At 52.0% G+C, this 68,698-nt stretch overlaps 4 protein-coding genes across 6 annotated transcripts in view; 1 reads left to right on the forward strand and 3 right to left on the reverse strand.

The window, feature by feature from the left end:
* Positions 1-4,071: 4,071 nt before the first annotated feature.
* On the reverse strand, positions 4,072-29,415 carry PRKD2 (protein kinase D2). The gene is made up of 18 exons (XM_063312408.1): positions 29,029-29,415; positions 22,595-22,733; positions 19,831-19,962; positions 18,742-18,896; positions 17,544-17,745; positions 17,200-17,280; positions 16,092-16,242; positions 14,382-14,499; positions 13,500-13,577; positions 12,558-12,816; positions 11,787-11,839; positions 11,601-11,673; positions 9,794-9,900; positions 8,249-8,410; positions 7,189-7,287; positions 6,294-6,561; positions 5,833-5,918; positions 4,072-4,604 (listed from the first exon to the last, which is right to left on the reverse strand). Exons 1-18 carry the CDS (start codon positions 29,257-29,259, stop codon positions 4,377-4,379), a joined length of 2,622 nt encoding a protein of 873 aa, XP_063168478.1. The 5' UTR covers positions 29,260-29,415; the 3' UTR covers positions 4,072-4,376.
* A 6,728-nt stretch (positions 29,416-36,143) lies between these two features.
* On the reverse strand, positions 36,144-51,680 carry STRN4 (striatin 4). Of its 2 annotated transcripts, none has more exons than XM_063311619.1 (18): positions 51,297-51,680; positions 47,422-47,525; positions 47,097-47,170; positions 46,897-46,975; positions 46,267-46,467; positions 45,181-45,331; positions 44,308-44,458; positions 43,750-43,863; positions 43,500-43,615; positions 43,116-43,291; positions 42,558-42,605; positions 41,842-41,963; positions 41,586-41,750; positions 40,938-41,078; positions 40,290-40,388; positions 40,075-40,161; positions 39,525-39,713; positions 36,144-39,429 (listed from the first exon to the last, which is right to left on the reverse strand). In XM_063311619.1, exons 1-17 carry the CDS (start codon positions 51,573-51,575, stop codon positions 39,544-39,546), a joined length of 2,277 nt encoding a protein of 758 aa, XP_063167689.1. In that variant the 5' UTR covers positions 51,576-51,680; the 3' UTR covers positions 36,144-39,429; positions 39,525-39,543. The 2 variants fall into 2 exon arrangements, with proteins under 2 accessions (XP_063167689.1, XP_063167688.1); XM_063311618.1 differs by having other exon boundaries at positions 45,175-45,331; positions 51,297-51,678.
* Positions 51,681-51,923: 243 nt separating this feature from the next.
* On the forward strand, positions 51,924-56,356 carry FKRP (fukutin related protein). The gene is made up of 2 exons (XM_063312414.1): positions 51,924-51,984; positions 53,310-56,356. The coding sequence occupies exon 2, from the start codon at positions 53,402-53,404 to the stop codon at positions 54,911-54,913; it is 1,512 nt and encodes a 503-aa protein (XP_063168484.1). The 5' UTR covers positions 51,924-51,984; positions 53,310-53,401; the 3' UTR covers positions 54,914-56,356.
* Positions 56,357-65,497: 9,141 nt separating this feature from the next.
* SLC1A5 (solute carrier family 1 member 5) overlaps positions 65,498-68,698 on the reverse strand; it is a 7,225-nt gene continuing 4,024 nt past the window's right edge. The window contains exons 4-6 of one of the 2 annotated variants that reach the window (XM_063312416.1): positions 68,439-68,633; positions 66,583-66,717; positions 65,498-66,077 (exon numbers count right to left, since the gene is read on the reverse strand). In XM_063312416.1, coding sequence (XP_063168486.1) covers positions 65,840-66,077; positions 66,583-66,717; positions 68,439-68,633 — 568 coding nt within the window. In that variant the 3' untranslated portion in view covers positions 65,498-65,839. Of the gene's footprint in view, positions 66,078-66,578; positions 66,718-68,438; positions 68,634-68,698 lie in introns of those variants that run through there. The other variant, XM_063312415.1, reaches the window with a different exon arrangement.

The raw sequence follows: 68,698 nt of genomic DNA on the forward strand, positions 1-68,698 counted from the left end.
GGACCGTGGTGCATTAATCCGATCCAGTGTCAGATGCAGTTTGGAAAGGCTCCCCGAAAAGCTGACCTCAAGAGGCTTGGCTCCCCAACACAGGGGCACACACCGCTCCAGCATAAATCCAGAATAAAACCCCAGCAATGCCTTTCCCCCAAGACCAAAATAGATACTAGTACAGGTAGTCCTTGCTTAACAACCATTTGTTTAGTGATGGTTCAGACTTACGACAGTGCTGAAAAAAACAACTTATGGCCTGTCCTCACACTTAACAACATCCCAACGTCACAGCGTCCCCACGGTCATGTGATCACAATTTGGGTGCGTGGCAACAAGTTTGCATTTATGACCATCACAGTATCGCGTGGTCATTGACCTTCCTAGCCAGCTTCTGGCAAGCAAAATCAATGGGGAGCCATGTGGTTTGCTTAACGCCTGCAGTGATTCACTTAACACCTGTGGTGCTTCGCTTAACAACCACCATGAAGTCATAAAATCTGGTCAGATTCACTTAACGACCGCTTCACTTAGCAACCAAAATTCCAGTCCATTGTGGTCATTAAATGAGGACTACCTGTACAGCAGGTCCAATATCCACTTTTAAGCAGCTGCTGTCAGCTCTCCAGCTCTCAGCAGTGCCCCTGAGCCAGTGCAAAATGCATTTCTATCTCCACATCTGGAACCCATGTCAATTCCACATCTGGAAGTGGCAGCAGTGTATCGAGCCTGTTCACAGTCGGGTTTTTAGTGGATCTGAGCATCCTTCTCTGGAAATGTGCAGTCCAGCCTTCCTAAAATGCGATGCTGCCGAATCTGTTGCAGGCATCCAGATTTTTCAAGCATGTGCAGAGCAAGAGGGACCTGCACGCAACGGCACGTGCGGCAGAGTAACGTTCTGGAAAAAGTGATTGGAGGGGAGAAAAAGGCCCTCGCCAATGTTATTGTCTGTATTCCATTGTTGCTATAGCCACAGCCTGGGTGGAAAGTCCTCTTGCCTTTCTAGGCTTCAAAGTAACCTCATCACCAAGCAAGGATGCATTCCAGGAGGCCTTTGCCGAGAGGAGCCAAGGAAAATCTCCAGGGCCAGATCGTTCACTGTCCTGTCTGGTTTCGAAGCAGGAGGGCCTGAGTCTGGAGTAGATGCTCTGTGCTTTGCGCAGCTGGAAAAGCTATGAGCCACCTCAATTCTACCAAGTCCCTGAAAACCAGATTGTGTTTTGTTTTGAGGGGGAGGGACGACTAGAGTTGTGATGTTATCTTAGTCTGTTTTAAGTTTCCCAAGGCTATTTCTCAGCCCAGTCCTTTTATCTCTCTCAGTTAAGGCAGTATTTCTCAAGCTTGGCCCCTTGAAGATATCTGGACTTCAACTCCCAGAATTCCCCAGCCAGTTCTGGGCATTGAAGTCCACACATCTTCAAGGGGCCAAGCTTGAGAAACACTGAGCTAAGAGATCAGGTGCTGCCTGTCTCCTTCCTCTATTCCTACAGTTTTCTCCTAACTCCCTCCCCCCACTGCTTGCTTGGATCCAGCATTTAGCTACCCAAATTGTCAAACAACTTTTTGGTATAGCACACTTCCTCGAAACACCCCACTGCCCAATAGGCGCCCCATATCCTCTGCCACCACCACATCCACCACCACTTCCTTCTGGTCTCTGTCAACTGCCCATCTTGGCACCGACCTTCCCTTTTAAGGTCAACCATCTTCATCTCCTCCTAAACCTCCTGCATCTTTGCATGGCTCTACCCCCCCATCTCCCCCCCCAGGCAGCACGGCTTTAAAACGCCCACCTTCCACAAATGCCACACTAGGCCAGCTTGCCAAGCAGAGCCAAATGACCATGCGGTCCTGGGCCAAGGCAGCAGGGATGTGGCCCCATCAGCAACAAGATGTAATGTACAAACTGAAGCTTGAAAGAAGAATCCAGCCAGGTGGCAGAAGGTGCCTGGGGGCAGAGATTGGAAAGCAGGATGACAGCCCATTGGCAAGCAAGAACCAGGTGGGCATTCTACCAGGGCATTCTCCCCAGGCCAGAGAGACCTGCATAAGGGAGAGAGAAATTGAGGTTTTAAAGCATCTCCCGTAATGATATGTGGAATGACCTTGGGAGATTGGGCCCAGAGACGCTGCCCAGGGAATGGTCAGATGAGAAGCAGCATAGCCCACAACTGGACAGTGGATGGGGCAATAGGCTCAGAAGGGACACTCCCTAGTTTTTGGGAAAGTAAAAGGAAAGGAGGTATAATGGTATGTGGGAAAGACCTTGGGAGACAGCACAAAGAGACCCTGCCAAGGGAACAGTGGGATAAGAGACAGCATAGCCTGCACTGCATAATGGGTGGAGAAAGAGGCTCAGAAGGCACTGTAAAGGGGACGGGGGAAAGATGTACTTTCAGACTTGCAAGATTCTGTCAATGTAGCCTTACAATAAAGTAGAATTAGCTCATCTGGTCGTGTTTCCTGACCGGTCTACCTGGTAAGGCTGACACCTCCCGACTTCTTCAGCCAAATCTATACATACTCCAAAGACACCTTTTTAAAGCTAGAATTTAGATGTATTTTTATATACAGCATAAAGTGGAGATGTCCTTATTTAAAAAAAAATAGACATTTCAGGATATAAACAATTGTCAGTGGTGAAGCTGCCTCTCCCAAGCAAGTCCAGCCACCACGGAGGCTCCTCCCTGTCCCGTGAGTGACCACACGGACGTGGTGGAAACTGGCCACGTTCAGAGACTGCACAAAGCCAGAACTGGCTGTTTCACCTTGCGTAAGACCAACCCATTGTGGTTCATTCCACAAACTATAATGAACAAAACAGAGACTTAGTGTGGTCTGTGAGCTCAGTTAAGTGCCAGGGGCATCAGTAAGATTCAGTGGCAAGATTCTGGCCACATTTAACAGCGAGGAGTAGAGATGGCCAATTAGTTTAATAATGCCAGTACTGAGGAGGCTGAGATCTTGCCGGGAGTGAGGAGGATCTCAACCCAGTCCTGGGGGCTGTGATTCTGCAAACCGCACTGAACGTGCAGGTTTCTCCTTCCCAACCCCAGAGCCAGAGGTTTTCACAGGCAAACTTCTACAGCTCTTCCAGCTGTGTGAGACCACCACTCCCATCAGGCTGGCTGGGGGCAGAAAGACTTCTAGCCCAACAACTTGGAAGGCATCAGACGGAGAAATTGTTCCCATCCCATCAAACAGAACGTCAAACCTTCCCCTGAAGCGTAGAATGGTTGTTGGGATCTTTCAAAGTGTTGTGTTGTTTTTTTTTAAATGGGGAGAACCACCCACCGTCTCCCACTGGGTTTCCTCATCTCCCGCCCCGCAAATGGATTTCGGCCAGCACACGTGGTTTGGATGCTAAGACGCCGGCCCGCTCCGCGCTGGAAAAGAAGGTGGCTTTGTTCCTCTCACAAGGAGGCAGTCTTTTACGGCTCTGGCCTGTTGCAAACAGTAAACTTTTGAAACTGACGTGGAGCCAACGGGCTGCTGGAGGGCAAAGGAGGCTAGAGAAAGAAACAAAGACTTTGGAGGGGGGCACGAGAGGGTGTCAGGGCTGAAAGGGTGTTGATTCTGCTCCTGCCCCCAAAGTTTGGGTCCCCAAAGATTGTGTCTCCTTGAAGAATGCCTGAGTGAGTTCTTTGCTGCTTAACAATGCCCCCCCCCCTGCCAACCGTTTAGAGACCAAGCCGATCCGTTCCCACCCTGATCTATGAGGCCCCCTCCCCAAAGGCGGGAGGAGGGACAAATTGCCCCAACCAAGAACCTTCCTTTAAGAGGGCAGGACAAGAACCATCATCCATCTTCTAGGTTCAGCTTCCACCTTGGAACAGCCCCGGTTCATCTTCCTCCCTCAATCTCCACATCTCCCCAAGGTTTCTTCTGCATCCCCGGGGAGGGGGGAACAATCTGTGTCCCCCAGTCCATTAGACGTAGCTCAAGAAAATCGGTTGTTGTTACTTTATGGCTGGAAACCCAGGAAAATTGTAGCATAAGCCTCAAAAGCGGCATATGCACCCTAAAACTGCAAATAAAGCCCTCCCCTGCCAAAAAAAAAAAACCTCTGGGAGGAAACAAAGGAAACCCTGGCTCCATCCAAGGGTAAGATGACTCCGCCCACTCTGCATCATTGCCTCGCCCACCGTGGCTCTTTCGAACTGTGGCCTCTGGCCAGCAAAGGTGGTCCCGCCACATTTGACAGGCTCAGCTTCTGAGCAGCTCTGCAGCCCTCGTTCTTCCGACCCGCCAAAACAAGATGATTATTGGGGAGGCGATCAGTGCAAGTTCGGGCAGAGGCTGGGGCCTGCTCCAGTCAAGGTCCACTTCGGAAGGGCCGCCTCCCAGCCCCTCCGCCCTTCATCCGCACGCCCCGCAGCAGGCCTTCAGAGCACGCTGACCCTCTCGGCCAAGCCCTGCATCTCCATTTCCTCTTCTTGATCTCCTGCCGCCTCTCCCTCCTCCCGCAGCTGGCGAACGCGCAGATGCTCAGGATACGGCAGGCCGTGCTCGGCCGCGAAATGCTCCCATCGGGCATCATCGCTCTCATGGGTTATGTAGCGCTCGCCCGTCCTGCTCTCCAGCTCCCGCAGGTCCAACCAAGTCTGGTAATCCTGAACAGGTGGGCCAAAGCAAGATGGAAAACCAGGAAGCAGCTGTGCTGCGTTTACAGCCTGCCCTGGGTGCCAGCATGGGCACCAGCAGCCTTCTGAATGCATCAGCCTCTAACCCCATCATCCTCCCAGCTAGTGTGACAACAGGTTAGTCGGCAACCTGGATCCTCCACACTCCACCAACCCAGTCAATGACAAGGGTTGGCAGGATTTCATGTCTTTATATTTACAGGTAGTCCTCGCTTAATGACCATTCATTTAGTGACAGTTCAGACTTACGACAGCACTGGGAAAACTGACCCATGACAGGTCCTCACACTTACGACCCTCACAGTGTCTCTGCGATCTCATGATCACAGCTTTGGCCCTTGGCAACTGGTTCACATTTATGACCATTGCAGGGTCCTGTGGTCACATGATCAACATTTTCGACCTTCCCAGCTGGCTTCTGGCAAGCCAAATCAATGGGGAACCACGTGATTCACTTAACAATCACGTGGTTTGCTTACCACCTGCAGTGATTCATTTAACGACCACCACAAAAAAGGTCATAAAATCACTTAATGACCACTTCGCTTAGCAACCAAAATTCCAGTCCCAGTTGTGGTCATTAAGGGAGGACTACCTGTATTGTAATTCCCTTCCAGTGCACATTTGCCAAAGTTCTAGCCTGTTGTGCATTTGCTGAGTCAAGGGCTGTAGAGACTTGGCCATTCCAAGTCCCTCCTAAGTGTAGAACTGATGTTGAGAATACTGGTAAGGCTATGGAAGGATAGAGAAGGTGAGTCACAAGGTATTTCCCCTTCTCCTTTACTGCCCTGTTCCTAGTCAGGTTGTCTGGACCCACCTGAATCCAGCCACTGGACGCTACCCTTTCGATCACCGAAACACCCCAGAGTAATTCTACACGGAGCCCGTAAAGAATAATAAGCAAAGCGTTTCACCAAAAAGAAGACATTTTTGGTTGTGCAATGTTAAGATTTTTAAGTTTTCAGTCACTGGGTTTCTCCTTGTGTTGATACAGCCCTTCATCCAGGCAACTGCACAATTTTGTCTCTGGGTGATAAATATTTTGACAGAAATCCTATTAGCTGGGCTTGCAAAAAACAACAACAACATGCTGGCTGGGGACTAAGGAGCTTTACAGTCCAACATGCACAGAGGACACTGGGCTGGGAGAGACTGACCTGTGACTCGCTGTCCCCACCTGGAAACCTCTTCAACATACCTGTAGCCAACTGTGGCTGAGTGACTTATCAACGCTGTAACGTTTCCGCATCTTCACCTGGAGCAGGTTGTTGATCAGATCGATGGCTAGGAGGAAGACAGAGAACAAAGCCTTAAAACCAGGGCTCCGCCTCTGGGGGTGAAAGATCACTCCAGCTGCTCTTCAGCTGAATGCATCCTCAGATAATACGAATAAACAAGACCCAGGAAAGTCGTTAGACACAAATAGTGCATGGACATACGGGGCTCCTTTGCTCAATTCACGCTAGAAGTTGTGAGTCAAAATCTGCCCCCTCCTCAAAACCAGAAATCCAAAGATCACTGGGGGAGGGATCCCACTCTCTGACCCCATGGCTGGCTGGGGAATTCTGGGAGTTGAAGTCCACACATCTTAAAGTTGCCAAGGTTGAGGAACACTGCTCTGACCCTTTCAAGCCATAGCATATTTCCAACAACAGTTACCTCCAACTGAAATCTGACGCCAAGGATTATGCGGGTACATGAAGTCGGCGTTCTGGATCTGGTCGTTGATGTCCTCGTCCTCGTTGAAAGGAAAGGTGCCACTCAGGCTGACGTACATAATGACACCCACTGACCACATGTCAAGAGAGCGGTTGTAACCCTGGTTGAGCAGCACCTCAGGGGCCAGGTAGGCCGGGGTGCCCACCACAGACCGTCGGAAGGATTTCTCACCAATGATGCGGGCAAAACCAAAGTCACACAACTTCACCTGTAAAGTTGGGATGGGGGGAGCTTTAGCAGCTTACAACACTGAAATTCAGAGTAAGACCCAGAAGCCGAGAATTTTAGCTTTAGAGGGATCCAAATCTGTAGTCCCAGTGGCTTCACAGAAGGTAAGTATAGCATCGTACAGTAGGAACGGCCAGGTCTGAACCAGGGATTTCTGGGTACCAGGCACCTGCTGTGCCACTCAGTTACGACCACTTCCCCACCCCTTCCTTTCTCTCCTGCCTCCTTTCCATTCCCAAGACAAACCCACCTTTCTCTCCTCAGCCAAGGGCAAGCAAAAGAACACGTGTGAAAGAAAAACATGGTTATTTTTAAAAAATCAAGAGCAGGATTTCAGCACGACGCTCACCTTACACATGAGTCTACCTTTCAGCAATACTGCGCTCTTTGGCTGTACGGCTGACTTTCATAATTCTACCTGGTCTACCGTAATTGCTGACCCTTAAATTAATTCTGAGGAGGAAGACAACGCACTTGACCTTTCCTTTCCCACAAACGCGCATCACATTTTGGTTTGAAAGTGAAGCTAGTGTGTCATCGGGGAAGCTCCCCGCTCCAGCGTCTGTTCAGGTGCGCACAGGGCGAGTTCCAGTAAGAAGGCTGTTACCTGTGGAAACGGCTCAGCTGAAGCCAGGAGGACATTTTCCGGCTTCAGGTCGCAATGGACAATGTTCTTGAAATGCAGATGTCGGAGGGCAACCAGGACCTAGGGCCAAAAAAATGTGCAGAAGAAATGAACGGACCATAAAATACCTCTAGTGTCTCGCACAGGAACCCCACGGCCACTTGGTGCAGGAACAAATTGAGATTAAAGGAACGAAGCGATTTAATGAAACTACTGGGGGTGGGAAAACATCTGGGAGCCAGCACTATCTATGAGGAAAGAGTTCATTTCCCAGCATTAAGGTGCTTTAGAGAAATGGGAGTGGTGTCCACAACACCAAGGTTCAAATCTTTGCTCTGAAAGACTGGCCACTACCATGCAGCCTACCTTACAGGGCTGTTGGGAAGATAAAAGGAGGGGGGGAGCCCAGCATAACCATTCTTGGGGGTGGCTCACACCCTAGAGTCCCTCCCACCAGCCTGAATTTTATACCTTTCTTGGATTCTACTTATTTACTGTATTTTATAATAACTGTTTTATGAGATTTTAATGTTTATATTTCGCGCTTGATTTTATTGTAAACTGCCCAGAGTCCCTCTTTTGGGGGAGATGGGTGGTGGCTAAATTTGATCAATCAATCAATCAATCAATCAATCAATCAATCAATCAATCAATCAATCAATATTGCGATTGCACAGAATGGGATAAAACGATCAGAAGCAAAATACAGAAATACATAAAGTGTTGGTAACTTAGAAAAGGGAGTGTCCCTTCAGGGTCTCTCCTTTGAGATTGCTGTTCTGACCCTGGAAGAGACTCCACGGGTTCCAGGTTGATCGCAGACGGGTTCCAGGTTGATCGCATCTTCCTTCCAGAGAGCCGCAAAGGGGATTTCTGCTCTGTTTTAAGCAGCCTGTAACATCCCATTGGAACAATCCACAATCCCAGACAGAAGGGATATTCTTAGTTAGGGCTCTGGAGCCCCCTAGTGGCGACTCCCTGCACTACACCCTTTAGGATTTTGGTGGCAGGAAGAAAAGGCAGGTTGGAGAAGCATTTCTACCTGGGTGATCAGGAACTTGGTCAGTCTCTCCGGGAGCCGCCCCTTCTCCGAAGACAGGATCATCTCCAACATATCCCCGTGCAGCTTCTCCATCACGACAAATACTTTCTCCGGGGTTTCAAACATGCACTCCAGATTGACAATCCCAGGGTGCCTCAAACTCTAGGATGGGGCCAAAATGGAAAAGGGGAGGGTTAAGTTTGGGGAAGGGGGGCTGCAGGGTGCTCCCCCCCCTTGCACAGAGGATATTGCCAGGCTGGGTGCCGCAAGAGACTCAGTGGTCGTTTGACTTTGGTCATTGACCAGCAAAGCAGAATATCAGTGCAGCCTCTGCAGGACCAAAATTGATTAGAATAAAACTAGCTATGGCATTCTAGAGCACTGTTCCTCAACCTTGGCAGCTTGAAGATGTGCGGACTTCAACTCCCAGAAGCTTGAAGATGTGTGGACTTCAACTCCCAGAATTCCCCAGCCAGCCCTGCTGGCTGGGGAATTCTGGGAGTTGAAGTCCACACATCTTCAAGCTGCCAAGGTTGAGGAACACTGTCCTTATAGCAATACAACTGAAATGATACGTTTAAGAAGTTGGGGCATAAACATTAACACAATAAGGCATTCATGAAATTTGAATAAGGCCATCTCATGATTATTTAGAAGACTAGTAAGTAAGTAAGTAAATTTATTTATTCGGTCAATGACCAGCAGAATTTAAAAAACAAAAACAAAGTACAATCAAGAAATACAATAATAAACTACAAACCAACAAAATATATCACATAATAATACAGCATTCCTTCTGCTATTACTGTATTAATATAATTGTTACCTTTTGGGGTGAGCCTAAAACATTAGAAATTATACGGTAAGAACTTATAAAATAAAAGTAGTAAAATTACAAGCCTGAACTATGGAACCATTATAGCACCAAACTCCGTGGAAAAAGCTGTAATTAATATTCTATCTAGAGAAAATGCCATGATGTAAAGATGACATAAGGAGTGATTATGGTTTAAACACTAAACTTTAGAGTCCACTTATAATGTATTTATCTACAGGTAGTCCTCGCTTAATGACCATTTGTTTAACAATGGTTCGGAGATACGACAGGGCTAAAAAAGGTACTTATGACCTGTCCTTGAAGTTACAGCTGTTGCACCATCCCCATGGTCATGTGATTGCAATTTGGGCACTTGGCAACCAGCTCGCATTTACAACTGGTTGCAGCATCCTGCGGTCACCTGATTGCGATTTGCAACCTTCCTAGCCAGCTTCTGACAAGCCAAATCAATAGGGTACCATTGATTTGCTTAACAACCACTGCAATTCACTTAATGACCACGGTAAAAATGGTTGTAAAATTGGGTCCAGTCACGTGATGCCTCGCCTAATGACCACATCACTTATCAACCAGAGTTCCAGTCCCAATTGCACCCAATAAGTGAGGACTGCCTGTCTATTGTTCCATGCCTCTGGCAACTAATGGAAATAAGATGGAAATAAGAATTGATGGACAGTGGTGCCGCAAGATAGATGCCCCCTGCTCACCTGCAAGATGGCGACTTCATTGCGCAACTGGCTCTCCTGTTTCGTGGGGAAGCGGAGCTTGTCAATGACTTTCACCGCCACGTCCCGGCCCGTCTTGCGGTGCTTCCCTGCCGGGCCAAGGGAGAGCCACCTCTTAGCAAGAGGATATGGAGCAAGCTTGGTCCTAACAGTCAGCCTCGCCAGGTAAACCAAATAGGAATCACGACCAGTTGAGCTAATTCCACTTTACTGTAACACTACATTGACAGAATCTTGCAAATCAATTCTCCCTGTCTCCTTTACAGCCCGAGAAGCTAGGGAGGGTCCCTCCTGAGCCTCTTGCCCTGCCCATTATCCAGCTGAGGGCTCAGCTGTCTCTTATCTGTCTCAGCTGACCATTCCCTTGGCAGCACCCCTTTGCCCCATCTCCCAAGGTCTTTCCTGCATACCATTACACTAGCCCACCTCCAGGCCAGCCCTGAGTCTCCCCAGAGAGGACACTTCCTCTGACAGGGTGGGAAAAAAAGAGGACGCAGGTGCCTCCAAGACGTCATTTTTCCCACTGCCGCACTGAACGGGCACACCGAGTCCTCTGTCTCTACAGGTTGCTCAGCTTCAACTGAGGCAAAGAGCTGGTTTTCTGGAAAGGGGAAATATTTACGATGCACAGTGGGAGGGGGCAGCCCTGTGTGGGGCCCTCCTTCAGTTGAACTACACTTCTCGGCACGTCCCATGACCAGAGACACCCAACACGGAACGCAGCAAGAGTCGAGGACCACGATCTGTCCTTTCGGAGAGCCAGAGACCAACTCCAGGGTCACGTCCACAAGCTTCGGGGTGCGTATCAGAAAGTGTCACGAATGGCACGAAATGGGGTTGTGTAACTCCAGTGAAGCTACACCAGAGTGAAATGGCAGGAAGTCCACGCTCCATCCTCTTGAGTTGATCACCAGGGATACAAGCAGATTAAAGGCTGGTGCCCTGTTCTTGGATCTGTACCTTAAGGGCCACCAGTGGAATCTGGCACCGGGTGGGGGTTGGTGACGAGCGTGATCAGAAGGCTGCTTCGGAGTTTGAAGGGTTTTTTTATGTTTTTTTAACTGGGAGGGAAAATTTGTTTTAGAAGGGAATGTTATACTGAGAATTGAAATGTTTTAGAGAAATAATGCCGATTATAGTTTAAATTGCAGTAAGAGATTGATATTGATTTATGTATATCTTTGCAGTAAAAGTCGGAAGTCTCTCTGTAGTAGTTTTCTTTTTTTCCCTTTGTAGGTTTTTTGTTTCATCCTTTTTTAGTGTTTATCTCCATGTTGAGAAAAATTAATAAAGTGTCCAAATAATGAAAAAAAGAAGGCAACTTTGGGAAAACTGAGCTAATCTCCTTCCTGCGCTGGGATCACTCATGAGTTATCGGGAGCCCATTATTCTTTTCAGCACAACTTTCTAACCCTGGTCAGGACAGCTACTCCAGGGATAACGGGAAAACAGCCCTGGTTTACAGATGAGGAGCCCTGATGGCTTGTGGCAGAGTTTCGTTTCGTTTTTTTTCACCCGCAGGGCCGGATCAGCTTACTGCAAATGCAGCCGAAATCCACGCAGTCTGCTCTCCAGAGCCGACGCTACATTAGCAACCTGAAAGGTCATCACAGCATCACAAGTGGAGGCCCTCTTTGCACCAGAGGCTTCTGCAGGGGGGTCAGAAGGGTCAAGATGGCCCCGACTGCACAAACAGAGCTCCGCTCTTTTTGATGTGCACGGCGGACAGCACCGTGACTGCCGCGGGCCCAAACCTGGAAACGGGAATACGGGCCAGCACTTTGATTACCTCCATAGACCACGCCAAACTGCCCCGAGCCCAGGACCTCGTCTGGGAATATCTGGTAGACGGTGGCAATATCCTGCAAGGGACAAAGAAGTCACATCCTGCGGGCACCGTCTCTGCGCGGTGAGATGCCCCAGACCAGGGAGCGCGGTTCAGGGGAAGAGGAACGCCAGCTTGCAGGGCACTCACCACGTTCTCCTGAATTTGGCTGTTGGACACGGAGATCCGCAAAGACGCTTGCCCTGGATGAGGCAGACAAGGAAGCAGGGTTTGACCCTCCTCCACCCCCCGACTCCCTCTTCCCACTGGCTCACCAGGGCTTGGGCCCCTGGAAGCGACTTTGCACAGAACGGGCCAAAAGAGCCACGATTTCCGGTATCTCACAGGAAGCCACCAATGAGAGAAAGCGGTGCCATACCCCTTCCCACCATTAGAGGTCAGTGTGGTGCACAGAGCATGCTCAGAAGGGAAGCCTTGATTCAGTGGATTGATTTCTTGGCACGAAAACTACAGGTAGTCCTCGCTTACTGACCGCTCATTCGGCAGCCGTTCAAAGTTACAACGGTGCTAAAAAAGGAGACTCGTAACCGGTCCTCGGAGTTGTGGCCAACACAGTGTTCCCGTGGTCATGTGATTGAGATTTGGATGCTTGGCGACCAGTGTGCACTTACGACGGTTGCAGCATCCCGCAGTCACACAATCACCCTTTGCAACCTTCCCTGCCAGCTTCCCACAAGCAAAGTCAATGGGGAAGCCGGCAGGGAAGTTCCCAAGTCAGGTCCTGTGATGTCACGCTTAATGACCATGGGCGATTCGCTTAACAACCACAGCCAGAACTGATGTTGTAAGTCGGCGCAGCCATGTGACATTTCACTTTACAACTGTATCTCTTAGCAATACAGCTGCTGGTCCCAATTGCGGTCGGTAAGTGAGCCTTGCCTGTGCACACACAGCACTTACTGTGGGGGGCCTGTCCCTGGGCAGCTGGAGCCCCTTGGAGGATGACCGGCATGAGGGCCTGGCGGAGGGCCGTCTCCCAAGCCTTGGCATGCTCCAGGCTGTCTCCGCCATGCTGGGGGTTGCTGGGGGTGCCGTTCTCGCCAACGTAGTAGGTGGCGTTGGCCGTAATAATTTCAAAGCAGTGGGGATTAGCGCCGGACGGCACGAGGGACAAGTCCTGAGCTGGCTCCACTGCTAAGATCTCCGATAAAGGGATCTCCTATCAGAGTTGGAAAGGGGGGGGTGAGTAAAAAGAAAAAAAATCAGCCCTCCAGACGCCGGGATTGAAGCCCAGCCTGGGCAGCCAGGACAGGCCCTGATGCATTACGTGCCTCCTTCACTTTTGCCGCCTCCCCCCTCCGATTCTCAGACGCATTAGGCAAAAACTCAGGAATCCCGTCTTGCTTTTTTAAAGAAGAGATTGAAGGAGCCGGGGAGGTTTAGCCTCAAGAAGACCAAGAAGCAGCGGGACAGCTCTCCTCCAAGGCCACCAAGGGTCCCATGTGGGGGAACCTCAAGACCCGTTTCCCAGAATGCCGGACATGGCCTAATGGCCAGTCCCGTGTTGACCCTATAACTTCCTAACGGCCAGCCCGTGACCCAGGGAGGTGGAGCCCCCCACCACCTTTGCTGGATGCCTTCAAGTGGAGGCTGTGGGGGGCATGCTTCGATCTGGTTTCCAGCTCTGAGCAGGGGGTGGACTAGATGACCTCAACTGCCCCTCCCCGCTCTAGAATCCTCCTGGCCTGGGAAAGAACAATTGCTTGCCCTACGCCTCTGCCCCCTTTTTCAAGCCACAGGGAGAGAAACACCACCCAGCGAAGGGCAGAAGGCTGCCAGGCCAAGGCGGCCCAGCTCCCCACGCCTGCCCCTGTCTTGGAGACCCCAAGAACATGGGCTTACCTTGTAGTAGCGGTTACTGTTGTTGTTCTGGAAGAGGGTGAGACACTTGCTGTCCAGCCTCCAGTAATGACGTTTCCGCTGCAGAAGGGGGGGGGGAAAGCGGATCATGGTGCGGGGGGACGGAGAAAGGGGCTTCTCCGCAGGCTTCTCCCGTGTCCTGCTCACCCCCAACCTTCAGCTCCAACTGCACCCCCCTCCGCTAATGTAGGACACCAAGACTGTCTTGCAGGGCACGCGGACGGTTTTGAGTTTAGCGGCGGGAACGCGCCCTTGGAGAATCCGCAACCGTTGCTTGTTTCTCCCCTCCGGACGCTCAAAGCAGAATCAAAGGCTAGTCTGCGCCCGATAAGAGTCCTTTGTGCGTCTGGAAGCTCGGCCCTGCGTGTTCCCGGGGATGCCATCGGGGCCAGACAGGTTGCCAGGTTGAGGCACACCTTCCCCCACTGTCCCCCCTCCATTTTTTCTTCCTAGCCAGGTTTTAACCACCGAGTTCGCAATACGATTTTCTCCACATTCAGCTGGCCTAACAAAGGGATGCTATCTACAGATTTCAGATCGCTCTAAGCCAGTGTTTCTCCCCCTGGGCAGCTTGAAGATGTGTGGACTCTGGCTGGGGAATTCTGGGAGTTGGAGTCCACACATCTTCAAGCTGCCCAGGGGGAGAAACACTGCTCTAAGCATCGGGGCAGTCTGTTGGGCAAGGAGACCAGCTGCTGGTGAAATCCTGCTCTGAACTCCTTGCAGTTAGTGTGGGGAAGGAACAAAGAGGGGACTCTCAGCAGAAGGGTTTTGAACGAAGCAGTAGGAGAAACCCAGGGGACCCATCAGCACTGTGCTCTTCCGACCTGGTTCTGAGCCTCACGGCCCCTTCCCCTCGCTCACCAAGGTGTCCTTGTTGCTGAAATGCACCATCCAGCCTTCCTTCAGGGCCGTGCTTGACTTGCGGGTCGTCTGCCGGACCGACTGCACCACTCGCATCAGGGGGATGTACCCCATGGAACTGGGAAGGCAGAGGAAGAGGGGGCACAGCTCAGCAACCTGGTTGGCATGGGGCAAAAGGGCAGGAATAGTGGAACCCACCCTCTGAGAAAACTGGGAGGGGAGAGAGAAGAAGCCCTGAAAAGTGAGCACTGAAACATTCATCTGCAGCTATGAAGCTGGCAGAAGGGAAGGATCGGTAATATTTACTCTTTTGCAAAAAACACACACACACACACGGTATACCAAAAGTCAGGCCCCATAGACAACTTATACAAATTACATTAAATACTCCTTTGGTTGCTGTTTTCCTCAAAACACTTCCTTACTCATTCGACACATGACTTTTGAACACTCCTAAGTACAGTAATGTGTTCTCTGAAAAAAAAAATTATGATTGGCCTAGGGCCTATGACTTCTTGTACACCAGGCAGACAGACAGACAGACAGATCTCACCTTTACGACCGGCTGCAGCATCCTGCGATCATGGGATTGCGTTTTGTGACTTTTTTGCTATTTTCCAGCAAAAAAACACCCGTTGGGAAAGCTGGATTCGCTTAACAACCATGGTGATTCACTTAATAACTGCCATAAAAATGGCCCTAAAATTGGGCCCAGTCACGTGATGACTCAACATACAACCACAACAACTTATGATGGAAATTCTGCTCTCAATTGTGGCCATGTCAAGGTCTCTCTCTCTCTCTAAATCATCCATCCATCCATCCATCCACCTCCTGCTTCACTTCTGAGGAACTCGGAGTAGCCTCCATAATTATCCACTTTCCTCTCAACAGCCCTGCAAGGCAGGGAGCTAAAAAGTAAAGAACAGAAAGATCACCATCCTGTAAGCTTGAATTCCACATCCCACACTGCCCGGGGGTAATGCAAAGTGTAGTCCAACAGATATTGTAGGGGAATGCAAAGACAACCTTGAGGCAGGCACGCAGGAGCCATTAAAGGAAAACGAACGAGAACTCAGTTGTGGGAAGGAGAGGAAAGGGTGAGAAAGAAACTCAAGATGGTCTCAAGATGATTCTCTTGGGTATAAGAGGGGGCAGAGGGGAACCCTGGCAGGCTTTCAAGAGTCTGTTGTCACACCCTACACAGCAGCTTTTCTGGAATCCTTGCAAAATCTGTTTTCAGAACTGGCCTCCCTCGAAGGGCTGACAGATGCGGAGGACCTCCAGATGGGGAAGGCAGCTGAGTCCTCGCAGCCTACGAGCTCTCGGAGGGCGGTAGAAATCTTGGGGTCTGGGATCCGGAACCGAGAAACACACAGGCAATGGGCATGAAGCAATGCAGATAGCTGGGGACTCAGCAGCAGCTCAAGACTTTGGTCGCGAAAGAAAGAGGAGGCTGAGAAGTTGAGGGCAGGGGGCCCTACAAGCATTCCTGAGAGTGGGGCAGGGGATAGTTTCGCCCCACATCTGCTCGAGAAAATCCACGCAGTAGCCGAGCCAACTCCAGCTTCTTCAGCTCTGCAGCCTTCCCCCTCGTAAGGGTCGCGAAACAGGAACAACGGAATATCCATCGGCACAGCGTTTTTGGTAAGGGAGAAAAAGGAAATCTGACCCAGACCCGGGAGCCGAGAGAAAGGGACTCTTCCTCACCCCTGGGACTTGTGGATGCTGTCCGCGTCCTCGCCCATGGACAGCTCGTTCTCTGAATGGGACCCCGGGATGATCCCAGAATCGTCAGACTCGTCCATGAGCGAGTTCTTATCAGCCTCGCTGAGATCACTGGATTCTTCTGCCGGCGCATCTGGGGAGGAAGAAGAGAGGAATCGAGGGGTCCAAACCCAGCACGAGAGGCCTGGCAACCCCGATGCGTTATCCATATCTTGGGTACCTCCCCGGTAGGAAGGGTCCAAAAGGTCAAGAGGGCGGCCCCAGCCACACCATCCTGGCCATCTTGATCTTTTTGCGCCTCCACCCATGGACGCCCGCGATTGCAATAAGATCTCAAATTTCGATCTGACCTGCTGTGCAGGGACACTGTGTCCCCGCCTCTTTTTAAACAATAATGCAGCAGCAGCAGCAGCAGCTGGGGAAACTGGGTGCCTTGCTTTCCGCCGGAAGGAAGACAGGATCTATCATTACCCTGACAGCCCCCGGGGGGAACACAGGTGAATAATCCCTGGCTCTCCCAAACCCTGGTTTGGTCTGTTACGGTCCTGCTAGAAATTGCATGGAATGTCTAATAGGGAAAGGGGATTAACAGGCAGGGAGTTATCACGTTAAACATAATTCAGTTTGTTTGGCTTTGCCTTGCCCTGCCCTGCCTCAGTGGTTGGGGGGCAGCCTCCAATGTGGTCCTTAAAAGCTGAGCACAGCCCTTGGACTTTCTGTTCTCAACCTTGTGCTGTTCTGTCCATCCAAAGTCTCCACTGATCTTAATATGGTCCTTAGAAATATCTAGGATTGGGTAGGAGATGTGCAAAGGAAAGTCTGTTCTGGTGCCGGAGTCAGGGCTTGGAATTATATGCCAGAGAGAGACTCTGGGTACCTTGAGTTGCACTGATGTCAAAAGGGGCCTTGATCCCAGCTTGTAAAGGAATGTGGAGCTGACCCTGGGGACGAGGGCTCACTTGCACCTTCCCTCCCTCTTGCCAAGGTCAGCTCTGCATTCCTTTACGCCGGCCCAGCATCCAGCATCCCCCCAGCCCTGCCCAGAATTATATTCCACCCGCCTGCAACAAGAGACGGGTTTTGCACTCACCGCCCCCATTGAACAACGTCTCTCCGAGGCAATCGTTGGGCACACGGGTCGCACAACGCTTGTGGCAGTTGAATTTGCAATCTGGAAGGAGTTTGGGGAGGAGGAGAGAGAGGAAGCCATTTTTCATGGACAGCAATACGGCCACCCATCTGCCATCCTTCCCCACCCCTGCCCATGAAAAGGAGCGGCCCAAGGGCTGTAGTGCCACCAGCCACCAGCAGGGGGAGACAGAGGACAACACAGATTCCACCTGGGCCATGGCCAGCATTGCACCTGTAGCTGTCAGGGGGTCCCCCTTTCGCCCCATCTTTCAGAAGCGAGCCGTGACCCGCTGCCCCACGCACCTTTGCACTGAAGGCCCTGGCGGAAGAGCCCTTTCAGGAGTTTCTTGCAGTACTGGCAGACGGTAGGGCGGGTGTACGAGTGGATGAGGAAAGTGTGGGGCACTTTCACCTTGGAGAGGAAGAGCTTGTCCAGCTTGATGGGGCGGCCGATGTACGTGGAGGAAGCCAGGCGGCGGGGAAAGATCTCTGTCGAACAGCGGCTCTGGGTGGGCAAGAAGGCGCGGAAGAGGAGGGCGCGGTCAGTGCGTGTGGAGGGCACAGAGAGGGGCCGCAGAGGGAGGAGGGAGGAAGAGCCGTTGCCAGGGCAACAGCAGATAAGAGGGGCTTGAGCGCTGGCCGAGGAAGTAAGGCGAGAAGGCATCCCAGGCGAGCCCCTCCCTGCTCGCACGAGACGAGCAGAGGAAGGGGGAAGCACCTTCAGACCGGCACAGTTCTGCTACTCTAGACCAGGGTTCCCCAGAGCAGTCGATATCGACCCCCGAGGACCAGTGGGACCATCCAAGGAGTCCATAAATGTCCGGGGGTCAATAGGCGGTCGATAAACAAAGGAAGGTTGATTGGGGTCAATCAATCTTCTGGGGTCTCTGTAGAGCTCCACGCCAGTCCTGAAGGTGAGGTGGCTCACGGCGAGGCAGTGTGACCCACGGTTGGATGGCCAGTGAGAGTGGCCGCAAGCTATAATAATACTAATTATTATTAATAGTACTATTAGTTAAAGTAGTATTTATTGAATTGTTTTCATATAATAAATGTTTGGGGGTCGATGAACAATCCGAAAGTCCGTGAAGGGGTCGATGAGCTGAAGAGTTTGGGGATCCCTGCTCTAGATGCCAGGATAAAAGTCATCCCGGCCTGTATGGCATCGCTTTCTTAGCCTGACCTACCACGTTGGGCTGACATCGTAACAGGATGCTGAGGCCATCCTCGACTAAGCAAAATACATTTTCTAGTCTTGTGAAGAGATCAGGAGCCTAGCTTTGGGGGGGGGGGAACTTAGCACTGGTCCCTGGCTTGGAGTGCCACTGAGATTTTTACAGGTTTCTGAATCCTAACAGTAACACGCTGATTTCTGATGGTGAAGGGCAACTCACACTCCAACCCAGGTGTATCAGGTTTCTAGTCCTCAGGGCCAGGACTAACCAGCAGAGCCCAAGCAAAGCTGCCTCGTGCCCGGCGGGCAGAGAGAGGGCTCACTCACGAGTTCATCCGGCGTGGAGGGCAAGGAGTCTGTGGTTGACAGGCGCAGCGACTGGGAGTTGGCCAGCGAGGTGGACGAGAGGCGGCGTTTCCGAGCGCTGCTGCAATTGTTGGGGATGCTGAAGGCACAGCGCTTGTGATAGTTCAGGCCGCAACCTGGGGGGACAGCAGGTGCCACGGGGCCAGGCAGTCAGAAAAAGGGGAGGGTAATTAAAGCATTCCTCTCATAATCATTTTAAATGCCCCGCCAGTGAAATTATATTCCCAAACTGCTCACGCTGCAGGCTGAGAGGGCATTTGAACAGCTCTGTTCAAAGCTCCATTCCACGCAAATCTCTCAGGCCTCCCTTGCTGCCTCTGGGCACGTTCAGATGTTTCCAGACCATGAAAAGACATTTTTTTTTCTCACAGAAAATAAAAGTACAGGTAGTCCTCACTTAATAACTTTGCTTAACGATGGTCTGAAGTTACAACAGCCTCGGAAAACGTGCTTTACCACCTGTACTCACACTTATGGCTGTTGCGAAACATTGCAACACCCCTGCAGTCACAGGATCGCAATTTGGGCCCTTGTCAGCCAGCTCACATTTACGACCAGTTGCAGCATCCTGTGGTCACATGATCCAATTTGTGACCTTTTTTCCCAGTTTCTGGCAAAAGACATCCATTGGGGAAGCTGGATTTGCTTAACAACCATTGTAAAAAGGTCGTAAGGTCAGGTCTAGTCACATGGTAACTCACTTAACGACTGCACCACTTAACAACCAGTTTTCCGATCCCTATCGTGGACATTACCTGAGGACTATCTGTAAAGGCCTGCATGAGGAACAGTTCTTACTACTGCGTGTTGTTTCTTGTGAGGAAAATAGGAGATGGCGTGGACTGCTACTCGGTGGCCACCACGGAAAGGAAAAAAAAATTTCTCTAGCAGGCCCTGTCCTCTGCAGCGGCTTTCACGTCACGCCTTCCCCAAATAAACCCCGTTCTACCACCTGGTCCCCGAGTGCAAAGCGACTGCCGCTTATAAGCCCCCCAGTGGAAAACTGCAAAGGCAGGTTCACAACCATCGGGGTGGGGGGGTGTTTCTTACCATCACATTTGAGCCCTTGGCGGACCAAGCCGAAGAGCATCTCCCCGCAGTGGTCACAGAACGCTGGCGCGCGGTACGAATGCACGTTGAGTGCGTGAGGGCGGATCTGGAAGTCCTCAAAAGTCGCTGAGGCTGCAGGAAGAGAGAGAGTGAGAAATGGGGGGGGGCTCCAAGGAATCCAGCAATGCAATTTTGAGAATTAATACATAACACCCTGCCCATCTTGGGGCCTCCTGATGTGCTGGCATGGCCTTCCGCCATGTTCTCGTCTCTGCCCACAATGCCTTTGGGTTACTATGCTGGGAACAACTCCCCCCCCATCCAAAAGATCTTCCTGGATCAGTTTTATCTACTACAGGTAGTCCTCACTTAATAACCATTCATTTAGTGATGGTTCAGACTTAACAATGGTACTGAAAAAACTGACCTACAACCGGTCCTCACACTTACAACCGTTGCTGCGTCCCCATGGTCACATGATCACGATTTGGGCACTTGGCCACTGGTTCACATTTATGACTGTCACAGCATCCCATGGTCACGTGATCGCCATTTTTGACCTTCCCAGCCGGCTTCTGGCAAGCAAAATCAGTAGGGAACTGCATGATTTGCTTAACGACCAGTTAGCTTAATGCCTGCAGTGATTTGCTTAACAACCCCCGCAAAAAAAAAGTCGTAAAAAATGGGTCAGATTTGCTAAGCAACCAAAATTCCAGTCTCAACTGTGGTCATTAAGTGAGGACTACCTGTATCTTTCCTGCCAAACCTAGCAGTTCGAAAACATGCAAATGTGAGTAGATCAATAGGTACCACTTCAGCGGGCAGGTAACGGCGTTCCGTGTAGTCATGCCAGCCACATGACCACGGAAGTGTCTATGGACAAACGCCGGCTCTTGGCTTTGAAACGGAGATGAGCACCGCCCCCTAGAGTCGGACACGACTGGACTTAATGTCAAGGGAAACCTTTACCTTTACCTACCTGTATCTTATTTATTTATCTATTTATTTAATTTATGTTACCGCCCATCTCCCCCAATCTTGCTTTCTGCACCAGCCACCTGGATACCTGGGGGTGATCTATAAGGTCGGCATGTTCTCCTCCTAATGCACAGCTCATGTTGGGCTTTCTGAAGAAATCTCTGCTTCTGTGCAAAAGTTGTATACATGGATAAGCCAAGAATTTTAGGTGCCAAAATGCCCCCCAAAATCGGGTTTGGCTTATCCTAGGATGGGCTTATCCATGCGTATGTAAGATAATACTTAAAGGACCCGCATTTCCCATAAGCAGACCCTCAAATTCTTAACCAAAATACCATGAAAAATGTGAGTCAGCTTATCCACGGGTAGCCCATTTTTCATGGTATTTTGGTTAAAATTTTGAGGGTCAGCTTATCTGCAGATGGGTTTATCTGCGAGTATATACGGTAATTTTGATTTAAAATCCCCTGGGCTAGATCAAGGGGACCAAAGCCTTGATGGGTGGCAGAACAAAGCCCCATTTGCAGCTGTGAGTCCTGCAGGTTGAACTATTTAGTGGGTGACCCACAGAGTCTGGTACTGCAGCAAGAGTGTCCTTCCCGCTTCAACTCACTCCTGCAAACCAGCTACGTGGTTCTTTCCTGCACTTCACATCAAGCACCTTTATTCATAATTTTCATTTCAGTAAGAGGCAAAATCTTTTGGTGATTTTTTTTTAATCGTATGGCATAGCAGTTCCATGTTCACGCTGCTTTTTCTTGCTGGGAAATCCTGGTGAGGTCCAGCAGCCAGATGTGTAGGCTATTTAGCCGTGACAAGTCACGTTGCCCGGGGGGCACCACAAGGAGGCTGGTCTGCATTTGGTTTTGGTCATGTTAGCAAGCAACTTAATTCACTGATCTTTAAATCTCAAACCAAGCCCTTTGAGTGTGTTTAGCCCGCAGAGGAAGCGATAAAGTCGCCATCTTTGGCTGGCGGAAGGGCTGTGACCCAGAAGAGAGGGCGGACTTGTTCCCTGTTGCTCCAGAGGGCAGGACCAGAGGGAATGAAACTGTAGGGAAGTAGATTCAGTTAGAAGGAGTAGTTTCATGAGAGTAAACCAGAGGAACTGGCTGCCTCATGAAATGGTGTGCTCCCTCCGCTGAAAGTCTTCAAAAGGAGGCGGGAGAGACACCTGTCCAAAATGCTTTAGCAAGTTGGGGGTTAGGCTAGATGACCGCTGAGGTGCTGTCCAATTCTATGATTCACTGATCATGCCAAGATGACCAGAGAGCTGGATAATCAAAGGAGGCACCGGATTGACAGAAAGGCACCCTCTTTCGGCTACCCCACAACCCCAACCATTGCCCGTCTTCTCTTTGATTAAAGAGCAAAGCAAAAAACACCAGGTTCACCCCCAGCAACTGATGCCGAGGGAATCAGGAAGCTGTGATGGGAAAGACCCTTTTCTGCTGAGACCTTGGAAAGAGGATTCAATCTGAGTAGATCCTCCAGCTAAACACACACCATATATTTAACCTGGTGGCTGAATTAAGCTGCGCTGGTACAAATGCTCTGATCCATAAATTAACAGAAGGGGCTGGATTCACATTTCCTGCCAAGACATTAAAAAAAATTCCTACTCTTAATTAAAACTAACCAAGTTTAGCTGCAGCGGCATTTACCCAATTGCTAAACTTAGTTTTAATCTAGAGATGGCTTTTTTTTTTTTTTTTACTCTGCAGGAACTCAACCATCGGGGTCGGCTGGATTTTCTGGACCACCTCCCCTAACCAAGGCACTTTACCCGAGAGAACCACTTCCACCAGGTCACCCTCCTGGATGTCGCAGGCGGCTCGGACCAGCTGCAGGATATTGGCCGAGGAGGGGTCGTGTTTGAAGAGGAGGATCTTGTCGTAGAGGCCATAAAATCCGCACTCGGGAAACTGTATAAGAAAGAGACCAGCGATGTGGAAAAAAACCCTGCAAGAACCAGAATCTGGGTACTAGGGAAAGGCAGGTGCATGGCAGGGAGAATGGCTCAAGATTTGGGGGGACCGAGCCTGCACACTCTGGCTGTACAGGTCATCCTCGTTTAGTGGCTACAACTTGGTCATTAAGCGAAGCGGTAGCCACAACTGTACTTATGATCTCACTTCAGCTTTCCTTTGCTTTACAGGCCTGCGAAGGTCGCAAATGCAAGGATTGGTCGCAAAGTTACTTTTTCATCACCGTCATAACTGCAAGTGGTTGCTAAATGAGGCAGTTGCTAAACAAGGACAACCCGTATTTTATTTATTTATTTATTTATTTATCTATCTATCTATCAATCATATTTTTATCACCACCCATCTCCCCCACATGGGGGACCCTGGGCAGTTCACAATAAAAACAATTTAAAATTCGATAAAATCATAAATAATACCAATAATCAATGAATGTAAAATGCAATGAAATCCAAGTAATGGCAGATCTAATTCAACCCCTAAGGGGATAAAACTGGTCCTGGCAGAACTAGGGAACCAGCCAGCCCCAAGAATGGCTCTTCCTCTCCCCACTCCAGGCAAGGCGGCAAAATCAGGTCTTCAGCTGTTTTCTGAAGTCCAGGAGGGAGGGGGCTAACCTCACTTCCGGGGGAAGGATGTTCCAAAGGGTGGGGGCTGCTGCAGAGAAGGCCCGCCTCCTGGACCCCGCCAGATGGAGTTCTCTTACGGATGGGGCCCGCAGCACGCCTTCCCTGCATGGCGGGGTAGGACGGGACAATGCTATGGGGGTGAGGCGGTCCCTCAGGTAACCTGGCCCCATGCCATGTAGGGCTTTAAAGGTGATGACCAACACCTTGAATTGGACCCGGAAGCAAACTGGCATCTGCTGGGAGCCCCTACCTAGAATTTGGGGGACACCTGGAAAACCCTGGACCGAAGAACATGGTTGTAATGGTTCTGGGGACCTTCTGAAATCCCAGAAGTTGGTGCCCATCAAAGTAATCAATACTTAGCAGGAAGGACCACTGGTCAGCCTTGATAATAAGGATACCTTCCTGTACGCCTAACGCTCCAGCTCAGCCCGTTCCTCTGACATTTCTGCAAGTTCCATCAGGGCCCCTCGTGTTTTATTCCACTCGGTAACAGACACATTGTGATTAGAAAGCTCTGCCGGCAGTTTGATCAAAGTTATTCCATCCCACGCTGTCTGATGCACTTTTGTGCGGTTCAGTTAACTCTCATGCATGCTGAAAGGTACTAAGGTTCAAGAGGTGGCTTTATTTCATTTTAAGTGCCAGTTTGTTCTTGGGAAAAGGCAAGCAGAAAAAACAGCGTCTGCTGTTTGTGGGGGGGCTGATTTGAAACGCCAGCTTCTGTCCCCTCCTTTCCCAAAGCCACCTGGCAGCCTTTCAAAGAAAGAAAGAAAGAAAGAAAGAAAGAAAGAAAGAAAGAAAGAAAGAAAGAAAGAAAGAAAGAAAGAAAGAAAGAAAGAAAGAAGGGAGGGAGGGAGGGAGGGAGGGAGGGAGGGAGGGAGGGAGGGAGGGGAGGGGAGGGGAGGGGAGGGGAGGGGAGGGGAGAAGGCAAAGTCAGGTGCCAGACTCCACTCCAGGTGTACAGAGCCCTTCGCTCTAGGCAACCAGGCAATGAAGTTTTCAGAAACCGAAAGGCAGGTGGCGGCCCTTCTCCCCGCTGCCAGCATGGCACATTTTCACACCAGGCTTTTCAAAAATGCAGGCAGACAACCTTGGGGCGGGGGGGGGGGAGCCGCTCAGGAAAAGCAGAGACTCAGAGGCTGCTCGGATGGCTCGCAAGGCAGAATGCAGAGTGAGTGCTTCACAGGAAGTAGACGTACTGCACGCAGGTAGGGGCAAGCGGGGAGACTCAGCCATTCGAGGACCTGGTTGCAACCAACCGCTATGCAAATTTAAGCGGTTATTTTTAACTGCAAAGAGACCCCACTGCTGACTGGCTTGTTCCAGCTGATTTCCAACCTCTCCCTCCCCTTGCCAGACAGACCAGCCAAAAAAGAAGTCCATTCCCTCCCCTTTCACCCTCCCCCCCACCAGTAAAAACTGTACCACATCCTTCTAACCACACCGCCTTCATCACTGCACAGCGCAGAAGCCTTTCACAATTCCTCGCCGTAAGAAGTGCCAACTGCAAGCTCTCTGGGGCGGAACATCCTCTCAAGCTACAACAGGGCTCTTGGGGAAGCGGGGTCGGGGGAGAAGCCCCAGGCCCTGCTCTGATAAGCAATCCATTTTTAAGCAGGGTGGCATCTATTAAGAGGGAAGCCAATCGTTGCGAACGGCTGCTTTTGACCTTAGAAGAATCCGTCCCTTGGGAACTGCACGGTCCAGAGAAGACTGTTGTCCCGTAACAGCTTACAGGAGAGTAAGCCTTATTAAATTCCAAAGAGCTTCTTCCAAGCAAAGCTGGCTACCAGAGGATTTTGCTGCAAATTCCCATCCTCAGCATCCCAAGACATGTTTGCCCCGCAGCTGAACGCCCAGGAAAGACCACAGAATTTCTTCACCCCAGGATCAAGTTTCACCCTTCTTTGCTCTACACAGCCAGGACCCTGCCGGAGATGGGAACTGGGCTGGCGCCCCTTGGAAAGGGACCTTTTCTGCCAGGGGTGGGAGACCAGCAAGCGAGGAATCCTGGGAGTTGAAGTCCCACATATCTGGGAAGGCCCTACCTTTGGGCATGGCTCGTTGGGACCCATCAGCTGGCCCTCTTTCTCCACGGAGCGTGAAATCCACCCCCTTGAAAAGGCCACAACCTCCGAGCTCAGGGGCAACTTTGGAGTCTCATCTTCCGTTGCACCCACCCCCTCCCTCCGCCTCACCCACCAGCTGCCCGGCATTCAGACCTGGGTGAAAACAACCTATAAAACAGGAAATAAATTTAAGGGGAGCTAAGCCAGGGTGAGCTTGGGGGTGGGGTGGAGGGAATGCCAGTGACTCACCCAGCTGGCAAGGGGCTCAATTGGGAACAGGAGGAAGACTGGAGAAGCACCAAGTGGTTGGAAGAATGCAGGTCCTGGGGGCGGGGGGGAGCTGCCTCATCCCAGCGTGGGAGCCACACATTGCATCAGTGGTGGGGAGCCAGCCAGGCCCCTCCGAGCTATTTTCCCTTCCTGCAGGACTACTCCGGGCTCAGGGAAGGTACTGAGCAACTTTAAGTGCCTCTGCCTGAAGGAATCTCCAGTCAGTATTTCCACCAGAAGTTGGAAACGGGAGACACTGGACAGGAAAAACGGGTGCTTCCTCTCCAGCCCGGTGCTTCCAATAATTGCAACAGCTGGCAGCCAGATGTGCTGCCAGGAAAACTACCCATGCAGGCACCGCTTGGTCCTCTGCCTTTAAAATTTGATATTCCAAAGGTAGACTGCCTATGAACGTGGAGGATCTACCTTGATGGCATTAATGACTTCCCCACAAGCAGGGTTGAAAACTGAAGATTTCCAAAGCAAACTGGCAGAGCTTGAATCTTCAGGGCTTCCCCTCGCTCTTTCTGACCCGGAGTTATTTGCACCCTGGTGACCCACCTCATTCCAAAATTTAAAAGGGACCGTTATCAAACTAATCAACTCACCCCAAAATGCACGCTCGTCTAGAATTAAATAGGGGGAAAAGCACGGTGAAATAAAGCTGATTCACCTGCTTTATGGACTACCGCGGAGGAGGGAAAAGAAGGAAGTTCCAAAAAATTAAAACCTACATCTGACTCATGCCATGTCGGATTTAGTCAACCCTTACCTGACCCTTTAGTGAGCTGTTCCAGAGTGGGTACCTCACTCTGCACTTTCTCCCTAACCGAGATGCCACATCTAACATGGGCCCCTTCTTGAAGGCAGCACCTTTCCAAGGAATCTGATTGTCCACTAAGTCAGAAAAGGGGCTTTCTATCTTGGCGGATTTCCTGTCTCCCGTTCAGCCACAATAGGCACCAGGGCTCATAAGCTTCCAGCCCCAATTGAAAACAGATGCTTGTCCAGCCATTTCCAAGCTAAATCGGTCGCGTGGTGCCTTCTATGTCATGCCACGCTTTGGGCTGTTATGTCCTGCGCTAGAGTTGGCCGCAAAGGGGCCAGTGATATTACCGTGCCTGTTTCCCCACGCTTATGGCCTGCGGCCTGCGTAGGGCTCCTCACCTGTTTCATGGGCTTTACAGGGTTTTATTCATCAAGAGTTTTAACTGTCCCTTATTCTCTGGCTGTAAATTGCTCACTCTTTTATGGGAAAACGGCTCTGGAGTAAAAAAACGAAAGAGGCCAACCATGTTAGTGTAGCCAAGGGCAGGAGGAACGTTCCCCTCGAAAGGGGGCCTGTCTAAAGCAGGCTCCCCACTCAGCGCCGGTCGCTCAGAGACGTCAAAGTGCAAATAACTGGTTTTGGCTGCCCAGGCTCAGCTGAGCAGACAGAGCAAGGTACCGCCAGGAGGGAGGAATGAGGGCGCCAGGCTGATCAAGGACACGGGTGTTGCTCTTAATAGCCCCACGTGCCCCACGGAGACTTAACACCCCCTCTCCTTGGATGGGAGGCATCCGAGTTTTCTTCTGACCATGGCAGCGGATGCGGGGGAGGGTGGCTCCCATCCTGGAGAAGTCCCAAAGATTATCACCGTCAAATGGGGACCGTTTCCCTTTCCTGCTGAGCAGCGAGGCGGCCAGGGCCCAGCTGCCGTTTCCGCTCCTTTGCCGTAACATAAAAGGCCTGACGCGCATCAACAGGCACCACCAAGGAGGCCCAAGATCAGTTGTGCGGGGAGGGGAGGGGACGTCTTAGGCTGTTTTGCAGCCAGCCAGGCCAGCCACCCCCACGTCTCTCAGCCTGCTCCAGCTTCAGAGTCAGCCCAAAACAGGGGACCTGCTGCTCTGTCTCCCACCTGCCCTCTGGAGTAATAATACGGACCCCCCTGGCAGGGCCATGGACTGGATCAAAAACTCCACCTGCAAAATGCATAGCGGGCTCTACAAGCAGGCTCTGCAACACAATGTGGCAGCATGGATGTTTCCTTCTTTCTAAGCCAGTGCCTCGCCTCTTCACTCTTTCCCTTTTTTCCATTTAGGGGTTTCCCTGCCCCAGATCTTCTTTTTTTTCTAAAGACCTTCTGAGGTTTCCTGAAGTCTGTTGCTATCTCCCTGTTGCCACCCAGGCAGTGCCCTCATGCCAGCCTAAGTAACAGCATGCTTCCTTCCACCGTATAAACTAGTGTTTGTCAAACTTGGCAACTTGAGTTGAAGTCCACACCTCTTAAAGTGGCCACGTTTGAAAAATGCTGGCATAAACTATTGTTCCCACCAGCAGCTGAATCGGGGTCCATCGTGTTGTTTGGGCTCCTCTGCTTTGGAGTTTGTGAAGTCAAAACGGCTCTCCCACCAAGGGGGGGGGGACCTTCACCCCGATATCCAGCACGGCAGCCTTAAGCCCCGTCCCCTTTCCTTTTGCAAACAGACTGACCACAGGAAGCCTTTGCGAGATTATGGGAGCTGAACTCCCACATTTTTTGAGGATATTGGAAGAGGGCTCTGGCCCCTTTTCTCTTCCCACTCTGCTGCTAATTTCCTCCATCTTCTGGTGAACTTTGCTTTTCCACCCTGCCCTCCAACAAACCACTGACTCAGGACACCCTAAATGCACTTCCGTGCCTTTGACCTGCCCAACAGCTCTGCCAGGTGGGCTGGTCCAGCAGGGATTCAGAACCGGTTTTCCTCAAAATCTCCAGTTTCCTTTCTCAGGGAAGCACTTGGCCAGCAAACTACACAGCGCACCCAGCGGGGCAAAGGGCCGGCGGCTCAGGCCGAGCCCAGGTCGATCCTCGCAACCCCGGACGGATCCCCAGCCCCCGGCGCCCTGCCCATCTCACCCAGGAACTGCGAGCTGGAGGCCGCCACGGGCGGGAGCCCACGCAAGGGCCCGGCCCGCGGGGCGAGGAAGCGCAGCGCCGAGAGCCCGAGCGGGCCCCGAGGTCGCGGCCCCGAAGAGCCGCCCCCCCGCGCCCCCAGCAGCGGAGCCGGAGCGGGAGGCGCGGGGCAGCAGCGCGGCGCTTTCCCTCCGCCCCGCAGCTCCGCCGGTTCCCCTCCTCGCGCGCGTCGGAGCGCTCCCAACTTGCGCGGAGCGAGGGATGCACCTTTCCCCGCTGGCGCTCCGGCTGGCCACGGGCGTGGAGCGGCGGCGCCGCGCTCGGTCGCGGACCGGCCCGGGATCGGAGCGTGCCTCGCCCCCCGCCGCCCCCGCGCGGCGCCCACCTTCTGGTCCACGATGGAGCAGGCCAGTTGCTTGACGTGGGCGAGGTCGCAGGAGGCGGGCAGCAGGACGAACTCGCGGGTCAGCCCGATCTGGATGTGGAAGGAGACGCCGGGGCAGGCGGCGGGCGCGCCGGGGGGAGCGCCCGGCGGGCCCGGCTCCGGGGCCCCTGCGGGGGAGGGCGGCGCGGCGCAGGCGGCGGCGGCGGCGGCGGCGGCGGGCAGGGCGGCCATCGCGGGGCCCGGGGGCTGAGCGCCCCGCGCCGCCGTCTCTCCCGGGAAGGCCTCGCCCAGAGGCGGCTGGAGCTGCGCGGGTGCCCGGGAGCGGCCAGGACGCGTCTCCGAGAGCGCAGCGGCGCTCACCCCGCCGGACAAACTTTTCTCACTCCACCCGCCCGGCCCTTTCCCCGAGGAGGAAGTGCGTTGAGTGACACGCCGCGGAGCCAATGGCGAGCGGCGGGGATGAGTCACGACGACCCGCCCCGCCGCTCCGGAGTGGAGTGGAGCCGGAACGAGCCGCGCGCCGCCGGGGAAGGGCGGGGGGGGACGGGGTCCGGCGGCGGAGCGGGGCTCCCGGCGTGGCGCCGCGCTGCGCTTCCCTCGGCCGGGGCTGGAAGGAGAGGCGGGTCCCTCGCCAGGGTGACGGGCGTTTTGCCGGTGCCCGCGAGCATGTGCAGAGCGCACCTTTGCCGCCGCCTCGAAGCCGAGCCCGACCCAGTCCTGCGCCAGCGCCCCGGTGAACGGCTGGCGCCGTCGGGGAAGGCGTTTTCTCGCGACTTAAAGCAGCCCCGCGAAAGTCTTTCGCCGTCCTTGGCGGGACGGAGCCGATTTCGGACACCCCGTCGCCTTTTTTGCCGTGGCCCACGTCGGGCGCCAGCAACATCCCTCCGAGCCCGCTTTACGCACGGAATCGGATTGCCAGGCTCAAAACCAAGATGCACACGCGCCCAACTGTATTTTTTTTCCGCCAGGGGTGGCGAGAGATTCGGAGTTTTAAAAATACATTTGCATCAGGAGCCAAAATAACTGTACAGCCCTTGGGCACTCCCCCTTGGCTTCAGCGACCTGAGGGCACCCCTCCAATTCTTGGCTTCTGTTTCTCCCCTCTTTTTAAACGGGGGGGGCATTTTCTCTGGGCCAAACACGGGAAGAGGTCCCGTCCGGAGTCGCATCCGCCCGTTTCCTGCACGTTGGTCAAGTGGTGCCTTTACACCCCACTTTGCAGGGAAGCAAGCAAGAAGCATTGGGAGCAAACAATTATCTTCCCTCCCCCGTGGTCTCAACCGGATGATTTGGACCACATCTCCCACAGTCACACTCAGCCTGGCCCTGTTAGCAAAGGACTATAGGATCTGTAGTCCCAACACATCTATACCAATGTGTGAAGGGAAATCCTGGCTCTTGCCTAGAGCAGTGTTTCTCTACCTTGGCTGCTTGAAGAAGTGTGGACTTCAACTCCCAGAATTCCCCAGCCAGTCATGCTGGCTGAGGAATTCTGGGAGTTGAAATCCACACCTCTTCAAGCAGCCAAGGTAGAGAGACACTGGTTTAGAGGCTTGGGGTGTCTTGCAAAGACGTCCCACAAGGGCTTGGAGCTTTCCAGACTAGAAAGTCTGGCAACCAAGGAGCAAAAGGTGGGTGTGATTCATCTCTTACCTGCATGGAACCCTTGAGTCATCAGACTGAAAGGGAAGAGGTGTGGGAATGCAGGTGTCGGCCTGTTAGGAGCAGGCAGACCCAGGTCCCATCCCTCCTCACCTGCAGAAGTTCCCTGGGAGACTTTGGGGACACTCTCTCTCCTTCACCCAGCCCAACCTACTTCAGAGGGTGGTTGTGGGGAAAAACAGGGGAGGAGAATGACCAGGCCTTCCGCTCCTGGACAAAAGGTGGGATAGAAATCCAAACAACAAATAAATGGAATAAGAATTCATGTGCAGAATTCACAGCTCCAGGATATGGTGATGAAGAGGTGCTTTTGAAGACTGTTGGCATCCTTCAGTGCCTCCCTGTCCTCACAGCCTGGCAGATTTCAGCTGCACAGAAGAATGCTTGTTCTGCCACTGCCTTTCACAAGCCGAGATCAGCTTCCCTCTGGCGTGCTTTACTAAGTCGCAGAGTTTCCCCAAGGACCTGAAGAAGTAAACCAATCAGCTTTTTCAGCGTGGGAGAGATCAAAAGCTTTGCCTCAGCACCGTTTAGCAGCAGCATCTGCATCTGCTCTCTCGCTTGGACAAGTCCCATCTGGGCCTGATGTGGGACCAAGGCTTAAAACCCCAGGGTGTTACTAGCTGCTGACACCGCAGACAAATTCAGGAGTCTGGTAGCATTCACAAGCTCCTGCCTTTTAATAAAATGTGTGTGTCGGACAAGGGGCTACCAGACCCCTTCTGAATTTCGGTTACTATAGGCTAACACAGCTCTCCTCCTACAATATCTATGCTGTGGGCAGTAACTGTATCCTAAATGTTGTTTACACACATCTGGAGGACACCATGTTGGAGAAGGCTCTTTCTCATGCCTCCAGATTACAGTGTCTCAACCGTGGCAACTTTAAGAACTCCCAGAATTCTCCAGCCAGCATGGCTGGCTGGGGAATTCTGGGAGGTGAAGTCCAGACATCTTAAAGTTGCCACAATTGAGGAACACTGCTCCACAGGAATGCCTTCATGTTTTAGAGGGCTTGGAAGCCATTCCCCAAAGCTAAATATTATTTCTTTTTGGAGTATGGCATCTCCTGTTAAAAGAGACTTTCAGGTGATGAGAAAGAATCCTTTTTTTTTTCCCGTCCAAAACTCTGGGACGCTTTTACTGTGAGCAAATTTAAGGCAGAAGGCACTTCTTACTCATGGTGTACTGCTCCTTCAAGGCTTGTCAGCTAAGCCTACAAACGGTACAAATGCATGGATATTCTTGCTGTATCACTGTTGAAGACCGGCTTATGTTGGTGAAATCTGTCGTTGAAGCTCAAGACTTTTTTTTTTCTGTCCTTTTTGCTGGATTCCTCCTGGTGCCCAGCTTGTAGTTCTCAGGTCCATTGACTGTGTCTTCCAGCTGTTCTACGCCCACACTGGCTGTGTTTACATAACACACTTAACCAGGCGGAGTTCACCGGAAAAAAAAATCAGCAGCCTGTAGCAACACAGCCTAGGCTAGGGCCTTTGCGGAGTTGGGTTGTGCAGATCCTACGATGCAGGGGTCCCCAACTGTGTTAGGCCACACAGCAGGAGGTGAGCAGTGGTCGAGCGAGCAAATTCACAGCCCGAGTGTTTACAGCTGCTCCCCGCCGCTCACATCGCCACCTGAGCTCCGCCTCCGGTCAGAGAAAGCAAGCCCATTGGCTGCTATCTCCAAATGGCGTGAAGAAGAAAGAATTAAAGGTCCGGAAAAAGTGGAAATCCATGAATCATCCTGAAACCAACCCCCCCTCCCTCCCGCTCCGTGGAAAAATTGTCTTCCACAAAACCGGTCCCTGGCGCCAAAAAGGTTGGGAACCGCTGCTATGATGTATGTCTGCCAAGGGTCTGGGCAAGTGGGCCCACTTCATCCACGGATAGGCATTACACAGTGAAACTGGGGTGTCCGCAGGGTGTGGTTAACAAAAAAAAAAAGCAAGGCAGCAGTCACGATGGTACATTCCAAGCTGCGATGCACACAACCCAAGTTTCAATTGCACCATTGTAACTGCCATTTTGGCTGCACCGTGGACAGGTCAAGGACAGGAAGAGGTCTGCAGAGGACAGCAAAGGGGTCTTTTCAGGTGGGCTTGTCCTTTCTGGGGGTGGGGCAGAATCTTTTTAACACCAGGAAAGCAGCCCTGAATCATCTGCAACACTCAATACTTCCAGATATATTTCCCCCCCTTGTCTTCAGAGCATTAGGACTGCCTCTGGATGCAAAGCACCCCTCTGCTCCTTAGCCGCAGCCCTCCTCTTGGGGTATGACCTCTTTGCACGCTGCCACCCCACTTGAAAAAGGCCCAGAAGGCAGGAGCCGTCAGATATCCACCGGCTGTTGACGGAAGTCAAGGAGGGGTGGCTTGGCTCTGTCTTCCTGTCTGCTTTGCAGAAATATCCTGTTGGAGATGCTGCCCAGGACACTCCCTCGGCGTCACGGTTCCCAGTGCCCCCTGGAACAGGGCCTTGCCTGCATGCCAGCCCTGGGTGTGAAGTATCTTGGCATCTCCCTCACCAATGGCTTTTTTAAACACAGAGAAGCCATTGATAAAATAAAACCACATCAACCAACTAGATTTCTATCCACGTCCTGTGTGTTTACTACTCTCTACATCAGTGTTTCTCAACCGTGGCGCCTCTAAGGTGTGTGGACTTCAACTCCCAGAATTCCTGGGCTGGGGAATTATGGGAGTTGAAGTCCACACATCTTAGAGGCGCCACAGTTGAGAAACACCGCTCTACGTATTCTCCGAAATCTGCCTTTTGTTAATTGGTTGCCTCGGGACAATTTGAACTGCAGTTCCCCTCGAGCCAGCTAGCCTGGATAGTGGTTAAGAAATTGGGAATTAGAGCTTAACTATCCAGACAGCCTCAGAGGGACTAGCCCTGGTCTCATCTCATCAGCCTGAGCTGGGCTATGCCCCCACCTTGCTCTCGCTGGCCAAGCAGCCACAGATGCTGGGTTGGCAGAAGGGGCAGCAGAGAATTTTGGAAGGAGGATGAGCAGATTAGAGGAACAGCCAGGGACCACCAAGCCGACGCATCTTAAGACTTAAGGATTTGGAGCTGCTTCGTCTTTGACCAAAGGAGGTTCGTTAATGTAGTGTGCAGTTACAGGAAGCTTTATTAGCTCCCTCAAAAGACAATTGTGGTTAAGCAAACTCAGCCATGCTGTCTTCCAACCATCAGCTCTGCAGGCCACATTCCAACACACACACAGACACACACCCCTCCAAACATATTTCTGCAACAATTCCTGGCAAACTGGGTGGTTTTAGGAAGCTCTGGGCCTCCTTGGACCAGCAAGGAGGGCACCAATTCTGCTGCCGCTCATAACAAGGTGGGAAGCAAAGGCAGCACAAAGCGACAGCAGAAGGGTGCTTGGCAGCGCCATCTGCCCAAAGACATTTAAAGTCCCTTCCCTGTGCAGCCCTGGCGTGGCTCCCCAAGGCGATGGAGCAGGTCCGACAGGCTTTCACCTTGAGCTGCCCTCGAGGTGCCACCCTGCGGGCACCGCTCAATGGATGCACCAGCCAGGAAGCCTTCCTGAACCAGGCACAGCGCCTCGGAGGCAGCACATGCTTCATTTAACGAAGCCAAAGCTGACAAGTGCTCCAGAGAACCGTGCCCAGAGCAGGCGGGGCAGCAGGCTGCCGTTACAGCGTGCCAGAGTCACAACGGAGACCTGGGTTGGCTTGTGGGAATGCCCCCGCGAGCCCTCTCCTGTCCTTCAGGGCCTGAACTTCAAGGGGGCGAATGGAGAACCAAAGAGAGGCTCCTGCGGGAAGTCCTTGCCCTGAGGAGGGTGTTGTTTTTTTTAAAATAGGGCTGCTATCTCAACCACAGGGGGAAACAGGCTGCAGGGTGATAAGAACCAGCAGCGGGCAAATCAGACTCTTTTGTTCCTGTTATCTAGGGGGAAGCCACAAGATACCAGCTGTAATATTTACGGCCAGGCGTGTGCATGCAGGACCACTGGGTCATTCTCCTTTTTCTAGCTGTGGACTACCTACAACACGCTCACCTTGACCCTAAGGACCAGCAGCTTAATTTAGAGAGTTGGATGGCCAGACGGATTTTGGCTTCCCAGTTTTCAAGGCTGATGCAGGATAAAGACAAGCACCGGAGCTTTCTAACAAGATCTTCCCCGGTTTTCCTCCCGGTTTAAAACCACTGGCCGGGACACGGCACCACTGCTGGGACAGAGGGAGTTGTGGCTCGTCCACTGACGGGTGGCCTTCTTCCCAGCCAAACCTACCCGAGCTGATCCTGGCAGAGTCCCCTTTTCACCTGCTGCCTGGCCCGGCCCCAAGACAACTTCATTCCATGAGACCAAGCGATTCCCGGCCAGCTCAGTGTTGAAGTTGGGAGACCAGATGCTCCCTACAAATGCAATCAGGGCTAGAAAGGAAGGTCAAGTGAGGGCTGTGCCTCAGTGGCTCCTCGGTGCAGACACACAAACACACCATCCCTCGTGCATTGCCCAACATTAGCTTCTGCACTGTTTTAAAGCATGAAATACATGGAAACTCTCAGCCTAAAACCAGCCCAAACTCCACAGGAATGAGAACACTGATTATAGCACCCCACCCACGGACTCTCCCCACAGTCTATATCCTGAGAGCCCCACCTCCCATCAGCACCATCTATATCAGTGTTTCTCAACCTTGGGAACTTTAAGATGTGTGGACTTCAACTCCCAGAATTCAGTGCAAAACAGTGCATCACGGGGCAGCAACTTTTGAACCAAGGTACCTCAAATGGGCTAAGTCACCAAACGTGTCCAAAATCCGTATCTCCCCTGGAATTGAAATTTGGCCAATTTTATAAAACAATTGATGACATAAAAATCACCACGGAACATTTTCTGACACAACACATGTCATAAAACATTTCCGGTGGTCAACTCCTGATGTTGGACTGGGCTGTCATCTACTTCAACCTGAACGACATGGGCTATCTTCAAGGCAGATACCTCTGAATATCTCCCTGAATTTTTAAGAACTTTTCCAGCAAAGGCAGGACATTAGAAGCTCTGCTGCTGTGGAAGGCATTGAGGAATCTGGTAAGGAAATCTCTCTGAAAACGATGGCCCAGCGGGTCACGGGTTGCCCAGTTGCCCAAGGAAGGGACGTGAATGGGCAGGCAGCACCGGAGCTGAGTGCCCGCCTCCACCCCGAGGGAAAAGGCAGCTGGTGCCAACGCAGCTCCAAAGGGCATCACCCTTTGTGGTCAGAAGTGGACTTTCGCTCGGGGAGGCTTTTTAAAGCAATTAAAGAAAAGCCCAGAACTCGAAACAGCACCTACAAAGGGGGTACCTTGCACTCACAGAGCACCATGCTTTTCTACAAGACCTTCCCTCTGAATGTGGCCGGCCAGCTAGGAGCAGAAGACGGGAAAAAGGAGTCAATTCCCACTCCTATTCCAAAGGAGGTTTTTTTTAAATTTATTTATTTTTATTATTAATATTATTATTCCCAAGGCAGTTTTTTTTTTGTCCCACATACAGTTCAGTCTTAAGATTAAACAAGCCCCCAAGTTAAAAAGACAAAGAGTTCAAATAAATATAGGAGAAAGCTAACTGGCGTTTTAAAAAGGCAGGCGCGCCCTTGTCTGGGTAAATGAACCACTCGGAGAAGGGGAAAGAAGTCAACTGGAGAAGGGCGGGGAGAGCTGCTGGGGGCTGCTCTTGGGGGGCGGGAAGGCCCTATTCAGGGCGCACAAGAAGCTCGGAGAGCACGTCTTTAAGAATCAGGGTTGCTTCTTCCCTTTAAAATCAGCCTTCCTCCCCATCCCACCCCCAGGCTTCAGTCCAACTTGGCCGGTTTTCTTTTAAAAAAGGCCGTGGTGCGTAAAAACTATCACACAGTGATAACGAGATTGTGGTTAGTTCAGGATCAGCCCTTCGGAGTGTCTCTTGGGTTTTGTTTTTCAAATCTGGTTTTTTTTTTACTGTACAGAATATACAAAAAAAGGGGGGGAGAAGGGAAGGATGGCCCCCCAGGACCCAAATACCACCCCCCACCAAAAGGAGATAAGGTTTAAAAAGTGAAACCCACTTTTTAAAAAGTTACCCCTATCTGGAGGGGGCGGGGTTTGCAAACAGCCCTGGGGTCTGTAGGGAGGGGGGTCTATAAAGTCAAGATGGAGGTCGGAGCCATGCAAAGCCCCCTGATGCGCATAAAAAAGGGGTGGGGCTTTGAGTTCATAGTTGCGCCCACCATCTTGATTTTTGGGACCCCTCCCAGCAGACATGCCTGAAACAGCTGCCCCCACCCTGCCGCTCACCTCACACAGACACATGCCAGCTCTTCGCAGAACCCCCTGCGTCCCGCTCCAAAGCCTTCCCTGGCCAGGAACAGAGCTGCTGGCAGAGGCTGGCACCCGCCCATCCCAACTGAAGCTTGGCCAATTCAGGGCAATGGAGAAGCCCAGGAGCCCGGCAGAAGATGGGAGGGGGGGGAGGCAGTCCACTGCCAAGGCTTCCCATCCCTGCCACAGCTCTGCTAAGAGCGTACAACAGCCACCCACCCCCGGACAGTGGACGGTCTGGCCCGGAGGGGACGCCCAGGGAAGCAAACGCCACTTCTTGAGCCTCTGCCTACAACCCAAAATTGGGCAGAGGCGACTCCGCATCCTGCTTAAGAGGGAGCATGCCAGATCTGCTCTGGTGGCAGGGGGTTAATGTCCAGCTTGCTCCCGCAAAGCCTGATTAGGGCACGTTTTTCTAACGCGTGTGCAATACAAGGCCAGATCCAGCCAGTTTTTGTTGGTTTTTTTAGTGTTTTTGACCAGGATTGCCAGCTGCAGGGGGTAAGTAACAACAGGGTTTTTAATCTCTCTCTCTCTCTCTCTCTCTACATACACACACATACACACACACACACACATTTTTTACACACAGCTGCAGGCCCTCCAGTCAGATATGAGGGTCAAAATGAATGGCTCCCCCTACGCAATAGACCCTGACTTGATCCCCTTCCCCATTCTTGGTCCCAGAACTTGCCCTCGTTTCTTTCCCAACCGTTGATTAAAATTGGCTGCCAACATGACATTACTTGGAGACAGGAAAAAAGAAACACCTCCAACCTGTGGCCTTTCCTGACAGCACCAGGTTGGGGAAGGTCACTTCGTGCCGTGTGTGCCAGCACTCCAAACAATGCCCCCCCATAACGCGGCCCATGGGGGGCACGTGCACCTTCAGCTTTTTAACAGTCCCCAGGCCTGCTGCTTGCCTTGGCTTTGAGCAAGAACCAGCCCCACGTGGCCCGGGCCGGAGAAACGCAGTTTGGCTCTGGCCAGAGGACAGCGGAAGCAAGGACTGAAGAGGGAGGGGGGCTTTATTGCGGAAAAGGACTCCTCCCGCACAGGCGGAACTGAATGGGCTGCGGCAGGTCAGTGGCTTTAAAAAAAGCGACAGCCGATTCTCCAACAGTGCTGCTCGCTTGCTTCCTGCTGTCCAGAGGTCAAGTCTGGAAGCCGCTGTGCCTTCGGCAAGCCCCAGTCCATCCATCTGGAAGCAGGAACACACTCCGGTTGGCCCAGGATGAGGAGATCCAGCTTTTTCCAATGGGGATGACTCCCATTCTCTACCCTATGTCTCAAGGTCACCAAGGAGTAACCCTGCAGGGTGGGCTTCACCACATTCCTCCCCCAGACTTTTCACCATCCCCTCGACCCCTATCCACATTCACAGACCCATTTCTCCTGCCACAAAAACCATCCCCAGCGAGGAGGGGCCGGGATGTCTCATATCTGGCCTGCAGAGGAGCATGGGCTGGCTTGCTGGTCAACCCTGCGCCCCTCCTTTCTTTCCTTATGGGCGCTTCTTCATCCCTTTGCCTCCCCTGCCCTCCCTCCCTTACCTTGGCCCCTTCAGAGTAAGGGCAAAGCCAGAGGAGAGGCCTATCCCGACGTCCTGCCTCTTCCAGGATACCTGGCAGCGAAAGGGGTGGGGGGTGGGGGAGAAGGGCATCCCATCTCCCCTTCCAAACATGGCCGCTGCTGAGTGAGGAATGCCCAGTGCAAATTGGAGGGGGCTGAAGAGGTGGACAGCTGGAGCAGAGGCAGAGCAGGGACCACCTGGGGGCTCAGAAGGAACAAATGTTGGCACTTGATTCCCCCCAGATCTTGAGCCACAAGACCCTTAGCCCATGCCGTGGGTGCCAGGGGCAAGAGCAAGAGAACGGCCTGAAGTTGGGGATGGTGCTGCATCTTGTCCGTCTTCCTCTGGCTTGACCAAGGGAACGCAGCAAGGAGAGTCAGCGTGGCTTACAACCAGCCTCTCTGGCCCAAAACGTTTGGAAAAAGTGTCCTCAGCCAACAGTGCCGGGGCAGAGGGGAGGGATTCCAAAGCCCCTGTCCCAAGATGGCAAGGAGGCAGACGCCTGGCGGTCCAGGTGCTCCTCCCCAAAGCTGGAGCGGCAGCTCAGTCTGTGATTCCCCCCTCCCTGCTTCAACACAATCTGGGGCATTGTTTTTTTTTCCCCACTCCCTGAGCTGGGAAATAAAAACCATGCGGCCTTGAAACGAGCGGAAAATATTTCAGTGCTGGTGAAGGTGAGCTCCAAGCCCAAGGAAGGAGCCGCCAGGCCCCCGTCGCCCCCACTGTCCGACAGGCATCGGTCCTGAGCTCAGGTGAGATGGCGGGGAGGGCCCCGACAGGCGAGGGACACACTGTTAGCACCACTGGCCGGGCCAGAGAAGGAGCGAAGCCGAAGAGCCAGGAGCCCTGGGAGGAGAAGAGGCCGTGAAGCAACCAGGGACAGAGCGCGGGCCTGCCCAGCCGCCTCCTGTCCCCTGCCTGCCCCTCCGAGCATGGCTTACCTGCGGGCCCCACCTCCCTTCATACAAAGACCTTGGCAAGGGCATCGGCCCCCGCGCTGGCAATCAGGGCCTTGCTGGGGTGGAAGGCCACATCGTGGATGGCCTCCTCGTGCTTTCTGCGGTGGGCTGTGATCTCCTGCATGCACGTCTTGTTATCCAGGTTCCACAGCCGCAGAGAACAGTCGTGGCCTGGGGGAGGAGAATAGCTGGGAGGCACCCACAACCCCCCCCACCAACCCAAGACCCTTCTGGGCTGCCAGGGACTTCCCACTCGCCCAGCACAGCTGCTCTGGCAAACAGCAAATGCCAGCCCGGGCCTTTCTAGGGCCAAACGGCACCTTCCCAAGGGAGGACTCAGCCGGGGCAGCTGGCGCCTGAATCCAAGGCTGAGGACTGCCTCAAGCAGAAGCTGAGTTTCCGAGGAGCCTCACGTGCTACAGCTTCAGCCTTCCTGCCCATTGCGCCGAGCGGCACGTGTGAAGCTTTCCTCGAGTACCGGCCGCGAGGTTCACTTCTATGCCCAGGAGGCAGAGGAGGAGGAGGTACCTACTTCCGGACATAAGGAAGACGCCACTGGGATCCACCGCCAGGCAGGTGACCGCATCCAGATGGGCCACCATGGAGTGCACAGCTTTCCCTGGGCAGAGGCGGGAGGAGAGGGAAAGGAGGCGTGTTCAGGGCTAGACCAGGTCCTGCCAGCTTTCTTTCTGCCCCAGAGCAAGGGGCTTTCCAACGAAGGAAGCGGAGGCCAGAAATCCGCCCTACCTGTCCGATTGTCCAGGAAGCGGATCCCTCGGTCATCATGCGCCGTGATTGTGATTGACTGGGTTGGGTGACTCACAACTTGGTTGATCTGACTGGCTCCTGTCCAGAGGGAAGTGAGGGGTTTAAGTCTAGGCCAAGAGGGGCTCGCCTGAGCTAGACGCCGGCTAGCTCACCGGACCAGGGCAGGCAAGGACGTCACCTCTGCCGCAGAAACCTGCTAGAATCCGCATTCGGCGGGCAGGAAGGAGAATAGGTTCCCGTGTGTTCCCCTAGGTTTATGTAAAGCATTTGCCAGAATTACCATACTGAACCTTAGCTTGACCACAAAGGTGACCCCTTAACTGGACAGGTTTTGGCAACTGCGTAAAGAAAAGTATCTGCAAGAACTCGAGGTGGCGAGCACCGTCTCCCAAAAGGCGTTCTCCTATTTCAGCAGCTGCCTACCAGGACCACCCGTCCCCCAAGCTCAACCACACAGACAAGAGTTTTACAGCCGTTCACGGCACTTGCTCAGTTTTAAAACGCAACCGGCCACCTGAAACCCGCAGGCAGGAACCCACGCAAGCTCCGAAGAGCCATTCGCTCGGGAAACAGTTCCCTCCCTCCTCGCTGAAGGAAGCAGCCAATGGCCCCTGCCCCCCAACTCACCACTGGCGGGCCAAGACTCGAGGGCCAGGACAGGGCAGGCCATCTCCACATCATAAAGAACTGCCCTGCCGGTCTGGAAGGCAGCCACAACACGCGTGGGGTCAGTGCTGGAGAAGGCAACGGAGGTAGGGACGCCGTTTTCTGCAGAGAGAAGTGACAGGGGCGAGGAGGCAGGTTGACCCCCAGGCACGCCACCAAGCAGCTGAAAGCCGCATCCAAGCGAAGAGGGCGCCCTCTGGTGTTCCTGCCTGGGACAGCCTGCAGGTGACCCTGTCTGTCTGTTCCGTACAAGCCTCAGCAGCACCTGCTGCAACGTTTCTCAAAATGCCCTGCCACCTGCAATTCCTATTTAGGAGCCCGGGGGACCAATCTGTGCTGGAGGGAGACCTCAGATCCTCACGGGACAGAGCAGCCGGGGCCTGCCTCTATTCCCAAGGGCACCGGACCAAACCGAGGCCTGGCTCCATAGGTACCCTTAACCGCTACAAAGCCGAATTGCGGGTTAGGATGTCAAGACACAAGCTCTGCCCCTGGGGACTCGCCTTGTGCCCTCGCAGGCAAGGGCGTAAAGGGTGGAGTTTGCGCCACATCCTTGTGGCACTGCACGGTCCCGGGGCCCCCTTCTGCCGAAACCCGCACCCAGCTCACCGCTGCCTGTGCTGTAGGTGCTAAGACAGGAGCCGCTGCTCGGGTCCCATATCCGCACGGTGCCGTCGGCCGAGCAGGAAGCCAGGCGGTTCCTCGAGAGGCTGAACGCCAGGCTCCAGACAGCATCCGTGTGGCCGTCCAGGACACCGCTGAGCACGCTCGGATCTGCGCCACAAAGGCAGACAACATCTGGCACCTTTTGCTCGGCTCAGACTGCGTACAGCAAGGAGGCTGCTGAATTGGGGGCGTTTCCTACCATAGCCATCGTAAGGATCCATGCTGAGATCAGGGATCTTCCAGGAGCGGATTCTCGTGTCTGATCCACCGCTGTAGCAGTATTGACTGTTGCCACCCATGGCCACAGAGAGCACCGGGCCCCTAGCAGGGAACGATGACAAGGGCGTGAGAAAGGCGGGAAGAAGCGAGAAGGAGCTGTGCACTAAAACAGCAGGGCCTTTCCAAGCATGGTACGAGGAATCCTGGGATCCCTCGGGAAGACGGATTCATCAGTCCCCATCACAGGGGGAATACAGCGCCTAGAGGTCCGGTCATTCGGGTGTTCTGGCCCAACCAAGCTAAAGAAAGCCGGGTCAGCTGGCTGCTTGAGATCAAGGACGTGGGTTTTGACCGTCTGGGGGAAATACTTTCCTGTCTTGTGGCCGCCTTCTGAGCTCTCAGGGCCGGCCAGGGCGAAGGGGCAGAGTGGGGCAGCTGCTGGGGATGTGGGGGAGAAGCAGGCCACAACTGCCACGTAACGTTCTACCCTCGTACTTTCCTGCAAGGGGAAGGGGGAGGAGCCAATGGCATTTTCTGCTGTGGGTACCAAGCAACTAAACGCCATTCCTGGAGGAAGGAGGTGGGTGTATTTCTGGCTTTGCCTCAGGCAGAAAAACATCTTGGGTCAGTTCGTTCAGGCTGGCAGTCAGCCAGGGGGGAAAAAACCTTCCGCGTGCAGCGAGCACATTTGCGCACCTGTGTCCCCTGAATGCATAGACGGGCTCCACATCCAGCGCGGCATTCCTGTAACCGGAAAAGAGGGAAGACCAAAAAATCAAAGGGTGACCTCAACTTTGGCTCTTTCTCCTTGGTCATCCTGCTGAGTTTTTCCTGGGCTCCCAGTGGAATCCTAACTGGATCATCATCCGGCCCGCAGAGGCTTAACTTCAACAGAGAACTGAATCACACCGTGCCAACTGCTTGCCTCGCGAGGCAGGGTTGCAGAAAGACCCTGCTCGGGTACCCGAGAGAGCAGCTGCTAGTCAGAGCAGGTAACAGGTGGATCAAGGGCTCAGTTAATTTAGTTCATTTAACCCTTCCTTCCCCAACCTGGTGCCCTCAAGAGATGACGACCTACAACTCCTTTGCTCCTGTCCTGTGCAAAGGCCTAGAGCAGTCCCATCGGCTGGTGCTGGACCATCGCTGCATTTACTGTCGACGACAGAAATTCTTTAGCAGGAATCCTGCTGCCTCCACAGATGCCCCCATGGCCCTGCTCCAGAGGAAAAGCGGGAAGGTCCCCTCGGGGCTCACTTTTTGGCAGCGACGGTCTTCTGAAGGTTCCACAGCTTCAGGGTGCCGTCCTCCGAGGCAGTGACCAGGGCAGACTCCCTGTGGTGGAACACCAGGGCTCGAATTCCATCGTAGTGACTCCGCAGGGTGAACTTGGGGTTCCATGTCTTTTTAAAAGCATCTTTGCTGTCTGAGAGCTGGGAGAAGAGGGCGGGAAGAGGAGGACCGATCACCCGGGGATTCTTGTGGAACCTTCCTCCTGCCCTGCAGACGCTTCCCTCCTGGCAGCTCCCCAACACAGCAGCACAGTCTGGCTGCAGTTAGATGAGCGGGAGGGAACTCAAGGAGGCAGGAGAAGAGGCCACGACTGGCAAGACCTGCGGGTGGCACCTCCAAGCTACTCACATCGCAGCTCAGCTCGTTGTCGTTGGTGACGGTCAAGTCCGCGAGGTCACCCAAGCTGACCTCTCCCCCGCCGATGGTGTCCATTATAAACACATCCGAGGAGAAGCCCAGGGACCCTGAATTGGGGAGGGAAGACGAAACAGTTGGAATGTGGCGGAGTGACGGACAGACGGACGAAAGAAACGCTTTGGACAGAACAACAGGAAAGGCTGGGAGGTTGTAAAGTTGAGAGGTCTAACCAAGCCATCACCTTCATGGGGTCTGGGCTGAGCAGACACGGCGGATGGTATGGATGGCTTAGGGGGAAGCCCATCAACGTCTCGGAGATCGGCCAGCATCCCTTGCAGCTTCACCCGGTGGGTCCCTGGAAGGGAGGGAGGGAGGGAGACTCAATCAGCCTCAGCACTTGCTAATCGGTCGTTACAGGCACAGTTTTGAAATTCACGGAGCACAAAGCTGCCAGAGGTTTGCCACCATGGACAATAGCAGAGGCAGGAGGCCTCTTGATGCCGGTTGCCAAAGAACACGTTTGAAGGGTGCAGCTGCATCTGTGTCTTGCGTCTGCCCTTCCCAGAGAGCGTGGGTTGGCTGCTTCACCGGATTTCGGTCTGACATTACAGAGGGCTTCTGCTCCTAAGCAAGGAACAGTCTTCCGTCCCACGGCTGCTAAGATGACCAAGCTGGGGTTGCTGGAGTTCAAGACGTATTTGATGCAGCCTTCCCACTGATGTAACTGTCTGCTGACACTGCCACTTCCTGATACCCTTCACTAATAAGGAGGGAAGAGAAATCTGTCCAGGGAACTTACCAAGTTCAGTACCATCTCCAGCATGCCGGGTGTCTCCAGACCCTTCCCCATTCTCCCCAGAGCCCAAGAAGTCAAACTCGCTCAGCGCATCCTCAGAGTCTTCGTCGTCATCGTCATCCTCCACTTCCGGCATCAGGGGCTTGTGGGTGAGCTGCCAAGAAGGGCATGGACAGCAGAGCTTGGTTAGGCCCAGTTTCCACATCTAGAGGATTCTACCAACTTGGTCACAGAAAAACAGTTTCCCCCTCCTGCATTATTGGAGCATGACTGAGACAAAGAGGCTGTAAAACACTCTGGTCTCTTTGTGCCCAAAATCAAACGCAAGGGAAAAGTACTCCCAACGAGGCCTCTAAATCTCAGGACAGACAATTCTGTTGCAAAGCTATGCTTCGTCAGTGGACAAGGGCTACCAGACAACCGGAGCAGGCTCACATTCTGCTTCCTCAACTTAAAAACAAAAAGAAGTAAAATAAAGGATCCAAAACATGGCAAAAGATGTGGCCGCTTTTATGCACCATGAAGGAAGGGAGGGAGGGAGGGAGGAAGGAACCCAATGATTTAAAGGGAAAACCCTGATTAATAATCCAAACTAGGGATGGGCAAAACTTCCACGTTCTTGAAACACTTCCAAAATCCTTCTGCACTCAAAACACCTGTTCAGAGTAGCGTATTTCATTCTGAAGGTGCGATGTTCTAATTTAGGAATTTTATTGCACCAGCAGCGGAAATCCAGGCTCCACCCCCAAAACCGAGGGGTTCCACTCCTCCCAGGAGACTAGGCACCTCTCAGCAGCTTAGTCTCCCACCTTTCTTCAAGTCCCCGTTTAACCCAAACAACTCCAACCCCTTGAGGAGGGAGGGCAGTACCTTTACCCGCCGCTTCTTGTGCTGCCGCTGCGTTTCCAGGGGCAGGCTTTCCAAATCCTCCTCCTCGTCACTGTCGTCCTCCTCACAACCCCTCAAAAAGGGGATCTTCTCCATTACGGTGCTACTGATCCGGTCCTTCACTTCCTTCCCTGCATTCCTGCCAGAAAGAAGAGAGGACACTAAGAAGGCCAAGCGGAAAGAAGAAAAACACAACCGCACAATTAAACAGAAGCAGCAGACGAGGTATCTTCTGTGGACGGGAGCCAGAACAGCCAAGAGGCCAGAAATATACAGGCAGTCCTCACTTAACAGCCCTTCATTTAGTGACAGTTTAGACTTATGATGGTGCTGGAAAAACCAATTCACGACTAGTCCTCACACTTATGACTGTTGCAGCGTTCCCGCGGTTATGTGATCACAATTTGGGCACTTGATAACCAGTTCGCATTTATGACCGTCACAGCATCACGTGGTCGTGTGATCGCCATTTTCGACCTTCCTGGCCTGCTTCTGGCAAGCAAAATCAATGGGAAACCACATTATTTGCTTAACGACCATGTGGTTTGCTTAATGCCTGTGGTGATTCACTTAACCACCGCCACATAAAGGCCGTAAAATTGGGTCAGATTTGCTTAATGACCACCTTGCTTGACAACTGAAATTCCGGTCCCAATTGCGGTTGTTAAGCGAGGACTAACTGTATTTTCTCCCCATCCCGTGCTCCCTTCTCTGACATCTTCTGAGCAGACGTGACCCCACGTGGTCTACAAATGCCCCTCAGCAGGTGTGTCCTGACTTTCTGGACCTCCACAGTATCTCACGTAAGCAGTGCTGGCTTTCCCTACCAGAAATGTCCTTTGTTCTCTTTTCCCTTTTTCTACGTGAAAAATCAAAGCAATATGAAAGCTGGCTTGGCTCAAATCCACATTTACACGTTCAGGTCTGGGCATCCGGGGCTGGGGGGTGGGGGCAGGAGTAACAAACCGTGCGTTGTGACATTGTTTTGGAAACGCCTCACCTGATATGACTGCATTAGAGGGGTCTTCCTCTCTAACACAACACACACACCAAGCCCACCCTGACTGCACCCACCTTTTGATCTGCTCCTCTATCTGCTTGACAAGGAGGGACTCGCCTCCGTTCAGGCTGGCGGGCCCCACGGCAGGCCCAGCCCCCAGGCCACCGGCTTCGGCGGCACCGTTCAGATCCACGGAGCAGCGACCCAGCAGAGCGCGGACACGCTTGGAGCGCATGTCAAGGATCGTGTCCGTGTAGCCCACTTCTTCCAAATACCTGGGGAGACCACCAGTTCCGAGGGAAAGGCGTCCTTTAGTCTAACGTGCAGGTTGGCAACAGGCAGCCCCGAGGTCAAAACTTGTGCGGGGCCAAACCCTTCCCTGTTTCAAGTCCAGGAACCGCTCTTCTGGCCTGGCTGGAAGCGTTCTCGGGCTATTCCGACTATGCCGGAGGGGTTCCAAGCTTGAAACAGCCCCGTTTTGCTTGGAGGGGGCTCTTGCAAGCTCAGAAGACCTCCAGAACAGGACGGTGGGGCTTCCAGCAAGGACGGGACAGCCGTGTCACACTCGGACCTTGGCACGTTTTGTCTTGGAAGCACCCAGCACGCCTCCAGCCAAAACCGTCCAGAAAACAGCCGCCAAAGGGGCCGACAGCTCAAGAACCGCCGGTGGGGAGAGCCTCTCTCTCAAAAGCACCGCTACTCACTGGCGGAGGAGTTGGCGCCCTTCCTTCCACATAAAGGGACTGCTTTCCAGGGAAATGGGTTCTGCTGGCCCGTTGGAGACTGAGCGTAAAAGAAAGGAGGTTCCCATCAGCAGGTCCCTCGGCTCCCGAGGGAGGCCCAGCAGCAGCCCCGGCACCAGCATCTCCCGGCAGAGGTGCAGCGGTGTGCCCGACCCCTCTACCTGGTTCAGAGGTCTCCGGTTTCTTTTCTCCCTGGTTCAGTTCAGTGCCAAATTTCAACTTGTGGTATTTTGACCTGGAATTAACAAGGACGCCTTAGGAAAGGATGCGGGATGTAAGTTCAGCAGTAACGTCTTGCCAGGCCCTTTACAGTAGGGAATGCCTTCAAACCGAACGGGCACCGAGAGAACTCCCCATAGCATTCTCTCCCCTTCCATAATTTGGGCTTTGACTTCCAGCTTAATAAACTAAGGGGTGTCTGCCTCCCGCCTCCGAACCTCCACTTGGACGCTGCAGAGGGGACGTGATGACTGCAAGGCGACTCACCTTTCTTGCTTCAACGCGTACTCCAGCATCTTGATTCTCCGCACAAGGTCTGCCTTCAGGTTCTCCTGACCCTTCCTTTCCCCCTGCAGAAAGGCCACTTGTGCCTAAACGGGGCAGCAACCAAAAGGTAAGGACTGTTCTGACCATCGGCACAAACTTCCCACATCTTGTGAGAGACGGGCGTTCTGAGCATGAACCCGTCTCAGTGAGGTGCAAGAGGAACGCTTCTGACCATGGAAGTAGCCCGCTTCCCCTGCTTATGTGTTCCTTCCTCTTGTTAGCTTAACCGCCCAGATGCTACGAGGCTCCAGATGTCAATGTGACTTGAGCCCAGAAAGAATGGTGATCTGGGCAAGAAGAAAAACCTGCGCATCGAGCCTTGAGGGCTGCAAGGGGGTGTTGGAAAGTAAGACCAAGAAGCAGAAGAGTGTGGAGAAGAACCTCAGTGGCATTTAGAAACAAAAACTGGGCGTTGATGAGAGACCCGCCGAGGCACACGAAGGTCCACGTTTTAAAGAGCAGCTAGTAAGCGGTGGTGGAAATTCAGACCTTCATCCCTCGCGTAACCAGATGGGCAAGCCTGAGAACAGCCAATTGCGAAACGCTGGCAGCCCTGCCCCTGCTGCCTGTTCCCCCTCTGACAGGGAAAGCTGGGTTTACAGCTACGAGTAACGTGAAGTGCTGGATTACTTCCAACCTGCCTCCAACCTTTCCTTTTTGGGGAAGGTTGTTCAGAAGATGTCAGGCTGCAGCTTCAGAGGCCCCTGAAACCAGCACACAACTTGAGGGGTCCTCCTAGGCTTTCACCACTGCTCAGAGAGCAGGTGGTAACCGTGGCCTTTGCACAAATCCCTTGTCAACTGTGCCCATTCCTAGATCAGGAGGCCCTGACTGCAGTCACTCACACATGGGTCACCTCTCATCTGGATTACTGCAATGCGCTCTACGTGGGGCTGCCCTTGAAAACCATCTGGAAACCACAGCTGGTCCAGAGTACAGAAGCACAGGTTGTGATGGGTGCACCCCAGTATGCCCTTGCAACACCAGTACTTTGTGGGCGGTGGTGGCTTCTAGCGGTTTCCACGTGCAATTCACCTATAAAGCCCTTCATGGCACAGGGCAAGGATACTTGCAAGACTGCCCGTTTCCAATTATTTTTGCTCATCCCACAGGATCTGACTGGGTTAACACACTTCGGCTTCCTTCTATTAAAATGTCACCTGGTGGGATCGAGGAGGCACACCTTCTCTGTCACTGAGCCTGTCCTGTGGAGCAGCCTCCTGCCCCCGAGAGATCTGGGTGGCCCTGACCTTGTTTTCATAAGGCACTGAACACCTGTCTCTTCCCCCAGGCACTTGGCCAGCAGTTTAGGCAAGCCTTTTTCAAATGGGTTATGTGGTGAGTTGACTACACGGTTTATTAGTTATGAATATATGATCTGCCTTTAGTGCAATATGTTTTAACTGTTTTACCTATATTGTTGCAGTTTCAGCTGGTTGTTAGCCACCCAAAGTCGCATGGCAAGGTAGTGCCCATATAACCGAATGAATGAATAGATAGATAGATAGATAGATAGATAGATAGATAGATAGATAGATAAGCAGGTTCTGTATTTGAAAATGCATCCCAAGGAACAGGAAGAGCATCGTGCAAAGGGGAGGGGGTTTGTGAGGATTCAAGCTGTGCCATTTCACTGATGCCAGGCCAAAGGCATCTCATGGCATACCATATGCCTGGCATCTCATGACAAACCCACACTTAACAAGAGTATCCAGTCTCAACCTCATACTGACAACGCAAACAGGCTTAGTGACCTGATGCTTACAGGCTGCGCTAAGGATGTAATTAAATGTATAATCAAGCTTCCCAGAACTAGAGAATAAACCCTGTTACAGGGCGAAGAGCATCAGAAATGGAGGACAAGCGGCATGTTATTCCCTAGAATTAGGGCAGCTTGAAAAGGTAATTCCAGTGGCACTGTGTGGACCACAAAGTGGCTTTAATCACTGTTGACCATGCATGGACGCACCCTACTTCCAGCTCTGATACACAGAGTGCTGCAAGGTTTTTTATTGTTTCAAAGACTTGTAAAACTTGCTGGACAAGGAATGGCACCAGGAAAATAATACACTGTAGTTCCCATCTTCGTAAACCCCAATGGCTGGGTTCACACCACGAACTAAGGCAAAGTCAGCCCTGTGAAAGGACCTAGAATGATGGCCATTGAGCTGCACTTGACGACCCCAAGTGTCTGATTGGGGAGAACAATGTCTCTAGAGCAGCATTTCTCAACCTTGGTAACTTTAAGATAGGTGGACTTCAACTCCCAGAATTCCCCAGCCAGCTGTGCTGGCTGGGGAATTCTGGGAGTTGAAGTCCACCTATCTTAAAAGTTGACACAGTTGAGAAATGCTGCTTTAGACTGATCCTTCCTTGCTCTCGAGTGTGCGTGTGCCACACATATCTCAAGTCTTCCATCAGTCACACCTACTCCTATAATTATACATGCTCCAAGAAGCCCTGCACGCCTTCTATATTCTCCACCATCACTATGGCAGCAGGGAATAGTTGCTCCCCAACCATCTTGGAGTGACAAGTATAAGCTTTCATCCCATCTCTCACAGATGCCCTTTTCTTTTACTACTACTGCACCTTGACTTGCTACTGAGTAGGTGGCCATGACATTTACCCAGATACCCCTCTCCATCACCAGCTGGGGCCCAAAAATGGGATATAGCTCTGTACCTCCAGGACTAGACCACAAGACACAAATTGGGGTTAATTTTTTACTCTTTCACAGACACGACAGACCGATTTTTTGAGACCGTGCAAAGGACAGCCTTCCAAAGCAGGACTAAGCACGCCGCTCATCTGCTCCATGCAGCTTCAGATAATGCCATCCTTCACAGATATTAACACTCCCCTTCCCTTTCTCTCTTTATGTACTAAGTACCAGAGAACCAGGGATTGACTTGTGTCCTGGAAGCGACACCAGCCTGTCTCCATAACTTTTTTTGACAACACCACAGAAGCCGTTTGCAATTTGCCTCCTTCTTCCTAGCCTGCTCTGGCCCTTCCTGTATGCCAACATTAACCAGACCTGATCTTGCTTAGATCTTTTGAGATCAAGGAAGCTGACCCAGATGCAGACCTGGGCGGCATCTACTGGTTTGAGATAATCATTACTCTAGTCTTAAACAAACTTAATTTGAAAAACCCTTAGCTGCTTCCTGTTCACGGGGAAAAGCAGGATCCAAGCCATAATCATAACTTTCTTCCGGTGGCGGGTTAACCGCCTCGCCTCGGCCCACCTGCTCCCACTCTGCATCCCAAACTCACAGACCCCCAGTCAAGTGGGGGAGTGCCCACGTGCACCGGCTTTCCAAGGGACAGGAGCCCCCAGGGGGGCGGGGGGTTCAGGAACGGCCACCCCAGCACAGCTGGAAAGCCAGAGGAGGCTTAAGAGCCTCTGAAAGTCGAGTGAGGCAGAGCCGCTGGCCCTCGGCTGCCCCCTAGCGGCCGTCTGGAGGGTTGCAGCCCCCCGGCTTCAAAGGAGAGGCGCCCAAGCGCGGCCCCCAGCTGTGGGGGAACTACAACTCCCAGCAGCCCCCGAGCACGGCCAGGGCAGAGGAGCACCCGACCAGGAGCGGCGCCCTCGGGAACCCCCGGAGACGCGCTGCCCAGGCTGAGGATGATGGGCTCCCCGGAGGGCAGCGGGGGGCGGCTGGCAGGCCGGCGCGCCTTATTATGGGATGGGGCGGCCTCCGACCGGGCGCCCCCCCCCGTCCCGTCGGCCACCATTTCCCGCAAGATGGCGGCAGGAAGGATCGCCGCGGCCCGCTCGCCCCCCGCCCCGGTAAGCGCTCGCCCCCCACCTGCAGCTCGGCCCGCTCGGCCTCCCAGCGGCTCTTCTCGGCCTCGAAGCGCGCCCACTCGTGCTGGATGAAGTGCAGGATGCCCGGCAGGCTCAGCTCGCCGCCGCCGCCGCCGCCGCCCGGCGTCGTCGCGGCCCCGCTCGGCGGCGGCGGCGGCTGGTCTCCCCCCGCGGCCAGCGCCTGGGGCGGCGGCGGGGCCCGCGCCGCCGGCGCCCGCTCGGCCTCCATGGGCGACAGCAGCGGCGGCGGGGGCGGCGGCGGGGGCGGCTGCTGCCACATCGCGGGCCCGCCGCGGAGGGGCGGGCGGCGGAGGGACGGAGGGAGCCCGGCCGGCCGGCGCGGGAGGCGGGAGCGCAGGATCCCGGGCGCGCGCTGGGGGCGGGAGGACGGGCAGGCGGGCGCGCGCCGGCGGGGCGCACTTCCTGCCCAAAAGGGAGCCGCGCCGGAAATCGGCCTGAGGCGCGCGGGCAGAGGGGGCGGGACGAGCGGCTGCTATGGCGATGGGAGCCGAGCGCCGTCTCCGGGGCAACGAGGCCGGCCTGCCGCCGTCGGGCCGCCAGGAGGAGCTCCCACGGAACCCTCGAGCCGCGCAGAGGATCCTGGGACGGCGGCCCAAGCAACGCGAGGCGGGTCTCCCAGAAGGCAGGCTTTCTCCACCTTTTGGAGGCGTTGTGGTTCTGGGTGGCCCGTAAGTGCCGCACGTGGACGTGGCCCCCGAGAGGGTCTCGCGCCCCCCGATAAAATAGGCCGCCTGGCCGGCCTGGGAAGGGGCGGGGCTTGGAAGGAGGGGTTGTCCCGGCAACCGGGGCGAGGGAGGAGCAGGCGTTACCATGGCCACGGAAAGGCTTCGCCGGTTTGCCCTGCAGAAGGCCGAGGAAGCGGGAAGTATGTCTCTGAGCATACACAGAGGGCCGTTCTGTCCTTTTATTTATTTATCAAACTTACTTAGCCCCAAGGACGTTCCCTCAAGAGTGGAGCTGAGTTTTCAAAGGGACCTTCAGTCAAAGGGGGTCTGGAAGCGCCTCTTCTGCCAGGCAGAGCCCTCCCTGGCTCTGGAGGGGCCGCAGCGGGCGGGGGGCTTCCTCCCCAGGCAGCGGCTCACGCAGAGGGCGGCCTCCCTGACAGCAGGTCATGACACGGCCGAAGAGAAACCTGGGCCGCAACCGAGGGCAGAAAGGGGCTTAATGCGATCTGTGGGTATTTCCCAAAACTAGGAAGCTTTATTATTATTATTATCATCATCATCATCATCATCATTATTATTATTATTATTATTAGATTTTTATCCTGTGATAAATAGATGATAGATACAGGTAGTCCTCACTTAACAACCATTTGTTTAGTGATGGTTTGGACAGTGTTGGACAAAACGACTTATGACCGGTTCTCACAGTTATGGCTGTTGCAGTGACCCCATGGTCATGTGTTCATGATTTGGGCGCTTGGCAACCGGTTTGCATTTATGACTGTCACAGCGTCCCATGGTCACATGATCGCCATTTTTGACCTTCCCGGCTGGCTTCTGGCAAGCAAAATCAGCAAGGAACTGTGTGATTCACTTAACGACTGCTGCAAGAAAGGTTGTAAAGTCGGGTTGGATTCAGTTAATGGCCGCTTCACTTAGCAACCAGAATTCCGGTCCCAAATGTGGTAGTTAAGCAAGGACTACCAATAGACAGACAGACAGACACAAACATATCTAATACTCCTTCCTCCTCCTATTTCCCCCACAACGACAACCCTCTGAGGTGGGCTGGGCTGAGAGAGAGGGACTGGCCCAAAGTCACCCAGCCGGCTTTCATGCCTAAGGGAGGCCTGGAACTCACCAACTCCTGGTTTCTCGGCCAGCACCTTCACCACAACACCAACCTGGCTCTCTAGTGAAAACAGACTGAGCACTTTCCTCTTGTGTAATTTGGGACAAGACTTTAAAGGGTTCAGGTGGACTACAAATCTAAGTACCTTGGTCTTTTCTATCATTTTCTTTTTCTTTTTCTTCTTCCTGGCTACCAGAGGAGCTAATGTTGGATGGACAAGTCTGGAGCTGCAGGACCCTTTGTGGGCCAGAGGCTGGGACCCCTCAACACCTGTCCTAAACTTGCAAGATGCGCATCACCTTCTGCCAGGGCGTGTTAGCCGCTGCCATTGCTGTTAACCTGCTGATCCTCTATTACATCTCAAAGTTGCAGCAGCATGTCTTGCAGCGGCACCGGGACCACGCACAGCCAAGTTCCCCTCAACACCTCGCCCCCCTGCGCCCTGGCCTGACGATCCTCATCCGAGAGTTTGAAGATTTTGAGAACTACGTCCCCAGCGTGGTGCAGTCTTTCCTGAAACAGAAACCAGAGCTGCCTATACTGGTTGTGGCCGACAGCTTGCCGTACCCTCCCTTGATTCTCCCCAAGGCTCCCAACGTTCAGGTTGTCGTTCTCAAACCTTCCCCGGCTCAGCCGGCCTACGTATTCAGGCCCGAGACCTACGTGAGGACAGAGTACGTGGCCCTGGTGCCTGACGGGGTGAGAGTGGATTCCATCTCTCAGCTGGAGGAAATGCTGGAGGAGCTCAAGAGCAGCCAAGGGAAAGCTGAGATGGTCGCAGCTCCAGTGCATTCGCTGGTGCCCTTCCGGTGCCTTAACCTGAAGGTTAACGTCAAGGAATGGACAGCGGAGTATGGTGAGACGCCTCCTTCCTCCAAGCTGTGCACTGCCTTGAAGGGGACGGCCGTTGTCCTTCTCCGCACCAAGAACCTATTCAACCTTTCCATGCCCTTGGCCAAACCTGTGCTGACCTCCCTCTTCATCCAGACGTCTCTGCGAGGATGGGCTGTCCGCGTCCTTGACACTTCCTTCTCGGTGCTCCACCAGCCTTTGTTCACCTCCTCCCATAACCAGTGGAAGGCCGATAACCTTGTTAAGTCCAGCCAAGTACAGCTCTTCCGGGATTTTGGCATCAAGCGGGTGATTCTGGAAGAAGGGAAGGAGCAGTGGTTCGGATGCAGCAAGGAGACACCGCGGTGTTTCGGTACCATTCACGACGACACGCCAGAATACCTCTACCAGAACCGCTGGACTCCACCTTGCTGTCTTAAAGCACTGAGGGAAACAGCCAAATATGTCATTAACATCTTGGAAATCTCTGGGGTACGGTACTGGCTGGAAGGGGGGACCCTTCTTGGGGCAGCCCGTTACCGGGACATCATACCGTGGGATTATGATGTTGACCTAGGTATTTATCTAGAAGATATCCCCAATTGTGAATTACTCAGGAACGCAGAGTCCGGTTCCATCGTGGATGAGAAAGGCTTTGTTTGGGAAAAGGCCATTGAGGGCGATTTCTATCGGGTACAGTACAGCGAACACAATCATTTGCACGTTGACTTGTGGCCCTTCTACCCTAAGAATGGCTTGATGACCAAGGACACGTGGATGGACCATCGGCAAGACATTGAGTTTCCCGAGCACTTCTTGAAGCCCTTGGTCCCCATCGAGTTTGCTGGCTTTGTTGCTTTGGCGCCCAACAATTACCGGAGCTTCCTGGAGCTGAAGTTTGGGGAAGGGGCGATTGAAAATCCAGAATACCCAAACCCAGCACTGAAGAGCATGAACACCGGCAGATAAGGGAACCTTCGCCATGGACCCGGCTGCAAAGGGAGAGACCTTTAGGTCTCTGAAAGCTGAAATCTTCCCTCCGATATGAATTGAGTATGAATCGTTGCTCACTGGGGGGTTGCCCATCTATTGCTGGCCCTCAGCGTCTCTTCAGAACTCGGGGAGATGTTTGCAACAATGAATGGGTCCAGAGTACGGACCAGAGGGCCGTCGGTTCTGCATTTTCTTTCCAGGAGCAGTCCGCCCGGTGCTTGCAGGACACTCATTCCTAGGCCATGATAACCATAACTCAGTATTCTTTATCCTCAGCAGCCTCTGGAGGCTGGGCTGCCTCTGCACTCAGTTATGATTGTTACCTTTAAAAAATTAACACTAAGGAGGACAGTTGTCTTTTCCGAAACAAGCGTGTGCTGGGCCACCTGAAGAGAAAAACGGTGAGACTGACTGCTGTTCATTTTAGCCACGGGCATGCGACCCAGCAAACAGACATGCTGACCTTCACAAAGTGGCCTAGAAGAAGGGAGAAGGTAGGAAGGATCAAAAGTGAAGGTCTTGTCATTGTCCAGGGACTGAAAATGTGACATCCCACCCCCAATTCAGCTCTCCCCTTCCTCAAAGTTACTTAAGAGTATTGGCATGGTACTCACTCAAGAAACAGCAGTGAAGTGTTACAAGAGAAAGGTAGGAGCTTGGAAAAGTTGGACAGGTTGTTCCTAAGACAGCCCTGCCCAACCAGTTGCCTTGCAACAGTGTCGGACTGCCTCCAAGAATTCCACGCCAGCATGCCTGTAAATCTCGTTGCCAGGTTGCAGGAAGATCGTCCTAGAAATATATAAGAAGGGACCTGCACCCTGTCCTACCAGGTCTGTGGCAATAAGGCGGGCAGCAGCTGTGGCCAAGGCTCAGAAAAGGTGAAAGAAAAGGCCTCTCTTTTTGAGAGTAACGCTACTTCTGTGATCCTTTGAACAGCATTCTTTGAAGTTAGGTTCACGATTAACTGGGCAGGAAGTTTTCCTCTGTCCCCCGAGGTGTCCTCTCAGACGGGTGTGCTGAGGAACTCAGCCTCCTGGGAGTGGATGTCCTCCAAAGGTTGGGAGAAAGGGGGCGCCTGGGATATAGGTACAAGGACAGCTGAATGAACGGGAGCACGGGCTTCCCTTTGGTTATGCCTCTGCTGCGAATGTGCATTTTTTTGAAGATGAAAGAACAGAGTTCCTCATCCTGCTCTCCTCTCCTCCCCTCCCCGAAGCCCCCGAACTCCATTGGTTTCTATCACATTTGGGCTTATTCCATACCTGTTTGGGGCTGCCCCCCCCCACTTTATCTTGCTAACAGCCAGTAAGTGATACATGCTCGGTGTCAGGCTTGGCATGGAGGTTGTGTTGGATGGTCCGTATCCTGAAATTGCTTGGTTTTAAAACAGTAAAAATAAAAATAATGTGCCATTATCCTATGACTTGGCAAGGTTTGTATTTAATGCGGGGATTATTTTTTCCTTCTTTTTTTCTTTGGAAATGGGCCAGTGAGCAGCTTTGTAAAACCAGGGTCAGAAATGAGCACGCTCAGAAGATGCTGGGTTAGACACTTGCCAAAGAAAATATTACAAATGTGAAAGGGCTTTTTTTAAAAAGGAGGTGTAACTAAAAGTGCTAAAATACGATTTGATTTCCATCCAAGTTTTCTGTGGGGATGCGTTAAAATGTCAGGTGCGTTTGGGGTTTGAATGGGGTCAGGAGCAGCCAACCACATGCAGAAGTGATTTCCGTCCATTTGGGTTTCCCGTTCCAGTGGGGCACTTGTGGGTTCAACTCATGGCAGGAGTTTTGTTTCATGCAGGAGCAAAGGCATTTGGTGCCTCTGTGAAATGGTTTGGCCTGTTTCCCTCCCTGTGCGGATCTGCAAAAACCGTGGCATTGCTTCACTTCCATACAGGATCTTTCCTCGTGACTGTTTATGCCTCCTGTAGGAGTAGCTGTGCAGTCCTCACAAGCGCTCATTCTCACGTTCTTAGGCACAGGAGGACAGAGGTGCAAACTTTACGGCAGTTCAAATGCCCAGCTGGATGACCTCTGCTTTCTTGGAGGCAGAAGCTGTTAAAACCTCTGGAGAAACGGAGTATTTACTTTTTGTAATTCACCTTTAATGCAGTCTGCAAATGCGCTGTTTTAAAAAGCACCTGTATCTTTCCTTCTCTCCTGGGGATAGAGAGAAGTCAAAGAGGAACAGTGCACCCCGCTGCCACTGGCTGCACATGCCACCCTGAGCTATGATGCATGCAGTTCGCCAGGTTTTAGTTTAGCATGTTGTATGAACACCGCTCATCCCGGTTAAGCAGACCATGATCCCTGTGAGGTGAGAATTCATTTGGACTGCACCGCCTTAGAATTTCCCTGATGTCTTAGGTGAGGTGTTGTGGCAATTCAGTTAAGACAGAAATAGTTGTCTGTAGCATCTCTCTCTCTCTCCTGTTTCTGTTTCTTTTGTCCAGATAAATGCTTGGATCCCTTTCCTGCTAAGCCATGGGCTAGAGCACTGTTTTTCAAACTTGGCAACCTTGTGTCCACTTAACTCCCAGAATTCTGGGCTGGCTGGGGAATTCTGGGAGTTGGAAGGGCACACATCTTAAAGTTACCAAATTTGAAAAACACTGGGCTAGAGGTTATCTTGCTGCAGCCCTCTCTGACCTGTTGCCCTTGAGATGCATCGGATCACCTTCTATATAGCCACGGCTGGGAGAAGCTTTCCCAGAGCATAATCATTTGTACTGTAATCCTTAGAAGCACCTTTGAATTACTGGTGAACAGCAAAGATGAGCAGGAGGAGGATTTTTAACTTAAGCATCCATTTTTGGCAACCTCCTTCCACCCACGTCACAGGCAGAAGAACTGCAAAATCAGAAAACATCCAGCAAGGCCATTTCATCCGATCATCTTACCTGGCTGCTGTGCCTTTCTCACGGATTTGCTAATGGCTGGCAAAATGCGAGATCCCTGGTTAGGCGAAGATGCCTGGGCGGTTTGCAGTTCAGCACATTATGCGAAATGCAGCCGCTCTCTTGACACATTGACTGAACCAAGCCATTGGTTATCATGCAACGTGCTTTAGCAAATTTTTAAGGTTCGGCATATAAAGTGAATGCACACACTGTGGTGGATTTGCTTTTAGGGAAACCAGCTTTTGGCTGAGCCACCATTGAATACACTGCGGTCCCACTGTGTCTCGAGAGGCATCTTTTGCATTTTATTATAGTTAAATGGCTTTGTAAGAATTTGGCAGGGGTGGTGGCAGAGGCTATTTTAGCTCAGCCTTTTAATCCAATCTTCTGCCCAGCTCATGTGTAACAGCCAATGGTACCATGAATCTGCAGCAACAGAATTGCATTTCCAGGCCTGCTTTGTTAGCCCCTAAGACTCTAAAGTTGGAAGGCACTCCTGAAGTCATCAAATCCAACCCCCCTCCAATGCAGGAATCCATTTTAAAGCATCCTAACGAACTCTCACAATTGGGAAGGGGGTGCCCTTCCTATCTCTTAAGCTCTCCTTTCATCTTCTGTGCTCCGGGATGGTGGAGATCAGCTCTTGACCTTCAGCTGCTTCAAGGCCCTTCACACAACAGGCTTAATCCATCAGCCCAGAGCCCAGCAGCAGAGGCACACCATCAGCAGGATCCCAAGGTGCCCTCTGGGGAGATCCAGACATCCCGCCTCCTTCATGCCTGGCATCCCATTACAAACTCAGGTCTGGATTGCTTTACACTAACCCATGTCTGTCCCTCTGCTGACTCGCAGTGGTTTCGCAAGCTTACATCACAGCCAACCCAGTAAAGGGTATTGCATGAAGACAGCTATCGTATTCTCTCTGTCGCCATTGCTCAAGGCTTTATTTAGTCCCTCGACCTCTCCCGGAGCAAGTTTCCTATTCTTTGTTCCTCTGGGCTATTCTTCTTTGTCTGAACCTTTAGAAGTGTAGCATCCTGAACTGGCCACAGAACCTGAGATGCGGGTTGGACCTAACCACACGTTACAATTGTAGGATCCGATCTGATCTTGGGGATGAAAGAGCTGTTGAGTGGCTTGGAGAAGGGATTATACAGTTCACATGTTGAATGAAGCGTGAGAAAAAACCTTAAGACAACCCTGCCTTGATTTTCTTTAGTATGAAAGGAAACAGGGAGAAATGTGAACTGGTTTTTGAGATTCTGTTGTTCTATCCTACAACAATAAAGTAGCATTCTCGGAATCCCGGCAGGTGTCTTTGTCTTGACCCGGCCTGCCTCGAAGGGCTCAATTGATAGTTTGCTCTGTTTGAAATAGGCCCAGATGGCTTGAGAAAACATGGGGATGGTGCTGTACAGTGCCTTCGCCAAGTCAAAGCACTCCTCCTCCTAGCCAGGAGCCATCACCTTACAAAAACAAACACTACAGCTTCCCCAAGGGGGCAAAGTGCCAGGGCTGTGCCCACATCTCCTAGCTGCCTGTCAGGACTCCAGGTTCTCTTTGTTGCAGCCTAGGTGTGCCTCCTTTCCCGGCATCAGGAGGAACAGATGGGGGCAAGCTACGTCAAGTAGCAAGGGGGGCGCCCAAGGGTTGTTTCCCCTGCACCTCAAAGCCTTGCATTTTGTTGTCAAGAACTGGCAGCAACCAGCCAGGTTCTGAGCCTCCCTGCCCTTCAGGTGAAACTCAGCAGCTGGGGAAGGACGTTGGGTGGGTGAGGAGCAGCAGCGGAGTCCAAGCAATAAGGGAGCCTGTTGGATTCCTACATCAGAAAGTTCCCTTTAAAATTAAATTCCAGGGGACCCAAATGCCATTAATGGAACTCACAGCTGACTGGAGTTCTGGGGAAGCAATGGCGAACTGGAGACAGCTCCGCCAAGAGCAGACAACACGGTGGAATGAAGGGCCGGCAAAGGGATCAGCTGTTCAGGATTCCTCTCTGGACAAGGAGAGGACGTGGGATCACCCACATGTGCTCCAGGCAATTGCTCCTCGCAAGGAGACCGCCAGACAGCAGTCTCCAGCAAGTTCAGAGCTCTCAGAGACAAAGGATCGCCATCTTTGCCCCAACAGCAGTTGGCACCTTTTCAAAGAGCGCTGGGTTTGCACACTTCCTTTCTTAATCACTTTTGGAAATCGCTTGTTGACTGTTTTTCAGATATGAGGAACCCTCAGAACGGCAACTTTTACTACACAGGGTGACTTTCCTTCAATCCTTAGCAAAAGAAATGTTACATACAAATATAAGGACTTAAATTTTTTTTTTGGAATAAACAGTAAAAGGGTGATTAGAACGTTGATTTTGGAAAGTTACAGACAGACTAAAGATCCAGATGGATTTGAAATAAGATTTTGAAACTAATTATAAGAATCCTTCCCATGGGAAAGTGCTGTTGTTTCGAATACTTAAAAAAAATATGATAAAATGGAATTTTGAAGGTTGGATACTAGAGGGAACCAGAAGGAACTAAAGATTACAATTTAAAAAGAACATTTAAATTTGACTTACTAATACAGAATGGAGCAAAATACTTTAACATTGGACATACTGAACAGTACTTGTAAACAATGGACCCAGAAGTTAAAGAGTGTCTGCCATTATAGTACTTGGAAAGTCATATGGAAGAAGAGCACATTTTACTGGATAGGACTGAAACTTACCTGAAAGTGGATTTAAAAATGACGGGCTGTGGGAATGATGTTGAGGGAGATGCTACACTGGATATACAAATGAAACCGGCTGATGTCTGGACAAACCAAGAGAGTGATCTGGACGACTTTCTTATATTGGATTTACAAGGACTTAATAAAGTTTTGAAGGATTTTGTGAGAAAGGGGAAAGAAAAAACAAGAAATCAAGTTTAGGACATTATTTGAGGGAAATAAGGATCAAGGTTGTTAAAAGTAAAGGGAAGAAATATAAAGTTGGTTTATTTGATCAAGATTAAAATAGATACGTTGTCATCTCTGGCAACCCTTAATGGACTTTCGCTGGCCAGGACTGAACGGCAAGGCTTTAAGGATTTTATAGATAAAAGATGAGATATGGGAAGAAGAGATCATTTGTTGTATTTTAAGAGAAGGTAATAAGTTACTAAAATTGTTTATACTTCTTATGAAGGGGGAAGTAATTTCTCTGAATTTTTTTTCTTTGCTATATTTTTTTCTATTTTTATTTTTTTCTTTTCTGCACTTTTTTATTCTTTTAGTTTGCATTAGTTCTTATCTTTTTAATTGTAATGTTCAATAAAATTACTATTTAAAAAGGAAAACTCACAGCTGACCAAGATCCGATTGCTTGGATGTTGCCTCAAGGCTCCTGCCAAGAATTTGGGATGGAACCACCCATCAGCAGACCTGGGATACCCAAGCCTGAAAGGGACAGGATGGAAGGAAGCTAGAAGAATCCCTGCCTCCAAAAGGGGCAGGCTAGGCCGGTCCAGCAGGCAGCACACAACGGCAGCTGCCTTGTTAAAATAGCTTGAGTTAATGACCAGAATCCCTATGATGGGAACCCATGTGCTGATAGCATCAGCCTGGCCAGGAAGGCCCTGCAGAATGCTCCCTTTTTGCAGGAAAGAAGAGACAGACACTTCTTCAAAGTCCCAAATAGTTTTTATTCTGTGTGACGTAGCAGCCAACATCCTTCTCTGAAGCAACCAGCTCAGTACAAACCAACCAACCACTGCATGCAAATGCATCCTGCACTGTTGGCCTCCCACCCACAACACGCCCACCCCCTTCCCCCCGCTGGTCAATTATCAGCCAGAAACCTGTCTTACAGGTCCCTGCCTGAGTTCAGGTGCAGCTCGCTCTCTCTCTGGAAAGAGACCATCGCCAGTTCTCAGTTGCATGGCCGTTTTTTGCTACGGCTGCCAGAGCTGCTGCTCGCCCAGGCAGTCAAGGCTGAAAACAAGCACAAGTATTCACACGCATACAAGATGCTGAAGCCAAGTACGGTTCCTTTGCTCACAAAACTGGGCAGAAAGCACAGGAACGGCGTTCTCGGGCCTCCTCCAAACATCTCACCGGGCGAGGCACTCACCAGGCTCCGACGTAGCAGCCCCCTGCTGTTTCCACCCGGTCCCTTCTGCAGCACAGCCTGGGTACGGGGGCCAAGTCCGACAGGAGTGATCCCCAAAGGAACTCCAGAGAACATGTGATGCACAACCCCCATGGCCAAGACCTGGCCAGAGCAGCACGTTTCCGCTTGGACTCCCCTTCCAAGGCCTGGGTCCCATCGCCCAGATGCAGCTGTTATGTGCAGAAGTAACTCTTCTTTATTTACATGGCTTTATACATCGCCCAGCTCCGACAGCCTAGGCCAGTGTTTCTCAACCTTGGCAACTTGAAGATGTGTGGACTTCAACTCCCAGAATTCCTCAACCAGCCAGGCTGGCTGGGGAATTCTGGGAGTTGAAGTTCACCCATCTTCAGGCTGCCAAGGTTGAGAAACACTGGCCTAGGCAGTTCATACCCTGTGCACAGAGGAGCCAGGTGATGCCTGCTTTCCGCCACCAATACAGTAAGTTCCAAAGGAGCATCTCCAAGAACCTTAACCTAGAGGTAAACAACTTGAATTTCACTAAACCGTGTGTGTGCGTGCACACGCCACTTCGCATCTCCAGCTTCCAATCTGGAAGAACTATATGAAGAGCTGACCCTCCAAAGAAGCCTCTCCCTCCCAGAATGGGCATCCCCCTGGGGGCATTTGCCGGGAGGGTCAAAAACATCAAAATGGTGATCCGAAACTCACCATCCAGCGGCATGTAAAAACAGGGCTTCGATCATGTGTTTCCAGCCACCCTTTCCACTTTTCTGACTTCCCTGGTACTTTGGATGCGGAGACCGGCAGCTGGTGGGTTCCAAACCAAACTGCGTTTGGGCACGTTTCTTTCAACATACCCCCCGCATTACCCAACCACACTGAACGTTTAATTTTCAGCCAAGAGCGAGCCTTTTGGGCCAATCCAGTTAAGGAAGGGAACCAGAGGAAGTCCTCTGGAGAGCAGGGATGCACTTAACATTGTTTAAAAAAGCCACACAGACGTGCTTCCCTCCTACAAGCATCTAAAATTCTGCATCATGCTGAGACTTACGTAAGCCATAGAATCTGAAAAAAACCAGCACCTTTTCTATTTTAACTATACCGGGCAGGCCCGCAACTAGGGTCTGTGTCACCCGGGGCAAACGTGGATTCCGTGCCCATTTTGGCACCCCCTCCAGCACAGTGCCCGGGGCACATGCCCCGCTTGCCCCCCTCAGTTGCGGCCCTGATACTAGGCATGGGAAGAGGCTCTGATGCAAATCCTGGGCCAGCTTCTATGATTTTTAGCTCTCTTCTCTCTTCTACTTCTGCTTGCTCAGAAATGTCATCTGCTCCATCCTCCAGGCAGAGTCCCACCCCCGTATGCCCTAACCCAACCCTCACAGCAAAACTTTTGTCTCCAGCACAGCCCAAGGTCAACCCATGCCCCAAACAGCCAGTTCTTCAGATGGCAGTGGCTGTTTCCTTCCCTCACCTGATGCTGGGGGTCCCTGGGTCAAGGAACCCCCAGCACATGCATTTTGAAGAGCTAAAATGCACTTAAGGAAGCAATCCTGTTTCGTGCCAACTATGAACACCTAACATTGAAAAACTGCTGTTGGGCATAAGGACAGGGCGCTCTACTGGGCCAAGATGGGGTGATGGCACCCCCTGGCACAAGTCTGCACACATTCAGACAAGCACAATGGCATTTGGCAAACTGCTGCACAACAAGCAGAGATGGATGTCCCGTGCAAAAGTCAGCCTTTGAGGAACTACCACTTTCATTTTATAAAATACAAGTTGCTAGTCCTCATTGTTCTTTACAGATCTCTAAACGCAGAAAAGGGTCTATGTCCAAAGACAGTAAAGATTTTTTTTTTTTTTTTGCAGAACTCTCTGGCCTTTCCCCATAGCTAGCCTGTCTATTATGATGCTATGAAACAAATATTACAGAAATCCAGCTCCTGCACACTGCAGGATTCGCTTTCTCGGATGGGATGCTTTCTTAATCTGCTTTTCCCCAACCACCAGGACTGCTCAGGACAGCAGGCATTGGATAAGCTTCCGCTGACCCACAGATCAATCCAGGTTGCTGGTAGTCGTCTCTGCAAGCGAGAAGCTTGGGACTTACAGCCTCGCCGACTGAGCCTTTTCCTCAAAGGATATAATCAGCAGAGTTCTCAACAGAAAAGTTTTCCCACTCGAAGGCACTCTCCTCCGAAAAGTAGTAACGCAATAAAGAATCACACTCCGATCAGCGTTTGCTCCAAGACCCCACTGCCCCTTCAGATGTTGCCTCTTTGAGGTTTACTATTACTGCTGGATTAAAAAAAAGAAAAGATGGCGAAAAATTTCCACCAGTACGCTTGGGGCAGACCACGCGACGTGCCAAAAATACTGGGCAGTCAGGATCGAGGTAGAGCTCTGCATCCTCAGATGGACCCAGGTTCCAGGTTCAAGCCTCCAATGAACCAGATTCCAAGGCTGGTCAGTCACTGAAATAAAATTCTAACTTACAAAGTTCCCATCGTTTGGAGATGGGAAGACCTGGCAAAGCGGGCCATAATTAGGGAGACCCAGAGATTGATCTGCATTTGCAAGGCAAGGCAACTATTAGGTGAAGCTACTGCACAACGTAGCTCAGGAATTGGATCTATCAAGTGGCCATTGCGAAGAGGCAGAGGGGCTCTACGCCGGATACTCTGCCCCCCCGACTCACCTACTCTGTCCTATTGACTTTGGTGACTGATAATTTGACTGCATTTCCTCCCCCCCCCACTTTGCTGCACGTACAGTTGTAAAAGCCAGCCATGAAGCTTGGGCTGCCAGCTGCTAACCTCTTACAGCAAAGCTCACCTGTTTGGCACAAAAACCTGGAATACAGATTAATGGATAACTACAAGAGGAGAGAACCAAAGGACATTCCGTTAAGATTTCAGAACAAACCCAGCTCCTTTCTCACATTCCTGTTCCAGAACCAAACATGAAAAGTTCATCTCATTTCAGAAATAAATTACATTGCAAATCAGCTGTTCCAGTTCTAAAAAAACATTAAATAGCCAAACTGGGCTAGGGGGAAGACTCGGAAAGAACATGGCTTTAAACAAAGTTGGCCACATTGGCAGTTAATGTTCATCAGCAGGTCCCAGTGTCAGCACATGGAGTGCAAGGGGTGGAGATAAAAAAAATAGCAGTTAAAGGCCTGGAAGAAAAATCCCTTTCCCTCCGGTTCTTGCATTTCCAAGGGCTGTCTGTCGCCTTGCAAACAGCATTCAAGTTCTTGGATTTGGGGGAAAAAAAAACCATTTCAATTCAAGATTTAACCCGGTGCATTTCTTCTCTCATCTGGGTCAACAGACCAGAGAATGTCAGATAGGAATGAATGGGAAATGAACAACAAAAAAACCAACGCTGAAGACTCTTTTCTGCTTGCTTGGTCCAAAATACTAAAAATAAGTGCAGAAAAGAGAGCCAGAGGCTAAAAGAGGAAAAGGGTGATTGAGAGATCTTGATACATCATTCATTTGCTGAGTTGTTTTTTTTAAAACAATGTGACAGCGGAGAACTTCCGGGTAGGCACAGAGTACGTTCTCTTGTCGCTGAACTTCCACAACCAGCACCAGAACTACAGACAAAGACTTGGGATAAATGGAGTGATGATCCTACAGCATTTGCTGTGTTGAAGTTTCCAAATTTACAAAGCACTTGAAGTTTAAAGAAAAAAAAACAAAGGTGGAAAAGGCTGTGTTTAGCAGATTCTTGGTTGAAAATCTCTCCATCGTTAAACTAATCTCCCTTCTTACGGGAAATTCAAATCCTGAAAGATGGAGCAAAATTATATGTCTTACTAAAGTTCTTTTTTGGAGACAAAAAAAAAAAATCTCCTAAATTGTCCAGCCTTTGGTTAAGTCAGTTACATCACAGATTCCTTTTCGCAAGAATTGCTGCTCTCCACAAGGGCCGGACCATCTCTCTTAATCAGCGGGGACCCCTCCCCTATCTCCACTGCCTTGATGGCATCCACAGCCTCCGCCTTGACCTCCACCAGGTCATCATCGTCCGCCTTGCCCATGGTCCTTTCCGCATACACCTGCAGGAGCCCTGCGCCAAAGGCATCGCCCTCCACATTCAGGACAGTGCACGTCCGGTCTCTGGAGGGGAGAAGGAGGAATGATGCCTGAGAATGCATGCAAAACAACCTGGTGGCTATCAGCAGCGTGAACCAGGTGGAGCCCCCACGTCCAGAGAATCTTCACCTGCAAAACCAGTGCCTAAAGGCGCCAGTGCCCTGGTTATGAAAGCACAGAAAGGGCTGTCGGGATTGCTGGGGACAACAGACCTTTGCTCCAAACCAGCACAGGTTTCATCTGATCTCTGGAGAGCTGCTAGACCGTCAGGGTCTCCCTATGTTCTGTCATTCAGAATCCATTGAAAAATACTCTTTTGCTATTCAATTTCCTTATAGAACTCCAGAAGAAACTAGTCTTTGGATGAGCTGGCCCACTTCCTTTATGGTTGCACTGGCTAGCTGGCCCACCCACTCTGTGGTTTCACCGATGAGCTGGCCCAGCTACTCTATGGTTCCGCTAACCTGACTAAGGAATAACAGGCAGTTCCTGATTGTGGACTGTCATCCATCTTGCCAGCCATACTTACACAAGCCAATCCACCGCCAGAATGAGAGAGATGTCATTGGTGGGCAAGCTGATGGCCTCCAAGATAATGGCCAGGGTGAGGACGCCTCCTGCGGGAATCCCAGCTGCTCCGACACTCGACGCTGTCGCGGTGATGCTGTGGTTGAAAGCAGGAAGGGCAGAGAAGAGGGTTTAGCTACCTCTGCGGAAGCCGAGAGGCTCAAGGCTCTGGGGCAGCTCCTGGCCTGCGTTTACTGCCCCTGCTGAATCCCTAACTTCACATCAACAGCCAGATGCCCCTCAAAATTCACAGCACTGAAGCAGAACATCTGGACTGGGCCTTGCTCGTTTTCGTCCAGCTGCAGTGGCTTTCTTGCTCACTGGCACAACAGAGAGAGTGAAACTTTATCAGTTTGCAAGTCAGACATGGAGCACCAGCTCTATAGAGCCGAGAGGAGCCAGGGGAAGGTTAGGACGGGCGAGGCACAAAGCCAGAATGCAATTTGTATAATATTGGCTTAGCGTGTTGTGGGAATCCAGCCAACTGTGCTTTGAGGACTATTTGTGAACCCAGCCAGTTGTGCATATTCAGCAAATTGAGCGAACCCGGCTTGGCACAAGGTACGAAACGGACCAGTGACGGTGTTGGCAGGAGGCCGGAGGGAGCGATTCTGTGCTGGCAGAAGAAAACCCTACCAAGGACTTAGTTTTATGCTGGGCGCAAACTTTCGTCTGTTTCTAGCCTGGGGGCGCCTAGTTGGGGCACCTTTTCCACACAGCCTTAGCCTTCGAGATCCCACCAGGGACCCGTCCCTGAACTTCCCCAGCTCCTGGGACTTCAGCATCTCCCCCTGAAAGCTGCTGTTCCTAAAACCTTTTGGGGATACAAGGCCTCTTCCCATCACCCTCCCTTCACGTGTCCTGAAGCAACCTCCAGTTATGAATGTCCTCTTTGTTTCCGCTGCAGCCTCATGACTGCTTTTTCACTGGCAAAATTATACTGCGTTATAATTTTAACAAGCGCCTCTTCATCTCACAGACTCCCCCCAGCAAAAAAATGGCAACCAAGGCACCCTGGAATGACTTCTACAGCTTCTCCAAATTAATCATTTAAGAGATTTTAGTCTCCTCTTGGTAAATTTTCCAGAACATTGCAAAGTCTGGTGATGTAGCAAGATATGGGCGATTTTAAACTGGAGCAGAGGAACACCCAGGGGCTGCTTTACGCACCACTGCAACCATGGTTCGCTTAACCATGGTTTATTGAATAACCCCCACTGATTGGGCTGTAGCTAAGCTACAAGTAAAAAAGTTCCTCTGATAGCTTAAAGCAGTGCTTCTCAACCTTAGCAACTTGAAGATATGTGGACTTCAACTCCCAGAATTCCCCAACTGATATGCTTGCCAAGGTTGAGAGACACTGCTTAAAGCAATGTGTGAACCCAGCTAATGTTCCATAACAAGGGCATGGACAGCATCTGCACACACTGAAGGAGCCCCCCACATGCCCAACGAAGGTGCTGATTGATGGGGGCCACCACCCTTGATAGTGATTAGTGGGGAGACACAGGAGAGGCCTAAGTAAATGCGGGTGGATAAATCCTGGCCAGGCTGTGGAGCATTTTCTAATCTAGACCTGCTCCTGGGAGAACATGCTGAAGGCCATGCTCCAAAAACAGACTTTGATTCCATCCTATGTACCTTTAAAATTAATTAGAATTAAATCCAGTGGATGCGTTTATTCTCCTGTCCTGTCTTTAACACTCTTTCCCTTCTATGGTGTGAAATGTCCTGGCTGCAGAAGGGTGTGTGGTGGTCCCTTCCAAACCTCATGGAAGACAAAGGCAGGGGGTGGGTGGGGTTGGTCTAAATACTCACAGGATCGTGATGACTTGGATGAAGTTGAGCGAGATGCTGTTGAGCTGGGCAATGAAGACAGCGGCCACACATTGGAAGAGGGCCGCCCCATCCATGTTGACGGTGGCACCAATGGGAAGAATGAAGCGGCTGATGTGCTTGGACACTCCATTCTTCTCCTCAACACACTTCATCATCAGGGGCAATGTGGCAGAGCTGCATGAAGGAAGCAACAGAGCAGGGCTCAGCAATCAAGTCCTCCGGAGAAGTTCTTTGGGGTT

Source organism: Candoia aspera, chromosome 10 (genome assembly GCF_035149785.1).
Source record: "Candoia aspera isolate rCanAsp1 chromosome 10, rCanAsp1.hap2, whole genome shotgun sequence".
In the NCBI taxonomy this organism is placed as follows: Eukaryota; Metazoa; Chordata; class Lepidosauria; order Squamata; family Boidae; genus Candoia; species Candoia aspera.

Excerpts from the sequence above, each read along its gene's own strand:
- STRN4 (XM_063311618.1), bottom strand. The coding sequence starts at position 51,575 with ATGTGGCAGCAGCCGCCCCCGCCGCCGCCCCCGCCGCCGCTGCTGTCG. Across the intron at positions 47,171-47,421 it reads TACGCGTTGAAGCAAGAAAG|GTCAAAATACCACAAGTTGA; the intron begins GTGAGTCGCCTT and ends TGTTAATTCCAG. Across the intron at positions 43,616-43,749 it reads TCAGCCCAGACCCCATGAAG|GGTCCCTGGGCTTCTCCTCG; the intron begins GTGATGGCTTGG and ends TCCCCAATTCAG.
- FKRP (XM_063312414.1), top strand. The coding sequence starts at position 53,402 with ATGCGCATCACCTTCTGCCAGGGCGTGTTAGCCGCTGCCATTGCTGTT.
- PRKD2 (XM_063312408.1), bottom strand. The coding sequence starts at position 29,259 with ATGGCCGCCCTGCCCGCCGCCGCCGCCGCCGCCGCCGCCTGCGCCGCG. Across the intron at positions 17,746-18,741 it reads CCTCCACGCCGGATGAACTC|AGCCGCTGTTCGACAGAGAT; the intron begins GTGAGTGAGCCC and ends TTGCCCACCCAG. Across the intron at positions 12,817-13,499 it reads ACAGTAACCGCTACTACAAG|GAGATCCCTTTATCGGAGAT; the intron begins GTAAGCCCATGT and ends CAACTCTGATAG.